The sequence below is a fragment of the Melampsora larici-populina genome, assembly GCF_000204055.1.
Source record: "Melampsora larici-populina 98AG31 unplaced genomic scaffold MELLAscaffold_41, whole genome shotgun sequence".
Taxonomy (NCBI): Eukaryota; Fungi; Basidiomycota; class Pucciniomycetes; order Pucciniales; family Melampsoraceae; genus Melampsora; species Melampsora laricis-populina.
Genome location: NW_006768805.1, coordinates 809,377 through 873,825, shown reverse-complemented (window position 1 = coordinate 873,825; position 64,449 = coordinate 809,377). Strand labels below are relative to the sequence as shown.

Here is a 64,449-nt window from a genome sequence, read left to right as displayed (position 1 = left end):
TACGTCTGTGATCTAAAGTGGTATCTCCTATGTTTTATGAAGAGTTCGGCTGACAAGTTCATAAAATCTCATGACGCTTTCAGGACCTGATAGCGACTGTTCAAGAGGCCAATGCAGCCAAAGAGGCTGCTGCCAAGGCCGTAGCTCGTGCCAACGAACTGCGAGACGAACGTGCCGTCAGACCTCGGTCAGCACCTCCTCGGGCGCAAATGGACCCGGACGAGGAGGCTACCTCCGACGATCCCGAAGGTGGTCCAAGACCACGTAATTCCTTAAAGGTCGTCAGGAACAGTTTGCTCAAAAAATTAGAAGGTGACGAATCCGTTAGTCATATGGTGAATGTGACCCTCAAAAGCAGCCAAGCTGCCGAGAAGGCAAATGAGCTCACCTCGCAAGCCCTGGAACAACACCTTGAACAGACCAAGGTATCCAACCAACAGCGGGAACGTGAGTTGGGTCAAAATCAGGCACGGCTTGACCTTGATTCCGAAATGGCCCGCGAAACGCTCCGCTTGCGTCGTGATGAGCTACAAGAGGCTCGCAAAGATAAGGAAAAGAACGGCAGCCAGATCGACGAGCTGAAGACTTCTATGGCTAGTGTTCAAGGGTCTCTTAACGAAATGGGTTCCGTACTGAAGATTTTAGCCGAACACATCACTCCTGCTCAACGCACGAGTTGAGCCTATGGACTCGGTAGGTCTATAGTGACTTGAGAGTTTCGTCAGACTTTACATTGACCTCGCTCTCCTCTTTTGTCCCATCCAGCCAGTTGCGAATCCCAGGGGTTCACATCATTTTGAAATTTCTTCCTCACCTGTTCGATCACATGTTGAAAACATTTGTTACAAATGTTTTCAACATGCTTCTTAAAAATCGTACATTTCATTTCCACTTTACCAATTTCTCGAAGTTGTCATTACAAGTTGAACCCGCTTTGAACCTGTTACATTCTGATTACTTGTATCCCTTTTTGATTGAGCACCCATATGTTTTGAAGTCTGGGCACTTGAAGGATATCGTAGCCAATGAAAACACATGCTTTTGCACCGTGACCGAACATAATCTCAATACATTCGAGCCCCTTTGTTAAGACTTTCGCGCGAAAGCCTTCACCGCAACCACCGGTGAAGTGGTTGTCATGCCACTTCACCGGGAAATCCAGCATTGGGTAATGATCCAAATGCGATTTGGCGCAAACCTCGTATCCCAGAGTAATGAGAACCTACATCATAAGGTATGATTTTGAATATTGAACTTCTCTTTTTTTGGGCAAAGGCTTCGAATTGCAAAACGTAACGCAAGTGAGTTGGGGTAGGATTCAACAGTCTCATAATCAAATTGCAAGTAAGCAAGCAAAGTCCAAGTGATTCCTCAAGCTACAAGAGAGGTATGAAACCATTCGATTGTCAAAGAGCTTCACATGGAAATTTTTGTTTTATTTTACAAGATAAAGGGTCAATGAAAGACTGAAGTCGATATTGGAGCCAATCACCGTTAAATTCAAGTAGGTCAAACCTCCATTGCAGGCACCATGAAACGCTGATCCAAATAAGCCTCCAACGTTGGTGGAGCTGCTACCCCTCCCAATGGCCCTCGCCCACAACAGATCAAGAAGTTTTTGAGTATCACTGCGCAGTGATACAAAGGGTTTAGCTCGTTGACATAGAATCTGAGGTTATCTACAAGAACCAGCGCAGTAATTTATGTAGCATTAGTCTATCACCAGTTATAATGTACTCTGATCGATGGCAACTAACCTTTGTATTGAGACATTCTGAAGATGTTATGGACACGACCAAATTCATGTTCAACTGCAATTCGGACAGTAGCCATGACATGATTGAACCAAGCTTGATCCGGAGTCAGGTTGATACCAGCGTAAGGTGTGAGCATTACAGGCGAGTTTTGATATCCTTGATCTCCAAACAACATCATTTGACGACCCCCGAAGCCTTTGGCATCTCGTGCTAATACGTCGGTCAGGCCTGACATCCTTAATATAGCTGTGTCGTGGCGCGAGCCAATGAAAGCCTCTGTTAGATCCGCTGTCATTCCACTTGTCAACGTCGGAACCGCATCATCAGCTAACATACACGAAGATGCAGACCAAAAATCAAAGGCGAACTCACTCCGGGGTGACTACAGCCTGGTATTTCAGGCTGTGAACACGCTTGTGCCCATTGTAAAATGCGCGCTGGTTGTACTTAGGACGTGCAATTCGCCACACAGTTCCTGGAAGTAGACAGTTAGGCCAAACCTAGCATCACTCGGTGTAGAGGCAAAGGGCTTACCGTCTAAAAACCCAACACAGTTGTCCATGGGACAACCCTTAGCCTCCACCAAACTCGCCGCAAAGCCTTCCAAAACGGCTGGCGAATAACGTCGCGGATCCCATCGCAATAGATGGCCCCAGTGCTCGTACATCCAAGCTTGGACCCAACGGCAGATTCGGCCGATCGTAGACAGGTCGCGACCGAACACTTGGGAAAGATCGAAATATCGAGAAGGCGTGGCCAACCGGGCCATGTAGATTGCGAGTGCCGTACTACCAACTTCTCTAGCTCGGTTCGGCAGTAAGATCGACTCTGGAAACGCACCCCAGTGTTGAATTTCTAGAATCTCTTCCGGATAAAATCGGGTGGTAAGTTTGGAGACTTGTGGGTGCCAAGTCTCTACGTCCACTCGTCTTGCCGAAAGGTCGGGTAGAGGATCACCTCCCAAACGTTCGATCCAGGTCAAGTACTGAAGGACCTCGCGAAGTTCTTCGAAGTGGTAGAGGTACCACCAAGAGAAGATAAGTACCGAGTTGGATAAAGCCGGCGACCTAGAGAGAGGCAGTCCGTTCGGATGGAAAAGAATAGACCCCATTCATATGAGACGGAGCGGTTGAAGTGAAAAGGTTAGTCGTTGAGTGACCAGGAACGATCCAGAGGGCATACTTTGGGAAAGAAGTCACCAGCATCAAGTGTCTACTATTGTGACATCTGGAAGTGGTGCATGGGAATAGATAGGTAACCCAGGTGTCAGCGAGTGGCCTGTCACTGGTTATACAGAGGAACCTAGGCGGTGTTCCGAAAGCCAAAATCCGCTCTGACAGTAGAATACCAGATAAGGAGACGAGAGGTCTGGGTTCCGTGCGCCTGGTCCTTACTGACACTGGGAGGATCAGACTCTCGTAGACTATGTACAGTCAAACCAGAAAAGCTTGCCACAAATTCCCCGCCAAATTGCTCGATTTTTGCGGGCAAAATCGGTCAAGCTTTTCCGATTTGACTGTACTGTCGTTCTCGAAAAGCTTGTCCGAGTTTTCCCGAAAAACTTGAGCAATTTGGAGGGAAAACTTGGACAAGCTTTTCAAGAACGACAGTATGTAGTAGTGCTATGCAGTACGTACTCGTGCCTGTTGAGATTGTTTCTATTCTTTGTTTGTATGTGTGTGAAGTTATGCGTGTCTTTCACTAGGATACACCTACGTGACATCTTTGTAGTCCGACTTAGACTCGTGCCGATGGTGGAGGAGCTAGATCCCTCGTCACTCTTACGACTTGGGATCTGAAGCTAACTTGTGCCTCACTCACCATCGGCACACTGCAGTATTAACAGTGCCAATTTGTCACATCTCGACCTGTGGCACATTGTCACGCACACACACAAGTGCAGTGCGCTGCGATTGTCTGAGTACTGCAATATATATGTATGTATGTACTCAGCTCGATTGACAAAATATAGAAAATATTCCTCTTTGATCCTCCACCTCGGCGGTCTCTTCAATCACAGTCACTGTCAGACATCTTGCATAAAGGTGTGAAAAGATCACCAGGCGGTAAACTTCCTTGGCCTCAGATGGCTCTGGAAACCTGTCCAGGAATTTGAATGAGATCATGGTTAAAAATAAAATGAAGAAGAAAGATACGATGACGCATGAGTTTACAAAGACTACACCGCTAAAGGGTTTTTAGGCAAAATTTCGTGAGCGCAGGGGTTTTTCGAAACCCGGCCCCTGCACGAGCACTGTCTCGTCTAAGTCACATCTGAACATGCAATCGTCTCATTGTCGCGAGCTCCAAGTATGCTCCACAGCACAGGACATCGTTCCGTTCCCACCACGCGGAGCTGAGAGGAGGTGATTCCGTAAACCCAGCTCATGGCGATCCGCCGCTGATCACGCGCAGCTCATATGAACCCGAAACACGCGTGAATTTTGCGATAACTCATGGCTGAGACAGTTATCACATGCATGCTGTTTAAAAGTATTTCCAATGCATGAGAAGCATACGGAAGCCAAACCAAACATGTCAGAAGACATGTTAACCCCCAGGTGAAGATCTCTTCGCTTTTGCTTTCGCGTTGTGACCCATCGGAAAGTGTTCGTTATCATATCTCATATTCGGAAAAATCTTCGTAATCGTCTTTCTTGTTACCACACATCACATTATCATAATCCACCATGCGATTTGTCTCGGCGGCTCAAGCGACTGCAGCTGAGCGTGAGGCTTCCTTCATTCGCGGTCATGGCCCCTGTATCGATTTGGATATTTTGATCAAGATCATTTTTGTTCATTCTGTGCCTTAGACTTTGTGCAATGCACGTCTGGTCCAAACGAGGGACAGTGGACCTGTAAATTGTGCACCGGAAGAACGTTCAAAGACAAAGTCAAACATAGCAAATTAAAAACACATATAGACCGAGTACGACTCGAGCTTGAAAGAGTCTCTGCGGCTCAGTCCGCAACGGCAACTCCGGGTTTATGCCCTCGCACCACAGTGCCGAACGTATCAACATCGTCAAGTTCGATGTTTCCTGAGGAGCAGAATATACAAGCGGATATGCCAGACAGCCATCACCACATGGATCTATCTGATGATGGCCTGGCCGAAAGCTCCGATGAGCTTGCATCATTATATGATCCATCCGCTCCGAATGGATTTGAGGATTGGTCTCAAGACAACAGAGAGTCCAGTGTGGACATCGACTCTTTCCTTGAAAGCACTTCCAACGACTCCGAAAGCAATCCACGCCCACCAGTGGATGTTGATGCCGAACCTGCTGGGACCGACACATGGCTTCCGTGGTACCCTTTGCGAAAGCCAGAGGTGGGCGAATTTGGCAAGCCCCCCGTGTTTGTAAGTCAGCTAACAACTGACTTCCATTACATTGTTGTTTGCCCAGCACGCGGCTGCTCTAATGATGTTGGGCACCGGGCGCAACCTTATGTCTACCGCCGAATACAACCGCATCCGCGCAATTTTGAAGAGAGTTCTTAAAGTGGATTTGCCTGATCTCGGTCCGTACTATTTTGCAATGACAAGTTGATTACCAATGATCAAACTGAAATGGTATCAATTTCTCAATTTCAGGCCACATTAAGAGTGTTCGCAATGAACTTAAGGCTCGCTTCGGCCTGCGGGTGTTAGAAAGAATCAGCCCGCTGGGAAACCCATGTTTCACTCTCTCTGTTTGTGATATCATATCACAAGTGAGTATGTGACTTGTTTATTGCTTCACTCGTGGTTGAACTAATATTGTTTTGTATGGGTAGGAGCTGGCCAACCCCGAGGTTGGCCCCCATATAGAATTCTACCCTGAAACAGACAAAGGTGTCACGGTGGACCGTTATTCTCAATCAAAGAAGTGGCGTGAAGACCTGCTGCCCAGCCTTCGAGCGCCAATGGTTGATGTGGATGGGGAACACTTTTACATATATGAACCCACCCAGCTGGAAGACTCACGTGTGGTTGTTCCAATTTTTTTTTATAAACATGACCTGGCTATCCGGGCAAAGTGCTTAGAGTTAGAGGTGGTAGAAGGCGCTCCGGATTTCTTGATTCCGTCAGAGCCCAAATTTGACTCAGACGCATTTTTAGACATAAACGTCAAATCATTTGCAACATCATTCCTGCAAATCAAATTGTGGAATGGGCATAAATGGTCAGAATCACTAACCACTCGATTACTGCGTGAGTGACATGCTTTTGAACTCATCCTTTTGAGTAAGTGCCATTTGACTGAAAATAATCCCATTTGTAGAGCGTTCGCCGAAGGGCGTGAGGGTTGTAAATCTACCGAATCCTTGGCGTTCTAAGGCAAAAAATATGCTCATTCGCAGCGTACCAATAGTGCTTTACTCCGATGATACTTCCGGAAATATCTCAAAAAAATGGAACAAACATATGTCATTCTATTTCTCTTTGGGCGGCTTGAAACCTAAATTCACAAATCAGGAATATCACATTCACTCCCTGTGTACATCAAACATTGCCAGTGCTTTGGAGCAAGGAGATCAGATAGTAGATGAACTAAAGTATGTCCTTAGTGTCATTTCACAACAAATTCTTGTTAATTCTGTAAATTGATGAGAGGGATCTCAAATTAGTCAAGCGGCTTTGAATGGTTTTCGTGCTTATGATTGCAGCATCCAAAAAGACGTTCTTGTCCTACCGTTCATCTTATGTCATATGGGGGATTCTCCGATGCATGCTGAGATTACGAATACCACGAACCCCTCTGGAACTTTATCACCTTGCCGGATATGCAACTTGACAGTGGAGTCCCGAGCCAATAAGCAAACCGAGACCTACGTTCAGCAGTTTGTTGGAATTGATCAAGATTGGAACCCCGTGAGATTGTATTCATTGAAGAATGTCTAATGTGAATATACTAACATTTACTAACTTTACAATGTGTACCTTAGGCTTCTCGTCCTCTGCGAAACTGGGCGCGCACACGAGAACAGACCAAACAATTGTGGGAGTTGACACGGAACCCAAAAAGCATTAGACAGTTCGATGATCTTTCAAAATTATATGGAACTCGCGACTCCTTGAATCTCCCCTTTGCAAAAGATGCTCAGCAGCTTTACCGTTCAAACAAGCACAAGAGAAAAGAAGATCAAATGTCCCAACAGGAAATCATTGCTCATTGTCAAAGATTGGAGGATCAATATGGTGAACATATGTTCAATCCTTTTCTCCGTTTGGCCGGTGTGTGTAGTCTAGCTATCCATGAGAGTCAGACCATTTGAGCTTACAAGTCTCTTCCAGCTTTTGATGGCCATGTGGACACCCCAGTTGAATCTCTGCATGTTGTCTTACTCGGTGTCACTAAATATATGTATCGTGATGTGATCTCGAAATTGTCTCCGACCGAACTAATCACAATCACCGGCCGATGGCAATCATTTGGAATCGAGGGGCTGAATTGTGCGCCTATTCAGCCACGGAACATGGTTCATTATGCAAACAGCCTCCTGGGGAAAGATTTCCGTGTGGTTCTGCAGGCGGCGCCTTTTGTTTTCTTTGAATTTCTCCCAGATGACTATTGACACTGTTGGGTCGCTTTGGTCCATTTGGCTTCCTACGTATTTCAAACCCGCATTTTCAACAAACAAAAATATATCACGGATCTCGAAATTGTTGTGGCTCAATTCTTGAACCGACTGATTGCTCTGACGGCTCAATAGGGATTGGGCGGACACTGCTTGTTGGTGTCCCAAGCTGCAGTTCAAATTCAATTCAATCCAAAAATGACTGGATATCAGCCACTGTTCAAACGATATCAAAGCCAGCGATTTTTATTTTTCATTTTTTTGGAAGAAAAAAAAGCTGTGTGGCGTGACAATAAGAGCAGCATCCCTCTTGAGCCTACTCGCCTACACCAGCTTAAAAACACTCGTCCGGCCAAACAAGCAGCCTTTTCAAAAGCCTCTTTGTTTGGCTGGCTTAATTCCTGTCACAGGTATCCGCCGGGTAGCTCAGTAAAATGAATCAGGTGAATCAGTGACATCTATTTTGATATGAGTAGCCAAGTTCCGACAACTTCGATGGCGCCAGATCCGCTGGCTACAACTCGGTCGAACTTTTCGCCCAATCCCTAATGGACCAACAAGCCTAAATTTCACATGCTGACTCACCTCCCTCATTCGGTTGATCGCTTTGGACCTCCTCCGCTGTTTCTCACTGATAAAATGGAAGCCCAAAACGGTCCTACTTGTATTGCTTCAGTGAAATCGAATCATCATGCGCCCGGCAAAGACATCTCCAACAGCTTCAACAACGAGAGACTCGTTCGGATGCTCATCTCGGGGGGTTCTTTCTTCGATAGAAAACTGGGCACCCGAACAACCGCATCAAAGCTTCTCCGCGACCTTTTTAACGAAAAAGAGATTAGACATTCTTTAGGCCTACACCTACCTGTTCCTTCCTCTTCACAAGCCAAATGGAAGGTGACATGTCAGTGTGATCAAATTTTTTTTTTTTGGCTCAAACAATTGACATTGTTGTTACTGATACATTGATTGCTCAGACACAAAAGCACCCCAGGGTTCAGCCAATGATGAGGAGGCTCCCAACGAGATTGGCAGCCGATGGCCAAGTGCACGGTGGAGAAAATCTAGCCAGGTGGTACTTGAAAATGGGCGCAAAGTGGTTAGCGGGACTTTTATTTTGGTGAGTTAATTTTCTTGGTCAGATTGTCCTTTGGCATCATTGAGTTTGAAAAACTTTTGCATATGAATAAACAGATCAATTTTGATTGCGCGGAACCCTCCCCTGTTAAAATTGGACGTGTGATCCAAATTTGGCACCAGGTCACATCAAACATCATTTTATTTCAAGTGAATAAAATCAAGTTGTCGGTGGGTCTGCACCATTTTTATGGAATGAGAGAAGTCAAAGAAACCCAACAGAGTGCTTGGATAGACGCAAATGTAAGTATTTCTCAACAATTCGTATCGTTTCGGCACTGACTTTTTTTGGTTTTGGCAACACAGAATGTATCGTGTGTCCTCAATGTGCAGCACAACTGCCACGACGCGAAATGTGCGGTTACAAAGACCCGATCTTTCCGAATCGAACGCACTGCAGCTCAGAATAAGAGACCTGAAGTGACCCACCAGCCATTCAACTCTTTCATAATCAACGCGGGTTCCCACTATTCAGCAGAGTACCACCGCAGTGTGTCCAACCATGTGTGGTCCGAGGTAACCCCGGAAGATTGGAAGCAGTCTGTCACAAGAGGCCTTGCAGCGTGGTTTGACAAATGTCCGCCAAAGGGTCTAGGAAACAATCCTGTTGATGATCCCATGGAAGAAGAGGAAGAGGCATTGATGCCAATGCATGTCTGACTCAAGGTTGTGTTTGTGTCTATTTACTGATTACTTTTGAACGTACACATTGTGTACGTTGGCTTGTTTTGTAAAGAGCACAGGATGTGCGCCGGAGGTCTAAGAGGATGTGGGGATCAATATCATTAAAATCATTCCTTGTGAGATGCCTCAAAGACGTTGATGCAGAACATCATTCAACTTCAATGCTCTTTGCCCTCCATAACATCTATTCTAATTGCACTAGGGAAGCCGGTAAGAATAAAGACTTGCCCCCATACCCTTGAACATTTTCAACAGTGCCATATCCTCCTCAACCACTTGGGCGAAGGGGCGCACATCATCAAATAGGCGCCGATCTATCTCACGGATGGTCTTGTGGTACCTATCAAAAAAGAGACCGATGGGCATTGGGTGATCAGAGCTCACGCGATAGATAAAGAACTTACTCAATTTGATGCCTCTTCTGAAGGCTGTTGGCTATCCACTCGAGCTTAGAATCCACACGCGGCCATAATAGATCCAAAGCTGTTGCTTTCGTGTGGGTACATGCCAGGTCGAGCGCCATCAAGCGCTTTAGAGCGCGTTCTATAAGTATTTCCATGTGACACTATTGATTTGAAGGACTCACAATCAGTGCTATACGATTGATGACCTCTTCGTCTGCGGCGTAATATCTTCCAAACGAAGATCTTTCAATCTGCTCAGGCCAGAATGCGCGGTGTAAGCAACTGACACACATGTATTCCTGTTAGTCAGGAAAATGGGACAAGGTCCCACCTTGATTAACAGCACTTCCAGCGAAGGGACCGCTTGGTTTTGAGTGTTCTGAGTAAAGATTTTTGAAAGAATCTTGACGGCAAGGTCACGTTAGTTTTCCAGTCGGGCAATATGAGGTAAATTCATGTACCAATCTTTGGAATCGCAATCGGATTCTTCCGGTTAAGCTTTGAACTTGGGTGAATAGGGGTTGGGCGAAAAAGCGACCAACCGGTTTCCTAACGCAATTCAGTCGCAATTCAATATTTTAGGAATGCTTTGGAGATTGCTCGAAAGCAATACCAAAGCCACTCATAACTAACCAACATTTTGATCCGTCTTTTTGCTTTGCAAAAATACAGACCGGTACGAAGTGCGTCTTCAGAAGTCCAAAGCTTCACCCGTTCAAAAGTCTTACAGGGAAAATCGATTTGCGCCGCTGGGCTTGAAGTACAAGCCATGCAAACACGCCTTTTGCACCTTTCACAGATCCCCTAACCCTTCTCTTCAGGCCAAAGCTTGCCTGGGTATCACCTTAACACTCTCGGCCCTGAGCTCAGATCCGTAAGAGATGTGTGAAACCCATAAAACTTGTTCTCCACCATCTTCAACTGCTTTCGCTAGGCTTCTCAGAGGCGCAAAACCGGTTGGTCGAAATATCGCCCAACCCCTAATACCAGCCTTGAAAGGTTCTTATTGCTGTTGTCAAACCCCTTTGGGAAGGTCAATTCGAACGCCTTGTCCCTTGCGAGGCGCCACAGCTGAGCCTACCGGAATCACCACGGTACGTCAAGTCTCCTCCTGACAGTCGTTAAAAAACACTCACCATGACAATCCACTCCACACTCGGCATCAGGTCTCCTCGGTGATCAAGAGGAGAGTAAGTCATTGTTTTTGCTTCCAAGAATGTGCGACAGGCCAACATCTTAATCAAAGCCTTTGCACACCGGATAAGCAAATGAACCACTGTGAAAAAAAGAAATGAAAGGTGACTTACATGAAGAGAGACGTCAATCAAGGCTTCTTTTTGGTCGTCTGCTGAGCCCTTGCAATTCCGCCTCGCTTGCCTGAGCATGCTAGGAGGGGTCTGAGGTTCGTCACGATTCATCTGGTTTGGCTTCTGCTCAAGAAAAGAAATCCCGGCCTTCATTTCATTCGTTCACTTTGAATGAAACAAAGGATGACAATGTCCTTCTTACGAGGAATGCGGGTGACATGTCACCCACTGATGTTTTGAATTTCACATGTACCATCAAAACCCCTGGCTCACGTCGTTTCTCCCACCCACCCAATTCCACACCTCCATTCCACACTTCAGTTTTGCCAAACCCATGCCGATACAACCATTTGGATCTGCACTCTTGAATCTATCTCCACCTCAAGATCGACATTCAGCAATCGAGTCCATTAGGCGAACGAAGAATGTGTCACTATTCAATCAGCCCAGGGAGGAATGTGTCACCACTCACATTCCTCGAGCACGAATGTTGCCGTAGAACTGACTGCTCTTCCCTCGCTTTCACCATCTCGACAGGTTGTCGATTCGATCTAAGTTCCCCTTGTAATAGGCCCAATTTCCAGGACACGGAATCGGATGCGCGGAATTCTCTTTGGTTTTCAAGTTATAACCAGACCGATTGGTCATTCTTTCATCCATCCCAACTCTTCCCTCGAATCAAATCAAACCATTTCAACCAGTGCTTTGATATAGATCCATTACTTTTAATTGTAAGAGTAATTCTCGTTCCAATCCCACCGCAAGATTGGCATTTCATTAACTCTTTGTGAATTGTTGTCTCACTTGGTGTTTGTCAAATAGTCGACCGGCAGTCTTTCACTAATGAGTGATTGGGATGATCTTTTCGGTGGGGATGACATGAATGTGGATGATGAGGCTATGGGTGGCCAACCGCCACGTGAGAATGCATTGCAACGTGGGTACCCTCCCTTCGTTTTCTTTTGGTCCTTCCTTCTGAAGCCTCTGTCCACTCACTTTCGACCCTTTCTTGCGTTACGAAATGGGCAATTTGTAACCCTGGTCATCATCTATTTTCGGCCGGCAGCGTCGAGCAGCGCGATGTCGCTCAGCGGGTCGAGTGACTCACCCCAGCCCGCTCCGGCTACGCTGTTCAGACCACCCCAACCACGCAACACGCCTGCCTCAGCCCCCCCACGCCAGCCAGCGACCCGGACCAGTGTGAATAAATTTTCCGATCTTCTGAAACTCACAAAGGAAAATCAAGTGTTGTTGCAGAAGATGTGCGAGGTAGGTACCGACTTCTCTCCTTTCTGGCGCATCCTACCAAACTGAACCGCACCACTTCATTATTTTTTTATCGGACAGCACACTATGCCTGGTGAGGAATATGTAGGTACCCTTTCCTACCTGGTCTTTCTTGGTCAAGAGTCCAAAGGTTCAATCGGGGGGAGGTGGGTCCCAGGGAAAGTGATACGAGTAAGTTGTATTCATTTCTATCGATCTACTTCTCTCTTGACCCTATTGACGACTCCGCGGTATAATCGATTTTTGGACATCAGGACGCATTCAAGGACCAGGTGGCCCAATTCATATCCCGGCCTGAGCTTCAGGCTTTCAGCAAGAGTGTTGCTGAGGATCACACCACTATGGTGCAGAGTTTAGAAGTGCTCACCTTTGTAAGTGAATGCCATTTTCAAAGTTTTCATTCATCTTTACCGCCACTCACCAAACCAAACTCGCCCAGAACTTTCTAAAGGGTTTGAAGCCTGATTATATAGATGAACATGGGCCCGGGGATTACGTCGCCGGTGAGGCGTGCATTCCAACAACCGCGATGTACTTGTTCATCAAAGAGATCCTGAAGAACCAGCGCAGCAAGGTGCGCTCCGCTGTGAGTTGTCACTGATTCTTAATACCCAAAGTCATCCACCATTCTGATCGACTTTCTTCCATTCAATCAAGCTTCTCAACAACATCCTTGGGGTTGCAGAGGGAAGCGCACTCAAGGTTCCTGCTGCGAAATCGATGGTATTTCTGGTGGGTGTCTGTTCCAAAAACGCAGTTTTGTAGATGATGTCGCTGACCATAAGCCTCGCAGGTTACCCGATTGCTTCTCCCCGAAGTACGAGCTTTGCCGGACGAAGAAATGTTGGGAGCGCTGGGGCGCCCCCGAGTGAAGAGGGTTATATTCATGGTCAGTGTAGTCGCTTTGATGTGTAGGCCTGGTATGTTGGACTCATAGAAACGCCATGTTGTAAAACGCCATGTGATAGCGATATGTGACCGCCTTCAACTACCTCAATCACACCGAGAACAAAAAACGCTGCCAATGTACTCTCATGGACGAAGCCCTGGCTGAACTTCGCACAAGACCCGCCCGCGATTCATCTGTGTAAGTTGGTATCTTTTCCACCGTAGCACCAGTGGAACGTTTCCTGACCTTGTACCTGGTCTTGCAGGTACTTTAATGAGATCGCCCGTTATGACCGGGAAACCTTCACTGGGAAGAGGACATGGGCCGCTATCAAAGCGTCTGGACCACTTCGGGTGCCATTTGTGGAACAAGTGCTGGCCGCCGCGACGACGGCAAATGGGTCTGGGGGGTCTGGTATTCAGGGTCCGGAGGAGGAGGAACTGGATGAGGAACCATCTGAACTGTAGATAGACGCCTAAGGGCAAAAGCTAGTGTTTTATTGCAATGATTAGAACAAGTATCGCGAGCCATGGGTACCCAATTGGTTGTCATCGTTTGTCGATTCGTTCTAGCGGGCGACGGAGTTGCCTGCCGTGGTGCGTGTTGAACCTGTAAAACCGTTCCACGTGAGCTCGGGCAATGGGTGATCCTGCAAGCTCACGGACAGCACGCGTCCTCATTCAGAGACATTTGCGTATAGCCAGCGTGCGCGCTGACGTGGTTGTGATGTGCCAAGTCCGCGTGTACCTGACGCATTTACTCTCATCGTGAATTTCACGCGGAATCTCACTGCAAAGGGATTCCGCGTGGATTCACGTGACAACCCTTCAGTGGTGTACAAACTGGGATCCACAAGTTATATTTACTGTTGATTGCACAAAGCGTGCCAAAGTTTTAGCTCAATGTGCTCGAATTTTGCGGGAAAACTTGCTCAGAATTGGACAAGCTTTTTGAAATTGAAGTATTACCTAAAGTGAGGAAAAAAGATATGATGAGGCATACAAAGTTCACAGAAAAAAATGGGGTTCACATGTTTTATTACCTAAAGTGAAGAACAAAAATACAATGACTATTAGTATGATGACACATGGTTACAAAAACTACAAACTGGGTTCTACAAGTTCATGTGGAACCACCAACCTACTCAAACATGAAGAGTGACGAGTTTTGTTGGCAGCACTGTGAGAGATGGCTGTGCCGCAGTTGTGTCAATCATGTGACCACCACACCCTCCCCACAATGATTCACAGACATCCGCCTAGAAATGAGAAACAAGGAAACAAAAAATAACAATACATAGAAGGACAGCTGTGTTCAGGAATTTGTTCATCCGACAGAGAATCCTTTGACCAGGATCTCTGGAATTGTTTACCTTGTCCATGGAATTAGTTCCACCAGAAACAGAGCCTGTACCAACTGATTCAATAAAAAAAGAAAAGAAGAAAAACACAAATAATAACAGGAAACAAAGAAAAGGAAAATATATGAAAGAAAAAAATGTGTATGAATGAAGCATTCAGTTGAGCCTTAATTTTTGTAAGCCTTGAAGGAGGGAGAGTGCTATGTCAACACCAGGTAAGCACTGCAACATGGTGCTACTGCAACACAGAGTGTTGCATTGATGCAATCTTGAATTTGCAATGGGGTAGCTTTTGGGAGCGTTGTGGTGGCAAAATGAGGCAAGATTGACATGTCTTAGTGTTGCTCACAGCAGTAACACAACATTTGTTATCAGCAACGATGTCATGCAGCATTAGGGCTATGACCCGGGACCGGGTGTGACGAGGTGGCCCTGAGGCTTTGCTTGGCCACGAGTAGTCACGAGAGCTCTCAAAAAAGGACCAGGGCCAGGTGAGGCATGCCCTGAATTACAGGCCTCAGGGCCAGGCTTGTTTTTCAGCGCAAAAACACAAAAAATGCTCCAGTTTGAAGATTATTTCAGCGCACAAACAGGAAGGGGATTTAATTGCATTCACATGTATTATTGAAGGCTAATTTTAAGCACAAAACAGGGAAAAATCACATGTATTTGAGGCAAACATAGATTTATAGTAGATTTATTTATCATTCAGACTATTGTATGATACCTAAAAGAAAAGAACTACTTGTATGATACCTAAAAGAAAAGAACTACTGGTATGATACCTTATAAAAGAAAAGAACTACTTGAACTCCTTGGACCAGCTTTTAAGACAGACTTGAGCCCCAAGATTTTGAGTGGTGAAAGACGCTCGGTGGTCACTGATGACTCGTCAAGCGCTAGAAAAGCACCTCTCGGATGGAGCACTGGTTGCTGGTACAGCAAGCATGGCTTTCGCCATGCATGCTAGATTGGGCCAGTGACGCTCATGTAACTTCCAATAGGCAAGTACTTCCTGCTTCTCATCCTCTTGAGGGGCAGTGAGGTATTCATTGATTTTGTGCTCAATAGGAACTGTTTTGTGACACTTCATGAAATGCTGGGGTTGATCAGGGTTGAAAGTATCTTCAGGCTCAATGATATTGATGTGGGGATCGCAAGCTGGCTTGAATTTGTTGGCTTGTTCAGTAAAGTACGTGAGCAAGTCTTTGGGTCCCCATCCAAGCGATTCCATGGTGGAAGCTTTGACCGCAGTGAGTTTGAGTCAAGGGTCGAGTATAGCAGAGCATATATAGACAGCTTTCTTCTGAGCTGCCTCTTGATACTGAACAATCTTCTTCATCATTGGTAAGATACACACTTTCAATTCCTTGCAATCAGCATTATGCCACACCTGATACAAATAAGAATCACTATCAATATCAAATCAAGGCGATAGAATTACGAGTAGAGACAAATAAAAAACTTACAGCTTTGAGTTGTTCAACAAGCCACTGGTAGTCCAGCATAACGCTAGAGATAGTTGGATAATTGTTGGCTTTGATTAACTTGAGGACCTCAGCGAGGGGAGACAAAAACTTGACTAAGGTCTCAACTAGGGTCCATTCCTCATCGTCGAGTGAGAAAGACTCAAGAGCAGGGTCACCATCACATACATATTTGATAGCAGGTTGGAGTAAGACAAAACATTTGAGGGAATCATGAGTAGATGACCAGCAAGTAGATACTTTGTGAACTAGGCCAACTTTGCTTTTGATCTTAGGACAGCCTTGGACAGCATTATCAAGATCAAGAGTAAGCTTGGGTCTGTGTTTCACTTGCTTGTGAAAGGATCAGATCCAAGCAAGAATGATACTTATCCCAGCATGTGGGGTAGGCTCCACAAAAAGTGGAACAGATGAAGTCAAAGTTGAATCTGGAATATTAGGGTCAAGGGTGTTGACTGGAGTTGGAGGAGTCTTGCAATCAAACACGGCCATTTCAGCCTTTGCAACCAAGTTGATGAGGTGGGCAACACAACAGTGTAGGTTATTAGAAGGATCAAATGTGGGAATCATAGTTGAAAGATGTTGCCCCATTATAGTGTTGTTGGAAGCATTGTCCGCGGTGATGCAGTAGAGTTGTTCAGAGATATGAAATTTATCAAGAGTGTGCTTGAGAAGAGTGGCAAGGTTAGATCCGGTATGATGTCTGTTGATCAGCTTCAAAGCAAGAATGATACCGTGAATCTTGTAATTGTCATCTATCCAGTGTGCAGTTATACCAAACATAGCAACATTACTGGGGGAGGTCCAACCATCACAAGTAAGGCTGATGTGTTGAACCGTAGATAGTAAATTGGTGATAGTGCCTTGGACAGATTGATACTTGGATAAGATTGAATCAGAAACACAGGTTTGCTTTGATAAGAGAGAAAGCAATGCCGGGTTGACCATAGCAAAGAGTTTGCAAAATTCTTTGGCATCCACGAGAGCAATAGGAAGCTCATGGTTCACAACTAGCCAAACTAGAGCATCTCAAAGGTTCTCTCGATTGAAGGGCTTGACCTGTTTGAAAAAAAAGAAGTTATAAAAAATGTTAGTCAAATGATTCTTAAAACGATAAAATGAAGTGAAAGAAACTTACCCTGGCTATCTTGCCATCCATGTAATACGCTGGCAAGATGTGTTGATCAGTCTTGACAGGTGGCTCAATGTGGTGGCATCGTGAGAGGTGCCTTATCATTGATTTGGTGCTACCATGTCAGTCAATGGCTATGCCCTTATTGCATAACACAATAGGGGCATCGGGATCTTTGTCGGGGTTGGTGAGAACGCTGTTGATGAAGCCTTCCTTGGCTTGGAAGTGATTCTTGATGGTACCGTCCATGTCTTCCGAAACAAAATATTGCCAGACCCAGGACGTGCGTCCAGTGGTAGTAGATTCAGAGCCAACAGCGGAAATAGAGTCAGAGGGAGCAATACTAGTGGAGGGATGGGTGCTGGAGGGAGCTGAGCTGGGGGGACCACTGGGATTGGCTGACATATGCACTGCATGAAGGATCTGTGCTGATAACCGGGTGTTGATAGTAGAGGGCATTTTGATGAAGTGGGAAAAGGGTATGTATGATGACGGAGGGTTGTTAAAATCTTAACTTTGACTAAAAAAAGAAATACTAAAGAAAGAAATTCCTTGGAGATCTCATGGTACACGGAGATATGCTGATCAAGTTGTGAAGATCATGAGACTCAAGGAAAATAAGGAAAAAGGGCCCGGGCACCCGGCCGGGCGGTGACACACGTCACACCTGTAGGTCTTTTGCAACTCTCATCAGGTTAGGTTTGGGTGTCCCGGGACATGTACTGTTATCTACCTTACATACCCTCGGGCAGAGTTGGCCAGGTGTGGCTGGTCCCGGGTCATAGCCCTACGCAGCATCAACATGCAACACATTGTTACTGTACGTGTATTCATGAATGTCTTTGCTTGATGGATTTTTACTTGTTGTTCTTCTTTTTCTTGAGTTTCTTTTGTGCCCCTTTTTGTACTTGCTGTTCTTCTATTTCTCAACTTTCTTTGATGACTTTTTGTTTACTTGTTGTTATTTGTTTTCTTGACTGTCTCCCCCATGAAAATTGTATACAATTATCACTACTTTTCTTCTTTTTGCTTTGTTATGGTTTATAACATTGACTAGGCAACTGGTGCCCATCCGCCACACAGGCTTGAGGCATGCCAATTCCTCACATGTATGTAGCTTGGTTGTAGTTAAAGAGAGTAAGGGTCACGGTCCCCCTGATTCTGTTTTGTGCAGAGCATGCCCTAGCAAATATAGTCAGAATCACAAAATGCTTGCAGCATCTTTCAAACTTTATGCTTCTATTGAACTTCAAGTTGATCTTGATTTCTTGATCACATGTACCAGATTAAGCAAAACAAGTGGATATAGTTGAATGAAGTCCTTGAAACAATTTGAATGATTTTCTTGAAATGATTTCATGAATTTGAATGATATGAATTTGTAAAAATGGATGATGCCTTGAATTTGATGGACTATGACATGATTACATGCTTCACTTGATGAGCTGATTGTGTGATGAAAGGTCAGTCCAATCAAAGAGCTGAGCCGCACTGGTGTTGGCTGATGATGATGATGATGATGATGATGATGATGATGATGTTGGAGCCCCAAGGGTGTTGAAGAAAAATGTTGCTGTGTTCACAGAGGATTTTATTGAGGATTTTACATTATGCAAAGTAATTTTTGATCTCCTTTCAGGACCAGGAACACAATTTCAATCCAACTTCCCCATAGATGAGAGAGATGGAAATGCAGATTGATTGTGTGACTGAAAATGTGAGATGAGGAACAGTGAGATGACACAGGTGGATAGAAAAAGTTGTCAATACTTGTGACATGTAACAGCATACCACAGGTACACTCAAAGTGGTGGCAGGCCATCTCAATGGGGCTAGAACATCACACTTTTTTTTCTTAAATTACTTTCCTTTATTATATTTAGTTAGAAAAACTGTAAAAGTTTTTCACAGGGAAGAAATGGCTGGCCATCATAATCCAAAGTAGAGACATCAATATTGAGAGAAAAACTGCATTGGTCAAGGTGATGTTTCTTACACAAGAATCAAGAAAGACCAACACACTTTAAATGGGTGGATGGTCAAGCATCTCGGGGCCAAGAAGGGATTTAACCCTGGTACTCAATATCCTCAGCCTGACACAGGTCATGTGACCATACCCAGCACCGCAGTAACCACATACAGTGAAACCCGCACAATTGCATAATTTGGGGGGAACATCCAGCCTATGTGATTTCACGGATTATGCAAAGTGAGGTAAAATACAGGATAGCTTAAAATGCATAAAGTTATGCATATATGCGGAAATAGGCCAAAATACATAACATTATGCATTTTTGCAGGTTATGAGCTAGGCTTTAAGACTTAGGGCTCAAGGTTTATGCCTAACTATGTACTTTTTATCCTGTATTTTGAGTAAAAGCTATGCAATTGGGCTTCCAAGACCCGTTTTTTTTGGTTTTGACTTATGCATTATCATTTTTGACAAAATTATGCAATAAATCCAGCTTTTAGCCTGCACCAAGTCAGGGGAGTCCTGGCCTATGCAAAAAGGCTGATTATGCAGTTGCGCGGGTATGCAATTGCGCGGTTTTGACTGTATATACCCGGCCTGGTAATTTCAAGGGTTGGGTACCTAGCCCAGGGTCAGGATGGGGGTGCGGAATAAAAAACACACCTAGGCGTGAGGTGTGCCTACCAATCTCAAAAATAAGGCTGGCGCGCTAAAAAAGCTGTATGCCACATAGTGATAAATTGAGGCTTTCCTTGTCTGATTCTTTTTCAAACTCCACTTCAAGCTTTCTTCTCATCATCAACCTCATCATTCTAATCCCAAAAAGCAAAAAATAAAATAACAAGGCTCATCAAACAGCTCCACAAACCAAAATGATTCTCCCCTCAAGTGGCTGCGGTAATTTTTCCACTTTTTTCATTTTTTTTATTATTTTTTTATTTTATTTTTTTGCACTGTGAGAAGACGCACCCAAGGGCGCCCATTTCTCAAAAAACACACCTAGGTGCACCTTTCTTTTCAAGGGCCGTGCCCCCATCCTGAGCCCAGGTGGATTCAGTACCTAGGGTAGGGGGCTTAAGTACATAGCTTGAGCTCCTAAGTACCTAGCCAATACCTGGGCCCAAATTTTGCCCATCTAGTGAAAAAGGAATTGCCCCATGCATCAGACAATCACAAGAATATATGGATAGATGATTCTACTGGTACTGTCATTAACTTGTGACATTGTCATTGAGGTAATGATTTTTGAGCTCAACATCAAGTTTATGTTTGGCTGGTTGGAAGGTACAGTGGGTCTCATCAAAGCCCAACTACCCGCGCCCGCAAAGCAAAATTTCATGTTCGAGATGAATTATACACACCTCATAATTACATAGCACACATTTTAATAAGCTTAATGGGCTCGGGGGACCTATCTCATTATAATCCTATGAGGATGGACGCGTGCGAGGCAAAAAAAAAATTTTTTTTAGACATCTGGGCAATATTTCGAACCGAGCACATTTAAACACATCCTTAGGCTTACTATATGGGTACCAAAGGGTAATATATGGCTTTAAACTTGGTAAAAGTGGGTTCCTGAAGCGGAATCCAACCCCAGACCACTCAAATCGCATGGTGAAAATGACTTTTTTCACTGATTTTCGAGGTCCTCAGAGGCCAAAATTTCAACCCCCCCCTACGGGGGGGGTAGTTGGGCTTTGATGAGACCCACTGTAGTACACACAAGGCTGGACCACTACACTACTCAATGCTATCCGGACCTATTTGGATAGTGTATATGGGGAAAGCTACCAGAATAGCTCACTAACGCTATTATGATGACTGCACACTAACACTGATGTCGAGGCATAACTTGTAAACACTAACATAAAAATACTCATTGCAATAATGTAGCTTTATTCCGCTAAAATAACGCAATAACAGCTAAAATAACGTCAAAAATACTATCAATCAACTTTACTGTAGGCCAAGTCAGCAAGGGCTTGTAATTGAGCCCATTGAGCTCCATTCAATCTGACACCTCCGTGCAGCCACATTTGGCTTCTAACAAGTCTTTCAATGTTTGTTGGTTGAAGTGATCCTCAATCACTCGCACAAATATCAGCAGCATCTGAAAAGGTCACACGCTCTGCTGGAGCCAATGATCCGCAGTGAGCAAGATAATCAAGAGCAAGTGAGGCAAGAACTGGGTACTTGGTTTGCTTGTTCTGTTTGAAAAAAAAGGTAAGTACTGAGAGAGAAAGAGCAAGTCTTCAAAAGATGAACTTACCTTCCGCCAAGCAAGAATGCTATGAGGATCATGAGATTGATCCTTGGGTATGAAGTCTTCATCCTTAAAGTAAGATTCTATTTCATTGACATCTGTATTTTTAGTTTTCTTTGAAGTTTGATAGACTCAAATGTGATTTTGAGTGTGAGTGGAAGGAGTGTGAGATGTCACTGTCCGATCAGTTGGATACACGGCATTCCATCAAGGATTTTCACCTCCAGGAGGTGATGATCTGATTCTAGTGCAGGGGCACGCTAACTAAAGCTAACAGCTAACATTTGATCTGAGGGACTGGTAACATAGATGTAAAGATCCATCTAACGCTACAAACATAGTGTGGCCACATAATGATGTGGTAAGATAGATCATCACATCTAACGGGTAGTATTGGTGTAGATATACAAAAAAACTATGCTATACATTACCCTAACACTTTTGTAGCGTAATTGGTCCAGCGTTGGTACACATACTATACTTACTATATGGCAAATAAAAAACGTGACACTTGTATCACATTGCTCAATTGATACAAGCCAATACAATAAAGCAGAGTAGAATTACCATGACTAGTATTGCCAATACCTGTACGGTCCTTGGTTGGATGAACCAATATGGGAAAAGCCTACTTTTAGTATTGGTTTGGCAATACAATACCAATATAATACCAACATTTGGATTGGTTTGAATGTTGCTCCCAGTGATGCAATCACTTATCAGCACCTTGCTTCTTACATATCCAGCTTACATTGGTAAAAAGAAACCCAACACTTTTTTGGCTTTACATTCACAAATTAATTCTTTCATATTTGAACAAGTCCTTAGTACTTCAACTTACTTTAGAGTTTTGAGTAGTGTGAGAATCCCAGAAAGACTTTAGAAGAATGTTTAGGGACAATGTTGTCTGAACAATCCGGCTGGTTCTTGCATATTCTAGAGTTCCGCAGGATTACTGGGTGGCACTGGGCACATGCAGCTAAACCTCATTTCAATTGACACTTGGTATTTGGTTCTGGATTACTGTGGGCCAAACTTGGAAATTATTTTGAAAACATTCTGAAAACATATTAAAGTACCCAAATGACCTGGCCTGCCAGTGACTTGTAATCTGATGCTGTTGCTTGAGGTGGTGTACCTGTGTTATCTTTATGGTCAAAGAAAGGAATTCTGGGGTATTTTTAGCACATGGTGGAAAAGAGGTGATCTCTGATGAGATGGCTCATTTACTAGCTGCGTGAGCAGAACATTGCTTACTTCTACCTCTGGTGAGACAGCCAGAGAAGTAGAGATCAATGATTTCTTATTGCATGTAGGAGCCATTAATCTTATCCATGTGTTAAGATTCGGAGAGCTGCATCATTTCATGGGTTGCTTGATTTATCTATTTGGTCCTTGCTTGTTTGTGTTTGTTGCACTCAAAGCATTTAGATGGGCAGCAGGGTTTCCAATGTTGTTGTTTAACATTTTTCTTTGTGTTTTCAGAAGAACAGAGTACTGTACAATAGCCATGTTCAAACCAAACCTGTTTGACACAAAAACCTGGTACACCCAGTTGTGTTTTTGTTGGTAACTTTGTGTATCTATTGACAGCTCTTGACAGCTTCCAGCCAAATAGTTGACCGGGGGTGTACCAGGTTTTTGTGCTACCAGGTTTGGTTTGAACACGGCTAATAAACACTATGATGTGAACTGGAGGTTTTCTAGCAAGGTGATTTTTGATTAGATTGTGATAGATACAACACAAAGGACAAGTAGAGAAGCAGGAAATTTGAACAAAAAAATATGTACAGGCGACAGAAGACAGACACAGCTAGCTTTTGGACTTCTTAGGATATATTTGATACATTCTCAATATTTTGGCTATCAAAAAGTGAAATGGTGTATTCAAAATTCACTGACTATTACTGTGGGAGATTTTATTGACAAAAGAAGTTGAATAACAAGAGATCAAGTGGAATAATGGATGAGGGGAAAAACTCCCAGAATCTCATTTGTGGCCTCTTTAAGATCTCCAACACTGGGCATTGTGATAACAAAGAGAGCATTTTCTTCAAATGAAAATGTCGTACCCTGTCTAATCAGGTCTTGGATCACTTCTAGCCTTCTGAATTGTTCCAACTGGGTTAATCAAACAAGACCCTTAGTTCTTTTTATGTCACAATGTTTGACAAGGAGTTTCTGCTGAGGTGCAAGTAGAATGTGCTACCCAGACATGTGGACACCACCCACCTTTGCCGTGCCTCCTGCCAAAAACTACAATTGCTCAAAGAGCAATCAGAATATCATGTTTGAAACTGAGACTCTAATTTTTTTTCCGACTCCGGTTACGCTTTGGCACCACTTTTCATAAAAAAAGCTCAACCAACCAGCTTGGCCGCCTAGCTTGACAAAATGTTTGTGACAAGCTTTGTTGAAACTACTGTGTAATCATTTTCTCTCCTGTTTGTACTCCACTAGGTTGTGAGGTTGATGGTAATTCAACCTTCACTGGGTTCTCTATTCTCGGAGGCCAAAGCCAGACAGAACAATCACCCAGTTATATTTCCTGAATAAAGTCTGAAACACCAAGCTATCAAGCCAAGAGACTAAAGAGAAAGAGGAAAGAGGTCCTCAAGAGAAAAAGAAGAAAGGAAGGAGGAGTTGCGCTCCTAAATATCCTTCTATCTACTAGTACTACTGTCGTAACACTACGTAAACCCAAAACATATTGTACTCTATCCCCATACTCCTTCCTCACAAAGGTATTTGCTGAAACTTTCTCTTGATTGTCTTATCAGGTCGTGGTCAAACTTAACAAAGCCCCTCGCCACAGGGCCGAGGCTGAAGGGTTTGGCGAGGGACTTTGTTAAGTTTGGGTCGTGGTGAGATTTGGCACATGCAGTTAGCTTTGAGCCTCAGCCCCATGATCCTCCCATCAGCTCCCATCGCACCGTAGGAGTGATCTTATCACACCATTGTATGTACCGATGGTGTGAATGGTTTCACGGTCCGCAGATGCACTTACACGTTTCCGGCAGAACAACAGGACGCTATCTGTTGCTTCAGGTGATTCAACGAGCCCAATTAGGGATTCAATCAAACATGTTCAGAAAAATTCAAATCACGAAACCTTTTATCGGATGAGTGGGGATCTTTCATCCTTTATCTGATATCAATTCTGTTATCTCAGCTCGCACCACCATATCTCAACCCACGATAAAGCTACAGCTCAAGATAGCACGTCGGCTTGCGCTTCCGAGTGTATGATCAAGATGTCAAACGCTGATTCCGTTGGGCCGCGGATTGCCTCAGTCATCCCATTCATGTCATTACATCTTAAGCTCATCATCCATCACATTTCAGCAACCACCGCCCTTAGAATACGTACGCAATGGGATCTCCTATCAAGCTTTCTCTGTGGTTTGCTGTCTTCGTATCGCTGTTGATGCTTTCAGGCCATCCTTTACAAAAGCTTCCCCAGCTCACTCCACAAAGATGGCTCAGTACAGATAGTTCAATACCCCATATGTTCCCAAACTTAGAAAGTAAGAAGAACCAAAGTTTCTTCCAAGAGACGCGACACGAGATTGATGTCAAAGTGCTTCCCCTGCTTCACATGTTTTTCACTCGCACCTTCTAGGTACTGTGAAGCCGGTAAAGGGGCCCACTGCTCTTGCTCGTGGTACGACGGGAGCTACAAAATTGCGGGCCTCGTCATCCTCAACTAGCACAGCCGGTGAGTCTTTGCGAACTCAAGCATCGTCAATGAGAATACCAGCCATTTCCATCCTTGTACACACTCAAAGTGCGAAATGCGTCATCCTGCTTCGAATCCCTATTCTGCTTCCGCGTACTTCATGGGCCCAACGGCGCGCAGCGTATCCATACTGATTGCTCGGATGTTCCACAAAAACAGACAAAGTCGAAATATTGACGGTCCCATCACCGTTAACCTGGGATAGTGGCTTCGGAGGAATAACTGAAGATCAACATGTGCATCATCTTATCCAAGATATTCAAACTGTAATGTATTATGATGAGTCCAAGGGATTCACAGACAAAAATCGAGTCTTGATCGATAGGATTTCGGGATACATTTTTTCTGAGAAAAGTAAAGACATGCGACGTGGTGTTGAGGCAGCCATCGAGGGACTATACGTAATATCTCAGAACCGTAGACTGTCTTCCTATACAGTATCATATACCAAGAACATCATCTACGACCTCTTGATCAAGAGGCACAATATCTGGGCAGAAGATCTGTCATGGCAAACATATTTCAGTCTAGGTATGTAGAAAACTCTTCCATTACTTCGCCCTTGTCAGTGTGTGTGGATTATCTCAACTCACGCGTACGTGATTTCTTTGAAAACTTGCAGTCAGTCACGATGCAAGAAGCCGATTCACCCAATGTCAGTCTTCTTTGGCAACGATGGCTTGAATGAAAACAACCCGCTTTAAAGCTGACTCTTCATTCTCTTTCACATTTTCGCGGGAAACAAGTTGATAACATTTCACATTTCCAGCAATTTCTAAGGGGCCGCCTAGACTGCAAAGAGATTCATACATTCCTCGGGGCGGTTTTGAATAGCGGAAAGTTTGATGGTGAAGCTACTTGGCGATTTATCCAGAAAACCTTTGATCAACGACAATCTTTAGAAGTTATGGCCCAGAAGTCAATCAACGGTAAAGCCGCTCTGGATCAGATCACAAATGATTCTTGGGAACTATGGATTCCAGCATTCGTTATGGCGACAGGTGTAACGAAAACTCACGAGAAGGAGCTCTTGCATCTCCTTCGTGAATTCTCTCAATTGACTCCTGCTGAGACTTCTGATACGTTTCTGACTTTGAGGAACAATGGTAAGTAATATTTGCATATAGTAAATCTGATGGGGCATCGGATTCACTGATCTATCACGGTTGGTTCTTAGAAATCAAAATTATGGCCCAGAGAGCATGCGTGGTTTTGGCAGAACGGTCTGAGAAATTAAAAGCATACTACATCTATTCATGTAAGTGATTGCAAACATGTCTATGAAGCAAAGAAATAACTGAACAAATGAACATCTTAGTGCAAGAGTCCGCGAACGAAGTCTTGAACAAGAATAAGAATCTTGGGGTAGGGATCAAGGATATGGTGGCAGAATTTACCCAGGATTCCGGTCTCCTACAAACAACATGGAAGAATGAACTCAGCACGTCGGCCCAGCTGAACTTCATGACAGATCTTCGCTATCAGAATCGAATTCACCTCCTCGTAGAACTCGCTACATCGCGTATACTCGAAAAAGGTCCAGAAGTTTCTCATGACCTACTTTTCAAGGACGTTTTGAATACCTTAAAACATCAAAGGCAGCTCCCCATACCGGTTCCAGATCGACAGATGTTTCTTGCCAACGCATTGCGGAAACTCTCACAAATAATATCTTACAACAGGCCTACAACCACGGTTCACCCGCAAAGTGCTAGAAGATGATCTATACCAATCATACCAACACATTTTGAAATTTAGATTTCACTGGGCCCATTTAAGAATTGGCAAAGTGGAGGAATTTTTACAATCGTTTTCCTAGACTTTTTTGTTCAGACGACCTTTCTTAAATATGTATGTAATTTAAATCAATGATATATAGACAAACTTTTTCTTCAAAGTTGATGTCTCCCGAATCCATCGTTGAGTTTGTATCACATTCATATAAACATCCTTGACGGTAAGCTAGATGCTTTAGAATTTTAGTTCTTATTCATATACGAAAAGTAAATAATTCAGTGTTTGCAATGTTTCTATGGCCTCTACTTTCTACTGTAACACACAAATATATATGCTATCAACTCAGTCTCTGTTCGGAAGAAATGTTTTTTGAAACAAGTAGTGCGATGAGAAAGCTTAGCCCAAATCAGTTGCAGCACAGTACAATCTCTCCAAATACCAAGAACCATTATGAAAATTATGAGCAAGTCAATCAAATCAGTCTTCCCCTCCATAACTTCGTTCGCCATTTTCCTATAACATAGCATCACTTCATGCGGTGATAGTCCCTTTGAGGATTTGACATCTGCATCTCACATTTGCCACCAATGGCTGTGTGTGCACTACAAATAGCATTTCTTGACAAAAAAACGTTGGATTGAATCCGAGTCAAACTTGTACTATGTAAACATAGAAAACTTGACTAAGTCCCATTGTGCCGGGGTTTACAAGCGGTCATATGAACCCCGGCTGCTGGGACTAAGCAACATCGATGGTTTCAAGTCTACACCAGGTTCTTTTTTCTTGAAAGCTCGAACAAGTTTTCAAAAGTTTTTCTTTCAGAATTTGTAATCGCAGTGTTCCAGGTGTTGAAATTTTTTGCGTATGTTTTACAATTGGTGATAAGTTCTGTACCGTAAAGATGACTTGAAAAATCCTAACTGGGGACCTCACTCTTCATGTAAGACTCAACTAGAATGAACAAAATCTCAAGAAATATGCGATTCAATTCCTTTATTCTTACACACTTCAAACTTTTCCAAGCATTCAAAGAACAACCAATTGTAAAACAAACAAGAAATTTTTCCAAGAAACATGATATATATAAAATAATCATCATATGAGCAGATATGTAGCTAATTAAATCAATAAAAACAATCTTTCAAAGTTTTCATAAAGAAGCGCACCGATGGTATAGAGACATATCCAGTTTATCGTACACAGAAAAAATAACAAATCCAGAAAAGACAACCAAATAAAAATCATACTCAATCAATGACCAGCTACTTTATCAGCCCAAGTTCTATTTATCACTTGATGAGGTTCTAGTAAGATATAAGGAAACATGATACAAAATAAGCAATCAAATCACATTCAACAAAAAAACAAAACAAAATTTCACTCACCCTTCATGGATCTTCTTCCACCACCTACAACACGTTCCGTTGTTCTTGATTTCTCATTTAAAGAACTTGTTCGAGCAAGTTTGTGCGAAGAAGTAGAGCCTCCACTGGAACCAGATTTAGAATTCACATTTAATTGTAAATCTTCATTTGATTTCATTTTAGCATGGTGATTCCATTTACCCATCGAACGTCGTGATTGTGGATCACCATGACCCTTGACCATCCCAGAAGAACTTTTTCCCATAAATTTCTTATTATTAGTATTATTAGATTCATTAGATTCTGCATTCAATAACTTTTCGACTTCTTCTAATTCATTTTTGATCTCTTCAAGTTCTAAATCGATTTCTTTAAGTTTACGATCTTTCAAATCGCTTACCCTTTTAAAACTTTCTTCTACTTTTCTCTTTAATGATCGATTTTTATCTTTGAATTCCATCAACTCTTTCGCTTGTCTTTTTTCACTTTCTTCTAATTCAATTTGTTTTTCCATTATCTTGATCTCATCTACTTCAATTTGTCTTTCTAATACCCAAAGTGGTGTGAATCCTTCGATATTCATGGGGTCTCCTCCACTTTCTTTCTTACCACTACTACCATTATTATTGTTGTGTTGTCCATTAGCTGTAGATGGTCTTCTTTTTTTCTCTAATCTTTCTAAACTTTCCAATCTATTTGATTTGACTAGATTCTCTTCATCTAATCTCTTGATAAATTGTTCAACATTTACCAACTTTTGTCTCAACTTCAAGTTTTCTTTGACAGTTTTGTTCAATGCTTTTGTCATTTGATTGATTGATGAAACTAATTTTAATTCATTATGCTTTGAATTATTTTCAGATGTTTTTACCACTGTTTGTATGTTTCCTTCTCGGTCTCTACCATTTGTTCGTACTGGCGTTGATGGCTGAATACTTGAAGAGGTTCGTGGACTAGGTGGTTGTTGGGATGACTCAGGGTTATAATCCAAGGAAGAATGGGATGCATGAAGACTACGCGAGGCGCGGGGAGAGGCGGGATCATGGGATGTATAAGGCGGAGGTGGACCATCTGGATCGAGTTGAGTTATGATCGGTTCGGGTTTCGTATCGTTCGTTCTTTCACCTGAGTCCAATTTAAATTAATATTAGTTCTAATGTCTTTATTCCAACATACATACATCCAGATACATTTTCGAGACCATCCACAGTTATATAAATGATGAAAGAGATTATCGTCGGCAGTTACCTTTATTTGGTTGTTCATGAAGGTTAGTCTCGGAATCGAAAATACTTTGGATTTCTTGACCGCTTTCGATTGAAGGATCCAAGCGTCCACATAAGAGTCCTTCATGCTCGACCGACTCCTCCGACGTTTCTTCTAGATCAGATGAACCTGATAAACAGTCGTGTTTGTGATGTTCTTGTGTTAAAGGTATTAGCTCTAGCTCGACCTCGTATTCAAGTCCAGGTTCAAGACCGTGTATGACCAAGGTGATGTTCCGATGACCCCTTGACCATTTGAGTTCGGATTCAGATGAAGATTGTTCGCAGCTTGGACTAGTCGGTGGAGTATCTTCCAAAACAGATCCAATCACATCACTCTCAGCATAAGCCACCTTTTCCCAAATAATTCCATTTATCTTGACAGCTAAAGAGATAGGAGCTCGAAGAGAGATATCATCAAGTTGATAAGAAACATCCAGTGAGATGGCAGTAGAAGAAACATCGATGACGTTCAAGTTACTTCGAATCCTTGATTTTCCTCTCGGATCGTTTTCATCTTCTTTTCCTTCTTCTTCTTCATTCGGATTATTATCATTGTTAGATTGAGATTCGAAACGATTGCTTAAACCATTCGGTGGAAGCCAAGGTCTAATAGATTTCCAATTTTTGCAATCCGATGCTTCAGTCATATTAAAGTCTCATATATATAATAACTTTTAAGCTTTGAATTTTCTTGTGGCCACTATTGCGTAAGGTTTGACTTTGTTTTGTTTAGTTCTTCTTATTCAAATCAAGTCGGAAGGTTATTGATAAGTGCTGATAAGTGAGACAAGCGAAGAAGTCAACTATCAAGGTGCTTTGATGCCAATCTTTTTTTCCTTTGGCACCCGACCCCGTGCTAAGGCTGGGTGAAAAATTACGGAGCCATTACAATGCAGTCACGTGTTATGTAAAACTTAACCAAGTCTTATCCCGTCTCGTCCTCGCGGCTCACCTCACAAGGTGTCAAAAGAGTGAAGAGACACTTCAATGTCAAGTTTTTGGCATCAGACTATCATGGTTAGCAGAAAATATTTCTTCAGTCCATTTTGAGGGCTCCCAACCTCAGAAATCCACTTCCAGCCAACTGGGCCTTCTTCAGATGCTTAGATGTGTTGGTATGTGAATTGTTCAGTACAGCTTCCATATATCCAACTCATGGATACATCCAAAGTTGTTCCTTTTCTCACACAATTTTATTCAAGCAACCGGGAGTTTTCTTCATCTGAAAACCTACTTGAACAATTAAAACTCAATGTACGTCCTTCTGCTGTTGATCTAATTTATATCTTCAATTGTACATTTTCTTTTGGCGCTTAATTGCCACAATGAAGCTGTTGTAAAGACTTGGTAGTTAAAGACTTGGTAGTCCATGGCAAAAAGAAAATCAAAAGAAGTTATAATTCACAATTTTACAGCGGACTGATTTAGGCAGTCTGTGCAATAAGATGGAAAAAAATGTCCAACATACTGCAATGTGTTCAGCAACCCCACCAGCTCCATACTTCCGTGCTGCCAAGTGTGATTTGTAGAAATCAGATTTGGACTTGAGCTCACCTTCTTAAGCTCTTCTTGTACAAAAAACCATTTGGCTTCACTTGAGCCAAGACTAATAGAAATCACATGGTATCTGCAGTGATCATCACCACATGAGTCTGACACCAATTCTACATATTCATGAAGCCAAGGAGGTACACACTTGTCCTATGAGATCTGGCATCATCAATAACCATCAGGCACAGTTGCACATGTTTTGAATGGGATGTACACACTTTTTTGGTGGGGCACGTGCACATTGACTGTCAAAGATCACTTATTGAAGCGGGATTGGCCACTTGTTGTCTAGTTGATCTACAAAGGTTCAAGTCATTCTGAAAGTCAGCAGAACCAGAGTTGGACAAAGGCTTCTGCCTCTGATTATTAATCTCCAAAATGAGCCAACAAGGCTTGTGATGTGAGAAAGCACTTCTTGGTTTAAGATGGGAGTACTTTTGAAATGTGCTTTGGTGGAGTATTGGTGAGCCTGGAGTGGTTTTGTCTTTCTGAGTCAGGTGTGAACATGGTACAAGCTTTCCAATTGGAAGCTTCCGTCCCCATTGTTAAAGGCACCAGATGAGGGTGAAAGTGTTATGGTGGGTTCCATCTTTCCCGAGTCAATAGAAGCTGGCTTTGAAATAGGTTGTGTGTTAGTGTAAGTAAAGAAGAAAAATTGGCCAGTTGGCCAGGGAGGTAACTCACCTCAGGGAATGAATGTTTTGGACTGATGGTTGGTGGAGGCTACCAAATACATATGTCTGTCAATATCTTGAACTCATAAATTACTCTCCAAAATAAAAAGTAAGAAGGAGGGGAGGTTGTGTTGCTAGCTGACAAAGGTCTTGGTGTCTTCCAACTTCAAAAATCCTTTTCATAAGTTGAAAACCATACTCGTAGCTTGAAAAAAAAATTGTAACTCAAAAACTTTTTTGTAACTCAAAAACCACACTTGTGACTTGACAAATCTTTTTTGTAAGTCAAAAATCATACTTGTTACTTGAAAAATATTTTTTGTGACTTGAAAACCACACATGTAGCTCAAAAAATGAATATGCAGGTACCATAAATGTGGTGCCTACAATGTTTACAGTCTGGGCAGGCGCCAAAACAGATGTAGGTGATAGTTTTCTAGCGCCCTCATCTCAAATCCGGCAAAAATAGATGCAGGCGCTAGTTTTCTGGCGCCTACATCTCGTGTAGGCGCCCTTTTTGAGTTCCTACCCAGGCGTATGGTGTGGGTGGTGTCTAGCAATTTCCTTACTAAGTGAATAAACTAACCATGGTCAATCATTCATTGATTGCTGCCAAAGACTGATCATGTGAATCTGCTTGATGTGGCTGAAAAGTGCATAGTGTAGGAATGAGGGTTAGTTTCTGTTGGATGAGTAAGGCCATGCGGGCATGTTTGTACCTCACAACCAATTGGTTTATGATTGTGAGTTAGGTTTTGGATGTGAATTGTCCAGTTGCCAAGTTGAGGTAAGTTTGATTTATTCCCATTAAGTGCTATTTCTTGAAGGTAATTGGGAACTGTAGAAGGGAGGGCACAGGAAATCTTGAAGGCAAATGAGCAATTTGTTTTGCGGGAGCTTGGAATAAGCAAACATTTGTTTCCTGATTGATGGCACTTGTAACATATACTGATATCTTCTGATGATTGGGTGGCGATTTTGTATCCATTTGCAGCTGTGTGGGCTTTGATCTTGGTCTGCATATTGGCAAGGGTGGTGGTGAAAAGGTTGTGGGGGAATGGTTGAAGGCTAGGACAGTGGTTGGAGATAGAGATGGTAGAGGACATTGGAGATGAGGCTGGTTGGTTATTGAGGGGGTAGATGAATGTTGAGGTTGCCTTGGTGCAAATGATTCCTGAGGAGAATGACAAGAGTTGAAGAGTTGATTTGTCAGTGGGGTGTGGTTAGGGGTGGGTCAGGGTATCAGGGTATGAAAATGTACAGACATTGTAGATAGTTATGACTGGGGTGGTGAATGTTGGTGGATATGTTGGAAAGGGTGGTGAGTATATATTGATACAGTGGTGTTTGTATTGATAGACGGGGCATGGTAGAGTTGGGTGTTGTAGATGTGCTGAAGGGTGGTCAGGTTTCAATGTAGGGACCATGAGGGTGGTTGGATTTTGTTAAGTGGGTAGAGAAACAATCAAAGGGCGGTTGGATTTTGTTACGTGGGTAGAGAAAAAGTCAAAGGGTAGTGGACTTTTGATGACATGGTGGGGTGTATTTTGTGAGGACGCACAGCTGGTCTTGGTCTCCTCAGGGGAGATGTTGACTTAGCCAACTTTGTATCCCCTCAAGATGCTTCTTGGGATGATGATTCATCTTAACAGTAGAAGTCAAATCCCATTGGGTCATATGTCAGTCTGTATGGCCCTATGTATATACATGCCTACATGTACAGGGGAATTTTGGGTGGGGAGGCAAAAAAAATGAGAAAAGTTCTCATAATCAAAGAATAAATGTTTCAACATAAAAATGCAACTTCAAATTTTGGTTCTTATAGACCAACAAAAAAGTTTTCCTTATGCAATGTCTTGGTAAAAAAAGGGCTCAAATAACACTAATGAGACCTTAAGTCATCATTTGATTGCTACAAATGAAATTGTGAATACACACATTCAAAACATAATGATTTTTCAGCATGATGCAACTTTCACTTCAGAGTTTGCACCAAAACTAAAAAACACATGTCAAATGTGTTTTTACCAAACCAGCGACAGATGGTCGTGGAGGTACCATCATCCATGCTACAATCACTTGACAGACTTTTGTAAAAGAGATATTGGTATCATTGCAACTTTCAAACTTCATCAAGAAGTTTCAATTTTCATATCAAGTTTTGAGCTCTGAAACCAATTCCAAATTTTGGGAGGGACTCATTTTACTTTCAATTCAAGACAAAATCAACTCAAGACGAAGCATTTTGATCACTTCCATCGAATCTGTTTAAATTATAATTCAGTTGGTTTGTGATTTGATTTAAGTATGATGCAATTGACTCCCTTACTGAGATCGGTGGATCAAATACTGCAGGTAAGAACTGATCATCTGAATAGTTTTTCCACTTAGAATGTCTTGTAAACCAGATTGCATGAGTAAGTTCAGTTGAAATACTTTTAGCTTGAAATCTAATCAGTTGAGGGGCTGCAGATTGTAGAATGTTTTTTATCTCAAATTGAAATTCAATGAAAAAGCAATTGAAGAACGAGGAAAGGTAAAGTAGCGAAACATCTGATGTGTTTGTTTTTGTCTTTTTAACAGTGGTCTTGTAATTGTAAAGTTCCGATGATCTTTACTTCGTGATGATCGGAGGTAGTTGCTCCCTGGCGAGATAGTCACCGTGACATTCTAAAAGGATGGAAGTCAGATAATGACAGTTGAGTACATTTTATCTACATTGGTTGAGAAATATCCGGAATCGACTCACCTTGAATGTTATTCACACCTTTACATTTATACTCTGCTGTCCTCTGGGCGGGGTCTGTAGGGACGTTACCACAATCTTGGTCGTACAAAGTCGTATCAAGTGGTGGGATGTCAGCATCGATATTCCCACTTTCCAATGTCTGAAAGATTTTGTCTACTCACCATAATAATTGAGCTGCCAATTTTTGTGATATATCAAGTCATAGAACTCGCACGTGAGGCCCTCGGGAGGGTCCTTGTTGTCGCGGCCCCGCACACAATCGACGCCCGGACTAAGTTCGTTTGGTTCTAGTATAGTTCACCCAGCGTCAGTTGTGCTCGTTGTTAGTTAAAGAGCGACGAAGTCTCAGTGGTGAATGATTGCTTACTAGTGCGGTGACATGCTGAATTTGGAAAAGTGTATTTAAAATTGCCGTCGCTGCAAACTAGTCATCCCAGTTCAAGAAATGCATGTCAGGACAATGTGACACGATCACAATTTTGATTGGGTGCATGATGTCTGCCAGAAACGTTGTACTTACCGGATTTTGCGGTGCTATGAAAGCTCCATGAGCACATCACATCTGCAGCAGAACCAAGATTGACCAGGTTTAAAACGACAAAGGCAAGCAAAACGCAGTAGCTAGTGGAGAAATTCATGTTGGTGAGGTAATTGAAGATGTTCGGTTGCCGCTGGACTCTGAGTAGCGAATTGTGATGGGAAGGGGTATTAATTGGTTGCAAAAAAAGAGATGCTTTATAAAGGGTTTTCAAATCTTTTTTTTTCGGGAGAAAAGGTGTAGCGCTGAGCATTCTTGTCAGTTCTTGCTCCATATGAACCGATTGTGGCTCAAATGTTTCACAGGGCCAAGCCACAGGTTCCTCATCAAGTCGCCAAGCCAGGTGCAAACTTCCTTACCCTTCACAGATCGTACTCTGTATCAGACCCTGAAAACAGCAAAACCAAGCAAATTTACCAACCTGGATGACCATTGAATGTGTTGGTAATCCGGGTCATCCATGTCCGGAGAGTTGCAATCAGCCTTTTGCTGAGACTGCCAAGGACTGCCATCCCTGGGATATACAGGGATAGTAAAATTTCTTCCAGGGTGGCAGTTTTCTTCAAGTGGGGCGTCTTTTTGCTTTCTCTGAACTTCTGGGACCTACCCAAGCCTTTACAAAGGGAATTTTTTTCGAACTTTTTTTTGTACATACAAAATTCTCGATTCAAATCAGGACTCGGAGGAGTTTGATGACCTTCAAAATGATAAATCATTTCTCTTAAAAAATCATGGCCATTGATAAAGCCACGATTCATCAAGCTCTTCAACTCAGGGATGCAGGAATGAGTACCGAGTATGAGTATATACTCAACTGATACTCACTTTGTATGGGTTTACAGGGCCAAAAATAGGCAAAAATACTCAGTATACTCAATAATACTCATGAGTAAACTCATACTCACTCCTGCATCCCTGCTTCAACTTCGTTTCTGTCATTCGATTGTCTAATCTAGTTTGTAAATTATCGGGTTCGATTCTTTTCATGCAATCTTCTTAAGCTGTGGAGTGCTCAAGCCAATAGTTGTAAGTCCCTCTCCACAGGCTCCAAGATGCCGCGAGAGGGACTTTGTTAAGTTGAGAATTTATAAGTCTTCACAGTCTTTATTTTTTCAAACCTACCAAGGTATGCATCAAATATTTAATTGCTCAAAGCAATGTTCAATATGCAGATCAACAAGGGCTTCCTTTTTTAAAAGTTTACTTTATTGGTGTTTGTTATGATGATCATTTTCAAGATATGTAAAATACAAATATTCCCTTATATCATACAAAAAGTGATGGAAACTCCTAATCATCACATTCACTCGATCAACAACAAACATTCATCAACAAAAATAATTTTAAAGAGGTCTCAAGGCCAAATCAGAATCATGATCATTGATATATTGTATAGCTTCTTGTCTAAAATCATCAATAATTGTACCTTTAGATCCATTCGGTCCGATTTCCAACATCTGTCGATCTTGACCATAATTTGGCCAATCAGGATATCCTGCTACATTAGGATTCATTGTGTTTGCAAATGAAATCCATCTAGATTGATATTCTACTGTACGACTTCCAGATAAGATTCCAAGAACATTCACCACGTCTGTACCATGAAAAGCTCCTATATTTTTGTTTTTATTCAAAATGTACCGAAAGAAATCATTGATGAGAATAAGATTTGAAAGATTTTCGGAAAAGGATCACTTACCAAGGTAGGGAACTAGTTTGAAGCCCTTGTCAATGTAACTCCAAACGGGCATACTTGCTTGTGTGCCTTCAAGAAACTGTCTTCGAGGTGCCTTGAATAAGAGTCATTTGTAAGTCAACAAGTTAAATCAAATACATGAAGGAAGATTTTTAGTTAGATACCTGGAATTGAATATCACCGTACATCGAAGCCACTTGTTTAAAGATGGGTGTCAAGATATTCAAAAAACCTGTGTTGTAAGGTGATCCAACTGAAGGGTCTTGAGGATACAAACGTAAGACTTCATCTATTTCTTGTGATGTGGCTTTCTGAAAAAACGTTGAGGCTAAATCTAAGGAGTGGTCGATGAGGGAAAAATCATGATTAATACAAGACTTAAAGTTGAGTGAAAAAGTGATGATGGACATACAATCGCGTAATGGACCATTGCTGAAGAGTGGCAATAAACCAGCTGTTAAGATTGTTCCCTCGTCATCTTGATTTCCTGATATTAAAGGAACTCTAGCGTCTAATCGATCAAAGTACAAAAAGAATAAACTCAAGGTCAAGATGGAAAGAATAAGAGAAAGGTTTGATAATTTGACTTACAAGCTCCTTTAGATATTGATCCTTTCATCGTATCAGTAATAAAATCTCCATCAATTCTAGGTATCCATCGAAAAGGTAAACCATCCACTTTGGCGGGTCCATCTATACTAGAAACAGCTCGACTTTCAACATTGAAATGGTGATTTTTAGTTTGTTGTCCATGTCGATGATGACCAGATCAAGGGTAAAACTTTCACTCACTATAACGTATCAAAGTCTAATTGTCTGAGGCATTCTAGAGTATTCGGTGTACCTTGACATCCCGATCTACTGACAACCGTATCATAATCTTTCTGACCGCCTCCTTCAGCAAATGCTATTGAAAAAAAACAGAACGATCAGCATGAAACTATATAAATCAAAAGAATGGAAGAAAAAAGAATCGATATAACTCACATTCGATTGGTGAAGCAGTCCCACTTTCACAAATCGCAGCACGAAATAATCCTTCGTGATTTCCATTCATGATTGTAAGTTGTTGAGAAACAGAAATGGCACCCGCTGAATTATAACAAGATTTGTAAAAAAAAGACAAATGTTAAAGAGATCTACTGTGTATGAGCAAAAAGATGATTCGGAAAAATTTCTAGCTTACCTGATTCACCAAAGATTGTAACCATCGATGGATCACCTCCGAATTCTCCAATATATTTCTTTTAACAATCAAAGGAAAAAACAACAACGTGTTTTTTTGGTAAGAGATTTAATAAAGATCGCCAATTTAAGAAAATAATTATTTACCTGTACCCATTTCAATGCGAGTCTTTGATCTTTTAATCCTAAATTTCCAACACCTTCTTGACCTACTTCTTTTCCTCCTAAGAATCCAAAGCCATTCAAACGATAATTCATAGCCACATAAATGATAGGTGTTTTTTGTGAAATACTTGTTGAAACTAAAGACGATCCATCATATACATTTGTTGCACCGAATTCAAAGGCTCCTCCATCTGATCAAAAGAAGTTTAAAGGTAATTTGTGAGAATCAAAATTTGTAAGGATTTCAAATGATTATAATCTGACTCACAGATGTATACCATCACAGGCACATTTGCACCCTTTTGGATCCCTTTGGGTCGACGTACCTGAAGATCAATGAAATCAATTTCATCATGAATCAATACAAATAAAAAACACATTTGATCGAATTTTGATTCGACTGGATATTCAAAAAAACTTACATCAAGTGTCAAACAATCTTCTTGCCCAACACCTACAGGACCGATCAAAGGAGTAAACTGATTAATCAATTCAGCTTCTGTCAAAAGATTTTCTACAAGTCCATTTCCAGTCAGTGGTAAAGCTTGTGGACAAGCAGGAGGTAGTTTCTGTCAAGATCAAAGTACAGAATGGATTAGATCCCTATGCATCCAGGGAATGAAGTCATACAAAAAGGTCTTACGGTTGCATCAAAGTTGGAGTAATGATTGAGTGGAGGTATAGGATTTGTTAATCTTCGAAGACCGACTGGAGGTTCCGCCTTGCCACACAATAATTCATGTTAGTTAAATGTAAATCCCCAGCGGATATAAAATGATACTCACAAATGGGATTCCAGTGAAACTTTCTATGTTGCCTAGACTTCCTCCAATGAAGTTTCCATAATCCAGTGCTACATTTGGTGAAGCTGTATGAAAAAAAAGGTAATGTCAACCAAAAAGATTAAATCTGTCATAGTCAATGATACTGACTTTTAGGTAGGTTGCCATTTGTATCTTGGTTAGTAGACGTGGTTGTTCCATCATTACCATTTGCACCAACGAATGGATCAAAAAAAGGTAAGTCTCTCTTGGTATGGTTGTGAACATTTTGATTTTGAACAATTGGTGAATCAAGATTACTAGTCGATATTTTTACAGTTTGGTAAAGCTCTGTTGGTATATTTCTAGGTAAAGAAATCGCATTGACTTTGAATGCTAATAAAAGAATGAAATTGAAATAGTTGATATGCATGCTGACAGTGATAAGAGGTAAAAATGTATAAGTCGCTATGAGTGAATGTTTATGAATGAATGTTTATGATAGTTTTATTTACTATATCTTGTAAAAGTGAAATGTCGTATAAATATTTACGTAGGTTGAACAGCTCAAAGCATAAAGTTCTCTGCTCAAAGGTAAATATGCTTTATAAATTTTCGGTTGAGAGAAAGTTACTTTGAAAAGGTTTGTTTGAGTAAGAGCATTGAATCGCTCCTCAACACCTGGACCGGTCAATGTTTTTGTCTCAACCGGGTGTGTCTATGATGAAGGTGTCACAAACCATCAAAAGTTTTCGCACCTACTGACCTGACCAGCCGACTTGGAAGTTTGAACCCGTATATATGCATGTAGACAAGTTTGATACGATCTCTCATATGATGCTCTTATAGGATACTAACCCGTCCGGAAGTCCACTGGATACCTTTGCAAATGTCTGCTTTACAGATGTGACGTCTGTAACGCGTAATGTGATTTTTTGATGACCTCAAATAAATGAACGAGTTATCGATTCTTGATCTCACAGCTTAGATTAACTTGAAAAAGCTCAACGGATTACTCTATACAGCCTTAGGCGAGAAATCGTTTGATGAACCTCCGACCACTATCAATCACACGTGTCTATATAATCTCTTCGACTCGTTATCAGTATCCACCTGCAATTAGATGCATAACAAATTCACATTGGAAAAAAAATGAATCTGAAATCCAAAATCCAAACTTTTGGATTGGTCATTAGATTTGATTCATCCCTTACCAGAACAAATCATGTGCCAATCTTTTGCTGTCGAGATGCAAGATGAGATGATGCAAATAACTGTCAGTTGACGTTCAAAGAAAGTATGAGTAAATAGTAAGATAAAATAGTATAATAAAATAGACGAAGCAGAAGAAATCCAGAATGACTTCGGTATGGATCTCTTCAAGATGTGTGATATCATTGAGGATAAGCTTGCGTAAAGCGAATCAAGAGACCGAAATTTTAAAGAGTTTCGAAACTTATGCTCGAAGAACTTCAAACCTGCTCAGTCGCGTGTTATGTTGTAGTACTTTGTACTTTAGTACACGGTAAAGAGTGTAAATAAAAAAGTGCCAAGTGTATGTATTGATTGGCTTTTGAAGTTGAACCTGATTGCTTGGTCGGTCAATCAAGGACACCATAAGCCTTTCGACGCGAGCTATTGGATTTTTCCAGGAGATCTTTGGTCATCATACTTGATTTTTACGCGACGAAAAAGTTGCCAATGGGTGGTTGAAAGCTGTGAGATATTGCGAGGATTTCGGAGAAGTAGGTTGACAGGTTGGTGAAAGGTTTGAATGAAAATCAGTGATATGTTGGTGAAAGTGTTTCTGATTTGGTGTTCGATCGAAATTTGGAAAGAAATCAAACCAAACCAAGTCAAAGCAAGTGACCATGAACCCATCAAGCTCCAATTCACCATTACCAAACTCATTCAGATTAACTACTCCATCTTCAAAACCACCAAACTCATCAGTATCAGATTCATTAAAACAACTATTAGATCATTCAAGACAACTACAAGCTGGAATAGCCAACTCAACTAATCCTCATCATCCATCTTCAATCTCAGCCAACTATCCATCTTCTTCTTCTTCTGCTTCAGGTATAGGTCTTTCAGGTTCACTTCCTACTGTTCAATTAGGGCTAGATCAAATCGAATCACAATCAAGAAGATTAATTTCAAAATTAAGAAAAAACGATCCATTTGATTCTAATCTTCATCATCAAATCAATCCTTATAGTAAAGATTCAAGTCAGATTGGTGTGATCAATGGTCAAGGATCTAGTTCTAAAGCTAATTATTTATTAGCTAGTGCTGGGGTTAATGCAGATGAATTAGGTAGAACGATTGATGCGGTCGATTTAAGAGGTACATTTGAACCACTTCAACCATTACAAGATACGGATGTAGAGGTAAGTTTCATAACATCACAATCTTAAATCCTCTATTCTAGATGACTTATCTTTGATTTTTTGACGCGTTTTTTTTTATCAAAATAGGGATATTTAAAACATGAACATGAACAATCTATAATCGCTTCAATTGAAGAAGGTAGAAGACAAACCGTACAAGATTTCTATCAATTATTAGATAAATCTTTACGACTGAATTGGGAACAACAAAAAGAAATCTTATTTGAAGAATTAGGTCGACATCAACCATCATCAAATCATAGTGAGATCTTTTTCGGTTCGAATTCGATCAACAATCATCATCCTCAACACTTATTAGAATCCACTCCTAGTAGTTCACCTGAACATTTGAACAGAAGATCTGGATCTAGAACTTTTTCAATCGAAGGTACCACTTTTGGTGGATCTCAATTAACTAATCCTACCACTCGTAATGGTACGAATCTACCTAGTTTAGATATGCATGGAAAGATGATGAGATATGATCAAGTCGTCATCAAATTAAATGAAAGACGTCGACAAAACATTCAATTCCCCATCATTCATGCCTTTCAACAAGCCAGTGTACCTAACCATCCAGAAGAATCCAATAATAAAAACAATCAACACACGCCTTTGATTGATACATGGAGTTTATTAAAACATATCGTACAAGAACCTAATTCAGATTTGATTGATCAACAAGGTACTGAATTGATTGGTGGGATCAGATTAACTTCAGTTTCACAAGAAAGAAAGTTTTCGAAAGCTTATCTTGGTGATCCACAAAGTTCAGAAGCTAAAAACTTACGAAAACAATTAGCTGAAGGTGCTAGAGTTCATCTTCAACAACAGTAAGATTCTTTCTTCAATTCTTTGATTTCAAACTGATGTCTAAAGTTGAACTGTTGATTTTTTTTTATATTTAGATTCTTGGATCATATTAATATGCAAATCGCTTCGCATCCTGTTGAAGCTAACTTGGGAGGTGATCCATCTATTAGTAATAAGATTAGAGCTTATGTCGAATTAAAGTTTTGTAAAAATGGAGTTTGGCAAGACAAACGACTTGAAGTAAGTTATCCAATCTCGATTCCATTGGAACCCTCCCGGCTCCTCCCAAAACAAACAAACGGCCAAGAAACTAATGGAAAGTTTGTTTTTCAACATCAATTTATGAAAGCTTATAAACCAAACCCCAGTTTGGGCACGAATTTTTTATTTATTAAGGATTGGACAAGTCACAGAAGCCGTTCAATTTGCGAAAAGTCAAGAAACACAAATCCGTAAAACCGAACCTAACTTTTTATCATATTTCACATCATGGTCCACATCCACAGATAAAAGATTAACCAAAACCTTACGAGATAGATTCATAGCTGAATATAATCAAAGGATCAGAGAAGTCAGTTCGGATGGAGGGTTTGGAGTAGGAACGATGACGAGTAGTAGTAGTAGTACGAATCCATTGAGTTTATCATCTAATCCAATCGATCCATTCAAACTAGCGATTTATAAGATCATTGGTAGAGTCGAACTTCAAAGAAGGAACGTACCAATAGCTATCTCAAGTATGGAAGATTGGATTTGGTTACAATTAGTTTTGGTTAGAGAACTTGATCAAGTTGTTGATCATCAGCATCATCATCATTTGAGTAATAGTAATAATCCTTCTAGTTTTGATAAGTATGGATTAGATGATTTTGCTCAGGTGATTGCTAAGTATGGTGAAACTCATTTCGATCCGAATGGGAATCGACCATTAATGTATTTTAGAGTATTACTGATGAGTGGTCAATTTGAAAAAGTAAGGTTTTTCAAATCGAAGGGTTTCGTTTCAAAGTGAACCCTTGATTTAAGTTGATGAAATCCTTTTTTTTTCTTTTTTTTTTTGGTTTTGGTTTGGTTTTTTTGAAATAGGCTATTCTTTTTCTTCAACAAAGACCTAATTATCAACTTGATGCTGTTCATTTTGCTATTGCTTTAGCTTATTATGGATTACTTAGAATATCTGATACAGTTCCAGCCTTAGAAGGACATCCAAGTTGAGTAACCTGATCCTCCAAGATTCTGATCCTCATTTTTTTTTTCTTCTTTAAACGAAACTAAATCATGAAATCCTTTTTCTTCTTTCTATAGTTTCACCTGTGACCACATCCAACAATAAAACGTTTAATTTATCAGGTCCAAGTATCAATTTTGCAAGATTGATTTATAGATATACTAGATTGTTTTCGAAATCTGAACCGGAGATTGCTTTACAATATTTATATTTGATTTGTTTAAATTCAGATGTTCAACCATCTTCATTAGGACAACAACAAGTGAATTTGTGTCATACTTATATTGGTGATCTAGCAGTTGAAACAGCTTCTCATGAAGAATTATTAGGTGATGTTAGGAATGATGGAACTCGAGTAGTAAGTTTTCCTTTTTTTTTCTTTCAAACTACTTGGGTTTTAAAGTCTGATGACCACTTTTTTTGGTATTTGATAGCCTGGAATGATCGAAAGAGATTTAAGTTTGATTAAGTTGAATGATCAAAGAGATTATTTAGAAACGATTGTCAAACAAGCAGCCGAGAGAGCCTTTAGAGAAAGAAGATTAAGAGATTCGATTCGATTATTTAATATTGCAGAAGAATATGATAAAGTGATTGGAGTATTAAACCTAGAATTAGGTAATTCCTTATCCCAACCGATCCATGATTCCAACCTAGAAGATGGAAGTACTTTACAGATGTCGAATCATTCGAAAGGAGCTACGATCTCTTTAACCGCTTCGGAAGATATTCTGGTGGTGGCTAAGAATATTGTGGAACATTATGATCGAACGAATTTGATTTCTTGTAAGGTTTCTAAAAAGAATAGAGAGACTTGTGGGTTGTTGTTGAAGTTGAAGACGATTTTGAATTTACATGAAAAAGGAAGGAATGAACAAGCATTAGGAGTAAGTCATTCGATCGATTTCGATTACTAAATCATGAAAATCTCATCATGGTTTTGGTTTTGGGTTTTAGATTTTAGATTCGATTGAATTATTACCAACAGGTAATGATTTAGTACAAATCATTAGGAAATCAGAACAAATTAAAGATTTAGATGAATCGATCATTAAGAATTTAGATTTGATTGTTTTATGTGGAATGAATATCTTATTTAAAGTCTTTAATGAATTAAAAGAAAGTCCGTATGGTGATAGTGGTAGGCAAGCTGTAAGTGATTTAAATCAAATCAGGTTTTGAATGAAGGGAAAAATGAAAACTGATTGTTTCTTGTGTTTTTTGTGTTTTCTTGTGTTTTTTTGGGGGGTTTTGGGGGGAATTTGATAGAAAATGGCTGAAATTAAAACTAAAGCTAGAGCTATTACTACGTTTGCTGGGATGCTTAGGTATAGATTATCACCTGATACTTATTCACAATTAAGTAGACTTCAAGCTTATTTACATTAAGAAACCAAAACCCAAAACCCAAGACACAAAACACACAAAAAGATTGAAGGAAACTCAAGTTTTGTTTTTTTCTTTATTATATCATTTTCTTTTTGAGTTTTGATAAATGTCTTTTTTTAAAGAAAGGAAAAGTCAAGTTTTTTTTTGGTAGTAGTTTCTTGAGATCATCAGATGAGAAAAAGATGTGCTTTGGAAGTTTTTCTTGTTAGGATTTCAGTGGCTGGTTCTTTTCTTCTTTTGTGTGTTTGATTTGGATTCAATTTAAGATGTTTTTTTTTAAAAAAATAGATCTTATAAATAGTTTATTTTTTTCTGGTCTTTTGTTTTGGAAAATCTTAGTTTATAAGTATCTTGATAAGGAACGGTTTTTTGAAGAGATTTTGAGATTTTGAGGTCTTGAGGTGTGAGATTTTTAAGATCAAATCATTAATATTTATTTTTGAATTGTTTCTTATAATTGATCTTGATTTTTTAAGATGAACACTTTTGGATCATCACAATTAGATCTAGATCATTAAACTAATGAGTCATTTATTCTTAACTGTTGATCAAATTCCATTAAGGGCTTTCAAGTTACAATTTTTTATACGCTTTTTTAAAAAAATGGTCAAGTTTTATATAACAGTGTAAAAGTTTAAACTTGACTGTTTGTAAAAAGCAAGCATGTTGGATGATTATCGTCGTAAAAAGAATTGAAGCAGTGAACCAATTGTTCCAAGCTTTGGCTACATTCCCTTGGAAGACAATGACAAGATGGCCTTCTTGACCAATCTCATGTTTGATGAAGTGGGCGATACCATCATTGAAAAGGTCAAAAGGTTGACCGGATACTTTTTTTATAAGCATAAATTTACGCTAATTTTAAAACGGGAGACATAAAAAGGTCTAACTTAACTAAGTCCCTATGCTCTTGCCGCGAGCTTGTGAGCATAGGGACTTACCTCTAATGTCGAGTTTCTTGGTGACAAGCCCATTTGGGTTTTGGTGGTAGAAATCTGTACCAACAGAACTTTTCCGCATATGATTATGAAATTTCCTCTTCTTCAACTATATTTGGATTTGGCTTCTTACACGCCTTTCCATTTATCTAACTTTTACTTTTGTAATCAGTATAAAAAGTTTTCATTGAGCTCAAGAAGAGCTCTTTTGAAATTTCAAATGCTGCGAGTTACACAAAACAAAAGGATATGTAATGTGAGACCTTGTGAACCTCTCGACTCAAAACCACACCGTTGATCATCAGAAATTGACCAAGAGAATTGGTCAACAAGGATTGGATCCTTACATGAGGGTTTTGCCAGTAACTGGCAGTTTTTGAGATAACGCCCACTCGTTGACCGCTACAACAAAACCGCATTCTAAAAAGATGGCTACGCAGATCAACCCAGTCTTGAGAGAAGTGAATTCAAATATCGAAGCCGATGATCAAGCGCCGGAGGTCAAAACCGCTGAGTCTCAAAATCGTACAATCAAGATATGTGATTATATCCAAAAAATTGGAATGAATCCCAAGGAATTTATTCAAAGTTTACTCGATTCCGAGGTCGTTGGAATTCCTTCGAGACGACAATTTTGGGCTACAAAGACTGGTTGGGCTTCAACTGAGAAAGTCCTCTTCAGTATCAAGAGGCGAGTGATCGAGTGCGAAAAGAAGGATGGTACTGACCGATGGAGTACCTTCATTTTGAATGAGGCAAGTCTCTTCCGGTAACATCACAGGATTGAATCATTCCTGATGTAGCTTCAATTACAAAGGCCCACGAGGTTGTTAATCGTGAAGAGCCACCTCGAGGCCATGCTCCAAAAGGAAGCTTTTATAGTGCAGGGTGTGTGGACTACAAGTTTTTCAAAAGCAAGTCTGAAGACCTTCGAGAGAAAATCTTGAGGAACAGTATGCCTTTCCTGCATTCTCTAATCTACAAGAAGATCGAGTTAGCTGTTATGGAACGAAATAAAGTGCGCGACAAAAAGTCAAAAGATGCTGCCGAAGCAATAGATTCACCTGAAAACGACGAGTCAATGATATCAGAAACCATTCCTGCTGAGGCGATGGAAGGTCTATCACATTCGGAAAAGCCTTCCTCCAGCAGGACTGATGAACATCGATTGAAGCATGTACGCACTTGTGACTCATGTTGGTTGAATGCAAAGAAAAAAATGAACTGATTAGGTATCTCTCGACTCAGCTTCCTTGTACTATACTCGCAATGATAGCTTTTGCCTGCAACAGACGCTTCAATGGGACACAATTACAAAACTCGATTTCTTTTATTGCTTGCGGTATTTCCAAACGAGTCAATGATTATCTAAACTTCTTGGGAATAACATCTAGCCGTCAAACTGGACTGAAAGCTATGGAAACCCTTGGAAAAGCTTCCGAAGAGATCATTAAAACTAGAATGGCCCAAAAATATAACCTTCGGCCTTTCACAACACTCGATAATATTGACATTCAAGCACGTGTTCATGATCCTCGAATCAAGGCTTCTACAAAGATGTTCCATGGTTCTTACGGATATCTTCATTTCTTACCTGCACATCGCCTTGATAACATTGACCCCAAGGATGCTAGTCTCGAGTCTCTCCTGAAGTACATCGAAAAAAGCCAATCAGAACTGTTTGAAATTTTCTCGATGTTGCGCAGTCAAGAAGATCAAGTGCATTGGTCTCTAGTACTGAAGTCGCAGCTGGCTAAAGCTCTTCTGGATTACGAACTCAAGAAAGACTTGCCAACATACAATACTTGTAAAAAATCGCTCGCAACTGTCCCTCCTGCAGTTGACCAAATCGAATGGTACAAACCCGATCTAGTGATGCTCAAGATGATGAGCGCATCAGACAGCTCTTCTGCAGGTGTTTCTGATATGCTCAGTCAATGTTTAAAGCAGACTGACGAAGACCCGGATAAATGTGCCGAGGGAATCCAAGTGTTTGAAGGGGATATGGGGACTTGTTTGAACTTCGAATCATTGACCCGACAGCGCTTTCCGGCTGAGATGGCTGCAGAATCCTTGAGTAGTGTTCTCAACATGCCTGGACTAGCACATACAATGTGGAACGTGGCTAGCAAGCTTATAAGCCATCATTGGGGTGATTCAAGCGACTCAAACAACACTGGTCTTCACCGAACCGCCGGTGCACTTGCAATTCCAACGGACAGACTCCCATCTCAACAGGACTTCAATGCCTTGCTACTAATTATTCACAAAAGCCATACGGCTACTATGGTGTTTTTATTGAGATATGTATTAATTGACTATTTTCTTCGCAAGTCTTCAGCTGATGGTTTATGTCTTTCAACACGCAGATAATTCAGAACCGCGAACCCCCTGTTCAACTCGATCAACCCAATGTTGCCCAATCCATTATTGATGAATGCTATGATAAATACTTCACTGTCTCATCAGTTAAAGAAGCTTCAAAGACTGGGGACTGGACTTTGTATAATCTTCGTCTGCGACTTTGTGACTTTGCAACAATTGTTGAAGGTGATCATGCAATGCGAGTAGGAGACATAGGTCGTGTCCTGCTAATGTGGAAGAGATGGGCTGTTATGGCACATGGAGTCAAAGGCCTTTTGCACTATGCAATTCACCTGCCAAGATTTATATTGATCCTGAATCAATTCTTACCTCCAGAGATTTCTAAAGCAATCAAGCATTCACTTTTGATTGCAACTGGAGGGCGCGATGGACACTGGGTTGGCAAAGACTTTTATCTCGAGATTCAAAACTATTGGCTGAAATATTTTTACAACAACTCGGTGAGTCCTTTCCTCTTTCAATTTTTGATTATCGTGGACTGATTAGATAGATCCACGTACTTGTAGGGTCAAGGTACAAAGATCGAAAAACTTATGGAAAGGTTTTCAATCATCATTCCACTTGTGAGGCCGCTTTTCTTTCTTTGATAATATTTGGTGCGATCTCAAGGGTTGATTAAGTATGAATACTATATAGCTGCGTGAGCAGATACATCAAATAAAAGCACGATCTGGCCTGAAGGATGTATATCAGAACAATCCACATCCAATCTCGGAGCCAACAATGAGAAACTTTTTACATATGGCACAGGTTCACCTGAGCGATCCCAAATACTCTACATATAATTGCTCTGCTGATGAGAATGATGAAATTGATGATATTGAAACATTGGGAATTGAAAAGTTGCGGTCAATCCTCAACATTGAAGCACGAAAGAATATTCCTTCTCGCTTCATCTGGGGATCTATGAGCACCGAAACGGAAGATCAAGATATCTCAAATCAACCTGATCAAGCTACTTCAACTCAACCTGATCAAGCTACTTCAAATCAACCTGACAAACACACAACATTTCCTTGAATCAAAGTTAACCTGATGTACTCGTAAAATGTACAATTTGTTTATTTTTATCAGCCTGTTTCTGCTCTTTCAATTTCAGAGCTTGTGAAGCCTTTTCGGTGCGTAACCGCTTTCGATCTGCGATGCCTTGAGCTTTGAGATCTCTTGCAACAGCTTTCAATCGCGATTCCTCCTCATGCTCTTTTTCAATAAGTTCTGTGTCAAGAAATTCTTGATCGATTGAAATCTGAATATCTTCAAGATCGGCTTGGTGTTGTTTGTAAGAGTTACTGTGAAGCCAAGAATTAATACCTGTTGTGATTGTTTCAAAGAGTCCAGGTATTGTTTGTCCTCCAAGGATCTCTCGCAGAAAGGCTCCATTGGAGACTGAGGTGTAATTCTTAGTGATCTGCCAAGCATCCTCACGGCTGAAAAGATTTTTGGGTAAATAGGGTGGATCGGTCGGATACGTTTTCTTGACAAGAGTTTCGTAATGTCCAAGAATCGAGACTGCGAGATCAATCATTGGTGCATTCAGTCAAATTGGGTCATTCAACTTGCATACAAGTGGAATGTTGCTCGAGAACTTTCGCTTCCTGCTGCTCCTTGGAATGTTGAGTAGCGATTCGTCTTCTGGCTCCGATGGAAAAGACAACATCAGAGCATTTAAGTCTGACGATTTTGTTTGTGGAAGTAGACGAATGATTCGAGCAGCTCCTTGAGGGTCACAGTTCGAACATCGACAAGCTGGCATTTTCTCAGACTTTTCCCGCTCGATCTCCAGAAGGTAACCAGGATCCGACAGAGACATGGCAATATATCCTTTTCTGTACAATCCAAATTGATCAGTTTTTTGATTATGGATGTTTGTTATTCTTTGTGTAGCATCAGAAAATCTTACAAAGTTTCCAGGGAATATACAACCCTCAAGCAACACGGTGTGAATCTTAGAGCATGCATGCGCTCCTGATTGTCCATTTTAGAGTCGACTTTGACCGCTGAAGCCGAATTTTTGCCGTTAGGTATGTTTGGCTGGACTAACAAGATGACTAAACCTTCCTCCCCATTGCGCCCACGGCCAGCTCTTCCAGCCATCTGATTGGATTCGGATGGGTCCATCGCACCCATGATAACTACAATTTTGACGCGGGGCCAGTTCTGACCAAGTCCAAGAGCGGAAGTAGCAGAGAGGATTGGGAATTTGTCTTCACCATATTCCTTAGCCCATGTTTCCTTGTCCTTATCACCAGTCACAGAATGATATCTGCGAATACATTTTGATTTAGGATTCTTATAATCATCTGGTTGACCCCGAGCTTTTGAAACTACTTCCATTACTTTCAATGTTCTATTACGAGTACCTGAATAGATAATCATTGGAGGCAATTCTTTGTTTGAAACAATCGATTCGTGAGGAATTATTGCAGAGAGATCTTCTGCTGAATCAAGAGTCTCGGTCAAATAGATTCGAATGAAGCGCAGTTCCGGACAAGTAAGCTCTCCCTGTATCATTGTCATGTTTGATGATGTTAAGCTTAAGCTTTTCATTATTGCTGAGACTGCTTGAGGCCCACAAGTTGCCGACATTAAAAGTGTTGGTATGTCGTCGGTTGCCATCAGCTGCGGGCCAAGTTTTCCATAAGATGATCGAAATAGACCAACATCTTGTGGAGTCACATGAACCGAAAAGTTCCTTGAAGCTCCGCTCTCCTGAAGCCCCCACAAATAAATACAGTGTGCTTCATCAACCACTTTTAAAGCAAGATGAGACTGAAACTGTTTACTATGGTAAAGTGTTTGAAACGATTCACTATTTAAGAAGATCTCAGGACTCTTTGGAAACCAATGATAGGTATCAGCTTCCTTGAAAACAAAGAATTGACGTGTTCTCTCTGGACAAAAGAACATACCAAATATATGAATGAATAGTAATTGCTTTTTAATTGCTTCAATACTTTCTTATCAAATGTATTCTTTGTTAGATTAACCGCAGTGATACCGGATGAACGTTTCTCTAAAACCTAAAGAGAATAGCCAGGTCATCTAGCCTGAAGTGACATGGCTGGCATTGATCAAAAGCCTAAACAAACCTGATTATCACCGAGCGCATCTAGCGGGTTCAACACTAATATAACAGCGTTCTTGACCTTTGGGAACATGTGGAAGAATAGTTCCGAGACTCGACTCTTTCCAGATCCAGTTGCAGAAAGTAAGAAGGTATTTTGACCGTTTGCTAGACTAACACCGGCTTGTAGCTGAACGTCGCTTGGCTCGTCATTGAATCACCTAGCCATGAACTTGGCCTTGAACAATGTCCACTGCTCAGCAATTGTTGCGGTGAGGACTTTTAAGCTGAGACTTATCCGTTCTAGATGTAAGCTATGGCTGGACTCGCTAAGATCGTTCAAATCCGGTCTTTCTTCCTCATCATGTGGAGCGCTTCGAGTTCGCATTTTCGTCGAAGACATTTTGGTTCTTTATTGAATAGACGCGTTCAAAGCTATTGAAGCAATCACTTTTCCTGACCAAGTCAAGACATCCTCGAATTTGGTTTTCAAGCTGCATAGATGTCACAAACGACCGTTGAGCCGACATCCGCAGTCATTTATGAAATTTCAAAAGAGCTCTTCTTGAGCTCAATGAAAACTTTTTATACTGATTACAAAAGTAAAAGTTAGATAAATGGAAAGGCGTGTAAGAAGCCAAATCCAAATATAGTTGAAGAAGAGGAAATTTCATAATCATATGCCGAAAAGTTCTGTTGGTACAGATTTCTACCACCAAAACCCAAATGGGCTTGTCACCAAGAAACTCGACATTAGAGGTAAGTCCCTATGCTCACAAGCTCGCGGCAAGAGCATAGGGACTTAGTTAAGTTAGTAAAAAGGTTGTCTGTTTTAAAAATATTTTACGTAAAATTTATGACTTTGTCCAAGTTTTTAAAACATAAAATCATGTAAAATGTCAAACTTGAAACCCCTTATTAGGGGGGCTCAAGTCAAAATATTTTACTACTTTTATTGTAATTTTTTTTTCCCAAATTTTTTTAAGCAGCAAATTTACGCAGATTTGCGTAAATCTGCTGCTCAGAAGGAGATCCGAAATAAATTTTTACGGTCTGTTTTTACAAATTGGGAAAAGTTTTTACAGCACGGTACTGTAAAAAACTTTCCCCGGTTTTTTAAGAAAAGGCCGCAAAAATTTTGACTTGAGCCCTCTTATTGTCTCTGGTTACATTTCTTGAAATTTCTCTTTTGTATACATCGTGAATTCTTATTCAAGATTTCAATTCATGAGGATCTTTTCTGAGTTGTTTTTCCATCAGTCTTGAATCATAAGTAATCAACAGAAAAACCAAAGAGAGATCCATAATATCCATAAGTACTCTAGTTTGAGAGAATGATATAATTTTTAACTGAGAAGGGGTTTTTTGGGGGAAGGAGAAGAAGAGAACTTTGCAAAAGGAATCTTGATTCTTATTCAATCAAAGTTACCCAAGAATTTTTGGGTGCATGCAGTAGCAATCTTCATAATTGAACACCAAACACCAATACAAATCAAATAACACCACATGAAGTATTGATGAAGGGAAATCCTCAAGTTGATCACTTCAGGGTATTCAGTTCTTGGGGATTTGTGCATATTTTTCAAGAAGTACAGAAAAAGTTGGATCACAGAGCAATCAAATGTAGAACAATTTATTGGTTATCCAGTGGGATCCATGGGGTGGAAGTTTTGGGAACCTAAATCAAACTTGTTTTTAAAGTTGGCATATGCTGATTGGTTGGAAGAGGATGCTGATGTCATGATAAGGAGAGGAAAGGATGTTGAGACACGGCCTATACTGGACAAGACAACTGGAATTGAACATCAGTTGAGAAGAAACAAACTTGACTCACATATTAGAAACATGGTTTGATTTGAATGATCATCCTCTTCAAAACAAAGTTTGTACACAAGATAAATCAGTAAATCAAATTCAGTTAATAGTGGCTGGTATAGCAAATAAGATACCAAGCAGTTTGAAGTTAGCATGACCAAATGTGTATTTGAAAAGAAACTTGATAGTGATCAAAATGTGATAAAGTTTAAAGCAAGATTTGTTCTATGTGGTTTTAATCAAGAACAAGGAGTAGGTTTTCATGAAAGCTTTACTCCAACAGCATGATTTTCTTCATTATTGATAATGTAACTGTTGATGTATCAAGAAATTGGATATTGGAGAGTTTTGATGTGGTTTCAGCTTATCTGCATAGTCTGATTGATGAAGAAGTTTACAGTATCAACTCAGAGGGATATCCTTCTTCAACAGAAGGGAATGTCTCAAGACTGAAACAAGCATTGTATGGAACTAATTAACAGGCTGGAAGATATTGGTGGGAATTTTTCTCAAATGTCTTATCAAATGTTGGAGGCAAATATTGTGTAAATGATCAATCAATTGATGTGTTAAAATTAGAAGGAGGGACAGCAATATTATGGATTAATGTTGATGATGGTATGATATGTTCATCAGATGCAGAATGGTTTATTTATTTATGAACATCATTGGAAAAGTCTTTTGATTTAGTTTGGCAGAAAGAGGTAGATCAAATAGTTGGGGTAAAGATTGTACAGAAAGAATGTGGTCCATTCTTGACTCAAGGAGTTTTAGCAACTTGGATTGGAAAGGAAGGGTTTCTAATATTGAGTACAGCAACACCAATGTTAGCAGGACTAATTCTTGGAACACCAAAAGACTTGGAATGGCAAAAGATGATGATGTACCTTGAGAATCTAGCAAGTATCTGTTTTTGATTTGGTCTTTGAATTATCTGGTGGTTGGAACTCAACCAGATATTGCTTTTGTTGGTGTTCAATCAACTCAGCAAGTCAAAACAAGTTAATACAAACAGTTACGTAGATATACTCACACAATCAGAACACATAACAGCACGAGTGAATGAGAAATGCCAAGATCAAGCTAAAGAAGAAGTAGTGTAGATGTCAGATGAAAAGAGTTTGTAGTTCAGAGGAAGGAGTAATGCAGCCGTCGGAAACGGATGATATTTAGATTGAAGTCATTTCCAATCCGTTGTTTTCCTTTCATTTTCTCTTATCATCATTCTCATACATGTTGTGCGTCAGCCCAAATCCTTAGTAGCAGGATTGTGGTGTTGTTCCATCTAACACTTAGCACGTGCTTATCAAGATTACTCTAACCTGTTTCACACACATCAGTTTTATCTTCCACAGATCACAAGAACTCATTGTTTGAGTTATCACATTTCCTTTTGTCTAACCACTATAGGTCAGCCCAAATCCTTAGTAGCAGGATTGTGGTGTTGTTCCATCTAACACTTAGCACACGTTATCAGATCATTACAGGTCTTTCATTCTCACAGTGTGTTCCAAAACACCTAAAACATTTTCAGCTTTCACTGTTAACTATCTGGCACAATTCTTGGAAAAACCAATATCAACTCATTGAACAGCATTGAAACACCTTTTGAGATATGTTTTGGGTACAAGGGGTGATGGTTTATTTTTGGATCTGATCACCTTAATTATGGACTTGATGCTTTTTGTGATGTAAACTGGGGGGGATTTCTTGAGGTTGACTCATGATATATTTTATTTTTATTTGGTGGTTGGGCGTCAAGAAGACAGAGCTGCATTGCAACATCAACTTATCATGCTGAGTATACACAGCCCCTGAAGACTAGTCACTGGCAGCCCACGCATCCAACTTGATACTTTTTCCAGACTTTTTGTTTTCAAACTGCTGTGAAACAAATTTCAATCAGTTATCATACATATATTGTCCAGTCATCAGAAAGATCTGGATCAGTCATAGGCAAGACATCAACTGAGTGTTCAACCAATATTCTACAGCTACTGAAAAGATCCTCATCAATAACAGACCCACTGATTTTGAAAATGATAGAATGATTCAATTTGAAGCAAGGCCAGCTTCCTTGCTCGAGCTTGCCAAACTGTCAATCCTGACTTTCATGCTTGCGTTTGCCATCTGATCACCACACTGTTGTTGTGTACTATGATAACCTATTGGCCACTCTGAACTCTGCGCTGGTGGTCTTTGCTTTACTTGAAATACCCCTCCAATTTGACAGTTTATACTTGCCTCAAATACTATCCACCCCCATCCACTTTGCTGCTGGAGAAATACTCTCAACCTCAATTCATCACTGACATCAATCATCATCTCTATCAGCAATTCATTTTGCATTGAGTTGATCCTTGCTGTGGTCGTGATAGCCATAGCTATTGTTGATGGCCACTCTGACACTGACCAGCATCAGAAGCCACATTCAAGTTGATCCACAGCAGGTACAATTATCAGCTCCTAGCCTCAAGGGTGGATCCACTGAACAAACATCACAATGACCAGTCAAGATATATCACAAACCCTTTCAAATACTACATGATGTAAGTTGAGCAACAAATTCAAGACAAATTGAAAACAAAAGTTTCTGGGATGCACTGAGCTGCCAGTGACTTGTGATTAGGGGCTGTGATATCACATTAGGAACTATGGCACAGGATTCAGTATGGGTGATACAGTCAAACCCGCGCAAATGCATAAATTGGGGCGACGATTTTTTCTATGCATTTTGACCGGTTATTCATTTTAGCGGGCTTTGTGATAATACATAACTCTATGCATTATGGTCATAATACATACATTTATGCATTATGGTCATAATACATACATTTATGCATTATGGTCATAATACATACATTTATGCATTATGAGAACAAAAATATCATAATGCATAGAGTTATGCATTATGAAGCAGACAAAAATGTGAATGCACAACTGCTCCAATGAAAATTTGTGCTTCCAGAACCCCGCAAGTCCGGGACCGGCCCCGGATCTCTATGCATTATGCCCACCAACATCCGGATTTCCTTGGCAACGCGCTATGCATTAGTACATTATGCAATAGTTTGGAGTTTGGCCTGCGCCAGCTTGGTGGAACCCAAGCCCTATGCAAATTGGCTGATTATGCATTTGCGCAGGTATGCATTTGCGCGGGTTTGACTGTACAAAGAAAGATGATGTGTGATAATACAACATCAGTGAACTTGGCTAAAGATCTCATCATGTGGCACAGGAATTTCAACATGTCAATGAACTAATTTATGATGAAATTGTGGAGGTAGTATGGATTGATGGTAGGACTCAAGTCTCAAAGAGCAGTTATTTTCACAAAGCCATTAGGGCATATTAGCCGTGTTCAAACCAAACCCGGTTGCACAAAAACCCGGTACACCCGGTTGACTTTTTGGCTGGAAGCTGTCAAGAGCTGTCACTAGATACACAAAGTTACCACCAAAAACACAACTGGGTGTACTGGGTTTTTGAGTCAACCGGGTTTTGTCAACCAGAGAGGTTTTGCAGAGCAAAACCTCCAAGGTTAACAAAGTAAGTAAGTACATAATTAAAAACTTAAATACATAAAAAGAAATATTACAACTCTATCACTCGAGTTTCAAGAGTGTAAAAGGAATAGAAACAAGTGCCTCAAGTTACCAACTCTATAACCAAGGGTACAAGTTAATTAACCCCTGGTAGAATGAGGGTAGACAACGAGAGAGAAATGTTTTATCTTTAACCAGGCCAGGGACTAAATAATGAAAGACCCTGACCAGGCCAAAAGACTACGAGAAAGGGTTTATATAGTTACTAAAACTACAAAACCCCGAACCAGGCCAACCTCAGAAGATAAAGGTTTCCTACATGACATCATACAATATTAACCAAAGTTGGTATATAAAGAACCACGATTCTCACCGAATTAAGAAAATCATCCTTTATCACTTTTACCATTTTATAAAAACCTTTTTACTTTTGAATCAATAGTCATTATTAGAAAATCCTTTTTATCATTGAATTTCTATTACCAACTCCATTCGGCTCAAAAGCATAAATCCTTTTTTATCTTCTCTTTTCCAACTCAATCTTCCAACTTAGAAAGCGTTAGAGATCGTTTGGCGTGGTCCATTCGACTAAAGACTTTCATCTGGAAAATATCCCTTTTTGATTTACTAAATCAACGAGCACTGAAGTGCCACCTGAAGAATAGATAGTTATCTTTAACTATTTCTTTGGAAGACGTCCGGGAAGCTCAGCCTCTCGTTCAGTACCTGGCAGCGGTAATCATCCCGCACCACAGACATCTATAGTCAACAACTATAGGTTCAATTCAACTTACTAAGAACCGAAAACCAAGTCTCTAAGATAGATATCAAATCAAAATCACTAGAAACCTACATTTAGTAAGTCCTATTTTAGACTAGTTTACCGCTCAAGTTATACTCAGTCTGACAGGTTTGGTTTGAACACGGCTATTCTTTTCAATTCTTCAAACCTTTATTGTGTATGACTGGATAGGTGTGCATTGCTAGTGAAAGGGGGGATGTCAAGGTTAATTCTACTGTTTGTTTGTGTGTGTCTTTCACTAGGATACACATGTGACATGTTTGTAGTTCTACTTTAGACTTGTGCCAATGGTGGAGGAGCTATTATCACTCTTAAAGACTTGGGATCCTTAGCTAACTTTTGCCTTGCTCAACCATCTGCACACAACAATCCTGACCCTTGGTACAATAAAATTTACCATATCCATGCCCTTTACTTACCAAAACAATAGAAGATGCTCTGATTATCACTTGATGAATATGTAACAGAAAAACATCATTACTTATATTAATAACCAAAAAAAATGATTATCAAAATTACACCCTTTTGAAATTTAAATCATACTCAAAAAAATCACTCAAACTCTTTTCACTACACCACATCAAAAATTTGCAATGGAGTTTAGAAAAGTCAAAATGAAGAAAATTCTGAGCTATGCTTAAGGGGTTGGAAAAATTGGAAGATTATGGTTGAATCCACCTGTGATGTCTCCTTCTTTTGCATATTTTTTCATGTTTTACCTTTAATGTTGAAGATGTTTTGAAGAAAAATGATGTTGGGGTATATTTGGTCAGAAACCCAAACTATGTCCAAAACTACCAAGGTTTGGGCAGAAATGTTTGAATATTCACAAAGACACCAATTTTTTTCCAATCAATTTGGTAGTCACAAATCATGAAAGGCACACCCTGGATCTACAATTTTCATTTAGATGCTAAAACCATTGCGGCAAAGATTTATAAGCTTTTCTTGCTTTGCTGATGGGGACTGTGATTGCTGTCCCTTAGTCATTTTTGGAAACATACCACCCATTCCAATGTGTACATTGTAAATCAAACATTCAGCATTCATAATGCAAAGAAATTACATATGGTGAACCAAAATGGACAATTTTATTTGTCTCACAAGATTAATGACTACATAAGTGCCAGTTTTGGAAAAAAGCTGAGTTTCTGACCTGATATACACTGCTGCCATAAAAACATGAAAAAGTATTCAAAATGATAGGCACATGCAGGGGTATGCAATCCTTATTTTTTCATATTTTTCTGACCCCTTCTGCCATGTGTATAATTTTCTATGTTCTCGGTGAAAGGTCTGCTCAAGATCCAACTGAATCTTGAGACCATTTCATCTTTGAGAGCTTTATAAAATTATACTCCCTTGTGGCTTGTCTGGGTGCCAATCCATTTTATGCACTTGCACCAATGTGTTGCGCCTTGGGGAAAAAATATGTGTTCTTAAGATGTAGTAAAACAGAATCTATCCCCTGATTTCCCATAAAAACAACATGCTTTTTCAATGTATATTCAATTGCCAATGTCACAATGAAAATTCTGTTGTTCTACAAGCAATCTCATACCCCACGTGTTGTGGCAGGAAAATCAAATAGAAGTTATTTCTTTGTGGTTGGATTCCCACACACACCACAGGGGTCGTTGACACAATCTACATCACAAACGGAACAGTAATACTGCTTTTCCCACTCTGAACGACCAGGACCTACATCATCCCCACCATGTGTGACAGAACAATCTCCAACTGCTGCTGCTACCTTTTCACCTTCCAAATCTTCCATGGGTGTACCAAGGACTTGATTGAATGATACAGAGATCATGAGCACAACTGCAACAATGCTGAGATTCATGATGACAAATCTGATGTGTTGACCAAGCGTTAGCTATGGAAAGCCATGAAGAAGTTTGTAGATAAAATATCTCAAGACTCCCCAGAAAGCTATATTGATAGGTTTTGAAAAATTGTGTGGGTTTCCCGCTGATGTAGACCAATAGTATCTATGCCAATCAAATGTGTAAAGATAAGTGGCCTATATAAGCTCAATATGTCTAAAAGATATCTCCACATATCAAAAGTAGCCGGGTAGTGGACAAAAAGCACAGGGAAACATACCAGAGACAATTGTGCCCAGTATACAAACAAATCAATGAGATGCTTGGATAGTGAGCAAGTTATCAGCAAATCAGGTGCCCTTTTGTATCCATTGAATACTGGATATGCAGCTGTTTTTCTGACCCTTCCCTGGAATCAAGTCATGGAACACAATGCTGTGTTCACTCACATTGCCTTCCGCACAGCTAAAGTGAACATTGACAAGCTCTGTGTTGTGGAGAAGATAGTCGCAGCCTCATGATGCCCCTTGATACTTCTTTCTACGCTTGTATTACACAAATCAGTGTTTTGGAATTCATTTGCTTTGTCTAATAAGATGTATGATTCCCAGTGAAGTGTCACAGTGAAGCTATCACCACACTACGCCAAATCAATAATATACCATGGAGTTTAGAAAATCAAGATGTAGAAAATTCTCAGCAATGCTTGAGAGGTAGGAAAAATTTGAAAAAATTATGGTTGGATCAGTCTGTGATTTCCCATCATTTTGCATATTTTTTCATATTTTTACCTTGAGTTTTGAAGATGTTCCATAGAAAAATGATCTTGGGTGTATTTGGTCAGAAACTCAAATTTTGTCCAAAACTACCCAGGCTGGGCAGAAACTTTTCAACAATCACAAATACAAATTTTTCTTTTGATCAATTTGGCAGTTGCACATTATGAACGCCACATACTGGATCTACAGTTTTCATTTGAATGCTAAAACCCTGGCGGAACAGATTTCTAAGCTTTTCTAGCTTTGCTGTTGGGGACGGTGGTTGCTGTACCTTCTTCAATTTTGGACACACACCACCCATTCTAATGTGTATCTAATAAATCAAACATGTAGCTTTCAGAATGGGCAGACATTCCAGATTTTGACACAAATTCAACAATATTATTGGTCTCACAGGGTTAATGCCTTCATGACTGCCAGTTTTGGACATAAACTGAGTTTCTGACCTGATATACACTGCTTCTGTAAAAATCTGTAAAAATATGCAAAATAATGGGCACACACAGGGGAATGCAACCCTTATTTTTTCCATATTTTTTTGACCCCTTCTGGTTTGTGTATAATTTTCTATGTCTTTTTAGTTTTCTAAACTCAGCGGTAAATTTGCAATCTGGTGTAGTGTCTATGTATCCTCAAAAAACAAACACCCCAAAATGATGTAAATATATAAACTCAGGGCACATTCACTTAAGGAATTTCTGACCAGAAATCACATTCTGTGAATTTTTTAAATCCAAAAAAGAAACATGCTCCACCAAATAGACACATTAAATTTTGCAGAATGTGATTTTTCCCCAGAAATTGCTTTGCTTAAGGGCGCATTCACTTAAGCAATTTCTGGTGAGAAATCACATTCTGCAAAATTTAAAGTGTCTATTTGGTGGTGTATGTTTCATTTTTGCATTAAAAATTTTACAGAATGTGATTTCTGGTCAGAAATTCCTTAAGTGAACGCGCCCTAAGTGAACACGCCCTCAATCCATTCAATAAATTTTACCAAAAGTTGAAAATCATAATTCAAAATTCAAAATTCAAAACAAATTCCATAATCTACAACACACAAAAAAACCCCAAAAAACCAAAACTGTCCTTTATTTTTCAATAAGAAAACCCCCAAAAAAACCAAAAAAAAATCAATCAAATACAAAATCAGTCCATTTCCATTTTAAATCCTTAAATCTAGTGCATGATCATGATCATCATCATTAAAATTCTTATTAATTTATATCTACATATTACAATACGTATTATTTCTTTCCAATTATATATCTTTTTTTTCATTAAATATCTCTTCTTCTTAATCCAAACAATCAAATCAAACAATCAAATCCCACTAAGATGTCAAATCCAAGAAAAAATCATAAAAGTTATTTCCATTATAAAATGCCAAAAAAAAATCAAAAAATCAAAAAAAAATCAAAAAAAATCATAAATTCATTTACATATACATCTACATTTACCCAACTTCAACTTTTCCTTTTCCCAAAAGATTCATTCTTCTTATCCAAAGATTTCTTTGAATGTTCTTCTTCTTCTTGACGATTTTCTTGATGATGATGATGATGAGATGGATGATCATCATCCTCTAAATCCAATCCAAACACCTCAAGACTATCATCACTACCACTACCACTACCACCATGACCACCACCTCGATTTTCTCCCACTAATCCACTTCCACTTCCACCAATCTCTTCAATCATCTCATCATCTTCATCATCCTCTTCTTCTTCTTCTTCTTCTTCATCTTCTTCATCATCATCTTCTTCATCAATATCATCATAATCAGTCGAAACAGATGTTCGATAATGATGATTGGGATGATGTAGTTGAGAATAATCAAGATGATTAGAATGAGAAGGAGAAGAAGATTCAGAATAAGATGTACTTCCTACCAAACTACCTGGTCTAGAGTTCAAACTAACTTGATGATGAGGATGATGATGAGTAGTAGAACTAGTAGTAGGTATGACAGTAGTAGTTGGAGTAGTTTGAACGAATCCTTCATTCAGATTACTACCTTTTCTAACATGTAAACTAGGTCGATTAGCTCTTCTTTTACTCAACGAACGTGAAAGGATCGCCGCCACTCTAGCCGTCGAAGGATTCAAAGGAGATGAGATCCTAGACTCATTCATCAAATTTGACGTTCCATTCACTCCTCCTCCTCCTCCTCCCCCTACACCTCCATGACTTCCATCTTGACCAAAGAAATCCGAAAGATCATGTAAAGTTGAAACCATCTCACCAAAACTTTCATTCGTCTCTGCTAGATCAGATTGAGTTTGATGATCGATATTCGAATCGACTTCAATGCCCCATTCATATGTAAACTCAACCACCGACGATCGTTTTAAAGTTTCAAACAAAGTTTGATTCATACCAAAACTTTCAATCACTTCTACTAACCTCATCCTAGTTTCTTTCAAAGCTTCATTTCCATTGGCCACACACCATCCTGTCTCATCTGGATTCCCAAAAACCTTTTTACCTAATTGATCTTGAGTAGTTCGATGTCGATGATAATGATGATGATGATGTCCAATCCCATTAAAGTTTCCAATCAAATTCGATTTTCCTTTGATAGGGATCGGTTCAGATAAGATTTCTAAAGCTTGTAAAGATAAATTAGTTTGTAAAAGGTTTAAGACCGGTGTTAAAAGATCATAACCAAGTTCCAAGATCTCATTCGAATTTAAATCCATCAATTTAATATAAACTTTCAGTACGATCAACGTTTTGGATTTAATCCAATCTAATGGATTCAATAAGAATCCAAAATATAAAATTAATATCTCATTTCCAAACAAAGGTAAAAAATATTCTCGAATCCCATTAATGGCTTGTTTCAAAAAATCATCATTCGTTCGAAACCTTCGTTTAGCAAATGAAATCATCACTCTAGATAATCCTTCCATTCCCATTGAAGAAGTTAAATGAGCTAATCTGATCGCAATATCATCCATTTCATATTGCATGATCCCCGTTTCAAGAATATGTAAACACCAAGGTAAACAAGCTGAATAAAGTAATGCACATCCTCCATTCACCCAATCTACAATTTGACAACTCTCAGGTAACGATAAGAATTGTCGAATCAAAGACCAAGAAGATTGACAAAGTGATGAAGATCGAAGTCCTTTCATCACCACTTGTCGAATCGGTCCTCCATCCGCTAACCATCTCGTCGGTCTAGATCCTTCAATATCAAAACAATGTGAATCTTCCAATGGTTCTAAAATCGATCCAAGTAATTCGATGGCTTCTAAAAACTCTAATTCATTACACGTTTCTAAACACGAGACACCTGTCCAAAACAATTGAGCAAATGGAGTTTGATTGACGTTTTGAACTTTAACTGAGACTGATAAAGTCGTTAAAACTTCTAATGCAAACAATTGAACCTCTTGTGATGGATCTGAAGCCGTATTCGAAAGTCGAATCAATAATTCAGCCAACAAATTCGAATCCACCGGTAATCCCAAGATCCTTAAAACTTGTAATGATCTACAAGCTACATGTCTTACTGGACATTGGGTAGCCCATTCGATGGCCACTTTAGCCCATTGTTGACAAAAATCAGTGATGAAATAAGAGGTGAGTTGACTGATCTCTTCAACTAAATGTTCTAAATTTCTGGGTAAGATCTTTCGATGTCTTCTTGATGAACTAGTTTCCTCAAAATCCCAAAACGATCTCCATGCTTCTTTATCTTCTGGATTGATTAAAGGAAGTGATCGGTTGGGTGTTGTAGTACTTTGATCACATTGTTGTTGCATCCTTCTTAACATATACACATATCGTACCAAGACCTCTCGCATCTGTGCTTGTAAGGTGATATTGGTATGATCAGCTTGGACTACATAGGCATGTACCACGCTTGATAAACGATCTGCCAAGCCTAACGGTTTCAGTACCATTGCTTCACCCAACAAAAGAATCGCAGCTTGCATATGAGACATGACCGTACGAGAAGGAAGTTGAGGAAAATGAGTATCGAGATCATTGGATCGAGTGGGTAAGATCCCAGAATCGAGTGGAGCTGGATCCTGAGGAGCTAGTAATTTGGCCGGTTGTAGAGTGTTAACCAAATCTCGTGCTACCACTTCAAGTCCCGTATTCTCTGTCATCGAAGACAAGATCGTTCGAGAGAGACGAACAAATGCAGGAAGACCTCGACGTTTAGTTTCATCTAACAGAAAGGTGATGATAGCTGCAGTATTGAGAGGTGAAGCATCGGCAAATGAAAGCCAGATCGCGCTAACTGCCTCGGGTTGATGTTCAACAAATTGAGACGAAACTAGTAAGACGATACTAAGAAGGTTTTTCACTTTTGAAGAACCGATATCACAAACTGCAGGGGCGAGATTGATTTGAGCTAGCCAAGTTGGCATCAATCGTACTAGTGGTCGTGCTTTCAGAGCTTCCACTTGTAAGATCCGATTGCCTACTTCGACAATAAAGCAAGATGGATCGATCGTTTTCATATCAGAGATAGCCTTTGAAAGTAAAGTTTGAGAAACCAAGTGATGTCCTGCAAATGCACTTTGAATTCCAACTTCGATTTCTGATAGCCATTGAGGTGTGATATCAGAGAGACAACGGAATTTCAATACATCCAAAGCTCTTTGACGAGTAGTCAGTTCAGGATGTGAGATTCGAGATAAACATAATGCAAGGATAGCTTCTTCTCGAAGTCGTAAGCTTGGTTCACATATCAGCGTACTACACATGATCCCAAATAACGTCTGCTCCAAAGGCCAGCAATCAGATTCATTCCAACAAAGCGTGA

The 64,449-nt window shown here is 40.3% G+C and overlaps 11 protein-coding genes across 11 annotated transcripts in view; 5 read left to right on the top strand and 6 right to left on the bottom strand.

Moving 5' to 3' along the window:
• Positions 1–4,447: 4,447 nt before the first annotated feature.
• MELLADRAFT_91358 (uncharacterized protein) lies at positions 4,448–6,006 on the top strand (the record flags this gene model as incomplete). The annotated part of the gene is made up of 6 exons (XM_007414153.1): positions 4,448–4,487; positions 4,574–5,124; positions 5,171–5,285; positions 5,359–5,477; positions 5,541–5,929; positions 5,997–6,006. 6 exons carry the CDS (start codon positions 4,448–4,450, stop codon positions 6,004–6,006), a joined length of 1,224 nt encoding a protein of 407 aa, XP_007414215.1.
• Positions 6,007–8,215: 2,209 nt separating this feature from the next.
• MELLADRAFT_110132 (uncharacterized protein) lies at positions 8,216–9,122 on the top strand (the record flags this gene model as incomplete). Its single annotated transcript, XM_007414154.1, has 4 exons — positions 8,216–8,222; positions 8,303–8,445; positions 8,520–8,705; positions 8,979–9,122. 4 exons carry the CDS (start codon positions 8,216–8,218, stop codon positions 9,120–9,122), a joined length of 480 nt encoding a protein of 159 aa, XP_007414216.1.
• Positions 9,123–11,159: 2,037 nt separating this feature from the next.
• Positions 11,160–13,583, top strand: MELLADRAFT_117557 (uncharacterized protein; the record flags this gene model as incomplete). The annotated part of the gene is made up of 10 exons (XM_007414155.1): positions 11,160–11,588; positions 11,680–11,794; positions 11,924–12,126; positions 12,205–12,315; positions 12,399–12,515; positions 12,584–12,730; positions 12,802–12,876; positions 12,938–13,033; positions 13,113–13,231; positions 13,299–13,583. The coding sequence occupies 10 exons, from the start codon at positions 11,283–11,285 to the stop codon at positions 13,498–13,500; spliced, it is 1,491 nt and encodes a 496-aa protein (XP_007414217.1).
• Positions 13,584–24,623: 11,040 nt separating this feature from the next.
• MELLADRAFT_66332 (uncharacterized protein) lies at positions 24,624–26,711 on the top strand (the record flags this gene model as incomplete). The annotated part of the gene is made up of 6 exons (XM_007414156.1): positions 24,624–24,777; positions 24,873–24,968; positions 25,149–25,520; positions 25,781–26,095; positions 26,167–26,247; positions 26,308–26,711. The coding sequence occupies 6 exons, from the start codon at positions 24,624–24,626 to the stop codon at positions 26,709–26,711; spliced, it is 1,422 nt and encodes a 473-aa protein (XP_007414218.1).
• Positions 26,712–27,977: 1,266 nt separating this feature from the next.
• On the bottom strand, positions 27,978–30,005 carry MELLADRAFT_110129 (uncharacterized protein; the record flags this gene model as incomplete). The annotated part of the gene is made up of 3 exons (XM_007414147.1): positions 27,978–28,030; positions 28,112–29,215; positions 29,339–30,005. The coding sequence occupies 3 exons, from the start codon at positions 30,003–30,005 to the stop codon at positions 27,978–27,980; spliced, it is 1,824 nt and encodes a 607-aa protein (XP_007414209.1).
• Positions 30,006–34,197: 4,192 nt separating this feature from the next.
• MELLADRAFT_123744 (uncharacterized protein) lies at positions 34,198–34,970 on the bottom strand (the record flags this gene model as incomplete). The annotated part of the gene is made up of 5 exons (XM_007414146.1): positions 34,198–34,253; positions 34,333–34,407; positions 34,494–34,619; positions 34,700–34,756; positions 34,853–34,970. The coding sequence occupies 5 exons, from the start codon at positions 34,968–34,970 to the stop codon at positions 34,198–34,200; spliced, it is 432 nt and encodes a 143-aa protein (XP_007414208.1).
• Positions 34,971–36,213: 1,243 nt separating this feature from the next.
• MELLADRAFT_110127 (lipase) lies at positions 36,214–39,110 on the bottom strand (the record flags this gene model as incomplete). The annotated part of the gene is made up of 14 exons (XM_007414145.1): positions 36,214–36,482; positions 36,570–36,660; positions 36,731–36,900; positions 36,979–37,077; positions 37,158–37,279; positions 37,359–37,473; positions 37,554–37,658; positions 37,753–37,810; positions 37,899–38,107; positions 38,185–38,242; positions 38,339–38,485; positions 38,560–38,637; positions 38,702–38,784; positions 38,849–39,110. The coding sequence occupies 14 exons, from the start codon at positions 39,108–39,110 to the stop codon at positions 36,214–36,216; spliced, it is 1,866 nt and encodes a 621-aa protein (XP_007414207.1).
• A 1,822-nt stretch (positions 39,111–40,932) lies between these two features.
• On the top strand, positions 40,933–44,500 carry MELLADRAFT_22892 (uncharacterized protein; the record flags this gene model as incomplete). The annotated part of the gene is made up of 12 exons (XM_007414157.2): positions 40,933–41,064; positions 41,158–41,332; positions 41,390–41,755; positions 41,819–41,903; positions 41,979–42,123; positions 42,233–42,471; positions 42,523–42,861; positions 42,993–43,093; positions 43,234–43,469; positions 43,546–43,998; positions 44,069–44,263; positions 44,381–44,500. Coding segments are annotated over 12 exons (2,586 nt in total), but the record flags the coding sequence as incomplete, so codon positions are not given.
• A 4,350-nt stretch (positions 44,501–48,850) lies between these two features.
• MELLADRAFT_110125 (uncharacterized protein) lies at positions 48,851–49,633 on the bottom strand (the record flags this gene model as incomplete). Its single annotated transcript, XM_007414144.1, has 3 exons — positions 48,851–49,332; positions 49,388–49,494; positions 49,587–49,633. 3 exons carry the CDS (start codon positions 49,631–49,633, stop codon positions 48,851–48,853), a joined length of 636 nt encoding a protein of 211 aa, XP_007414206.1.
• Positions 49,634–58,643: 9,010 nt separating this feature from the next.
• Positions 58,644–58,895, bottom strand: MELLADRAFT_124529 (uncharacterized protein; the record flags this gene model as incomplete). Its single annotated transcript, XM_007414143.1, has 1 exon — positions 58,644–58,895. The coding sequence occupies one exon, from the start codon at positions 58,893–58,895 to the stop codon at positions 58,644–58,646; it is 252 nt and encodes an 83-aa protein (XP_007414205.1).
• A 2,228-nt stretch (positions 58,896–61,123) lies between these two features.
• The window catches only part of MELLADRAFT_91353 (uncharacterized protein), a gene marked incomplete at both ends in the record, with an annotated part of 8,447 nt that continues 5,121 nt past the window's right edge, over positions 61,124–64,449 (bottom strand). Inside the window, one exon of the mRNA XM_007414142.1 lies at positions 61,124–64,449. This exon is cut by the window's right edge and continues 62 nt beyond it. Within this exon, the coding sequence (XP_007414204.1) occupies positions 61,124–64,449 (3,326 nt within the window).